The following is a 72,089-nucleotide window of genomic DNA, read 5'->3' as shown; positions in this document are numbered from 1 at the left end:
CTTGCCACACTGCTACTATTGTGTTTCACTAGTGCACTTTAGTTCCTCATGAACCTGAGCCTGTCAAGCAGGTACCGGGCTCCAGTAAAGGTTCTAACATGAGTGTCAGATGAACAAATGCATAGCACAGGTCACAGCAGTGCCTTCTCCCATTTAGCTGCACATTGTCTCCTCTTCTGTTTTGGCAGGGCAAGGCTGAAGAATAACAACAGACAAGTGTGCATTGACCCAAAATTGAAGTGGATTCAGGAATACCTGGAGAAAGCTTTAAACAAGTAAGCACAACAGCCAAAAGGACTTTCCACTAGAGCTACTGGAGGAAAGCTAAAACTGTATGAAAGGTGAAAGGGCAAAGGTACAGGGGGGAGGAAGACCTGAATGATGAGGGCCAGGTGTGCCTATGGGGCAGTGCATTGACCTGGGAATGGGCAAGAGGACTGCCCAGCATATACATAATTGCATTTATGGCATATGGTACGATATCACAGCTTATATTCATTTGCATCCCGGACCCTTGACATTGACTATTTTATAACTGGGGTTTTTCTAAGAAATTGTATTATCTAAACAGCATTTCCCTCCAGTCACTTCCCTCATGATCATCATCATCATTCTCATTATTATTTTTTTTAATCAATGATTACTTCAAGATTTGCATTTGATTTGTTTTAAAGCTTTACCTCTTCTCCCCTGGGGAGTCTGAGCACAGTCAGGTGATAGCCAAGCATGGAGCTTAAAAAAAGTGTCCCTCCTCCAGACGCTAAGGCATGGAGGAAGATTATGGGCAGCTCCCACAGAGTACACCCTTCCTGGAATGAAGACTCAAGGTGGCTTTCAGATACCGGCTATGCTAGGCAGCGGCCACCATCTGCATCTTCTCTTTCAAGCTCAGTAAATGGACCTGTGAGCTCCATGTAGAAGCCACCATCACTAGGGGCTGTGCTCAGAGACCTACCAATCATTCTTAGCCTCTCCCTGCCTCCAAGAGCATGCTTTAATCTTGCTTCTGCTTCTAATTTCTGTATGCACTCAAGGGAGGAGGGTGGTCACTGGGCTCCTGCCCTACAGCTCCCTCCTCTCTTTGTCCTCCCTATGCCCTCCCTCCTGCTCAGGCCCTCTGTGAGTATCTGCTCTGCTCCTCCAGAATGGGACTGGCCTTTTCCTGAGGCATGGGAGACTATGTCTTTGCCGTCCCATGAAAGACAAGTCTTTGCAGAATCAAATGCAGTTTTCATTCGGAAAGCTTGCTTTGAGGATTTGGTTTCTGTGATTGTCTCTGAAGCCTGTGTGTGCCATGAAGGCTGTACAGACACTAAGGTTTCTAAAATCTGAGGTGAAAAAAGAAATGAAAAAACAAGCCTCTTGCCACTAACCCATGCTCCTGAAGCTACAACAGGGTTTCAGGTTGCAATCAGAAATGTTGGCACAATGAAATTTCCACGCATAAATGTGATCCACAGATGGGCCTGGTGCTATTTGTAACTTTTTGCAAGGCATTTTTTAAATATATTTTTCTGCACAATTTTTAAACATTTCTTTAGAAAACAAATGTATTTCAGAATATATTTATAGCCAAACAATTCATATATTTGAAATGGAGCCATATGGATGTCAGTAGGTTACATTTTTCTATTATCTTAAACTACTGGCAGTTTGTAAAGACATACATATGACAGAAATATGCTTACATTACAGCTTTTAATGTTAGCCACAGTGTATTTTTTCACTTGTACTAAAATTGTATCAAATGTGACATTATATGCACTAGCAATAAATGCTAATTGTATCATGGTATAAACATCCTACTGTATGTGGGAATTTATTTACCTGAAATAAACTCCATTAATTGTTAGACACGGAGCTCTTAAATGTTTCCCAATTTTGTGAAAATAAGCTAGCCTACTGTTTAGGTGCTTTAGATCCCTCAAGTTTTTGTACCTCTCTCTCTCTTTCTCTCTCTCTCTCTCTCTCTCTTTTTTTTTTTTTTTTTTTTTTTTTTTTTTTTTTTTTTTTTTTTACCCAGTGGAAGCAGCAGTGCTAGTTTTCTGAAGAATAATATTCGACTCACTAATTCCTCTCCCATTCCTTCTTCTCGGTTCTCCTAACATCCCCACGTAATCTCTAGAGACTCAACCCTTGTAATATCCAGCTCTCATATTTTCCCATGTAAAAATCCATAATTCCGGCCCATGGTTAATATCGAGCTTTCTCTGGAACAGGTGGTCTTATTCCATAAATCATTAAATACCATTCAGCTTGAATCATTTTAATGTGATGGTCATGAGCCAGTTTCTCTAATAAAATTCTGCTAACCAGCTCTCTCCCTCACTCTCCAGAACAATCCCAGTCATTCCCGGCGGGTGTGCACAGGCATCCAGAAAGGAGAGGTGGTGGTGTGAGGCCGCCTTCTTTCTCCTCTCCTGGATGGCCTTCTGAACCTAAGCCTCCAGTCTCCTTTGATTTGCAATGCAGAGATTGTTTAGATAAAGCCAGAGAGTTCAGCTCTATATTGAGAAAGAAGAAAGCCCTGGAAAGCAGGTTGGGGTGATTTAGAGGACCATGTCCAGCCTGGCGCTGGCTGCCTTCACACCCTTTTAGATGTGAATTCCTTTTCCCACTGTAAGCCTCAGGCAATAGCTAGAGCTAGGGTCAACTTGGAAAACTGGCGATTGCTGTTACCAGTTCACAGGTTTAGTGGAAGCCTGCATAACATTTTTTTTGAATCAGGGCACAATTTTTGCCCAGGGGCCTCCTGGCCTGGGACTGAAGACAGAATGAAACTGAAACACAGGCCAGTGTTAAATATTGTGCAGACTGAGACAGACTCTTGTTTATTTCATCATTATTAATGGTTCTACTAATTTTATCGAAGGGGGCGCAGAGAAGAAAAAGTGGGGAAAAAAGAAAAGATAGGAAAAAAGAAGCGACAGAAGAAGAGAAAGGCTGCTCAGAAAAGAAAAAACTAGTTATCTACCACCTCGAGATGGACCGCAATGCACTCTGCTCTTGTCTCTCCCGTGCTTTGTAAATTTGCTGTCACTCTCCTCCAGGGCATACCACCCTGCCTCCTGGGTGGCCACTCAGACTTCCAAGGGGGAGCAGTGCTTTACCACCCCTGTGGCCAGGCTGGCTCCTGCATTTATGTGCTTATTAAGGTCTTTCCTGGTCTGCTAAGTTATGAAGAAAGTATTTGTACAGAGACTGGGGTCGGGGTCTGGGACATGGGGACTGTGTGCTCAGGACCCTATCTATAGTGGCTGGGGTCTCCAATGCCGCCCTGGACTGCTAAGCCTCCCACCCTGCCCTTCATTCCCTCTCAGAAGGCCTTTGATCACTCCGGAGCTCATATAGCTCTGCATACTTACGATCTGCTATGAAACTTGTATCTGAAACCAGCATGTGGCCACCTAGCTACTGTGCAGAGCAGCCTGCTAGACCACCAACAGAGCCTTGGGCTGCAGTGGGCATGCATCCTATGCCCATCCTGGCCTTCTTGGGTAGGACTGGCTGTTGTCATTACATTTGCCGGTGATAAATAACTCCTTTTCCCAAGTGTCCATGCTTGGACCTCTACTGCTCTACCACCTAGAGTGGGACTTCTTCAGTACCCCTTCCCTAGGCCTTGGACTGTGTGAACAGCTTTACTTCCAAGCTCCATGCCAGGGAGAGTGGATGTGGAAGTGCTTCTCAGGGAACTCCCTTGCTGGTTAATTCATTTTGTAGATTCCTCATATGGGTCTCCAACAACATAGAGGAAATCCGTGAAGGGCCTGCAGCTCCAGGATGCCTAGCCTATCCTCTCCCCCCTTTTTCTGCTAGAGTCTCCATGGCCCTGTGTAATTAGGTTGTAGGATACAGATTCCTAGGCCTTCACTCATGGGAAATATCTGCCTAAGGTGAACATGGTTTAAGTTCTAGAACTTTCCTTACTCCCCTCCCTACATAAATAGTTCTTAGATTTCTTTCTAAGTCTCTAATTTATACTGAAAGGAAAGGGATCACAGGGAGGTCCTGATGTCACTAGTGCTTTGAAAAAGGTTGTCTTAAATATCTATCTACTCTTCTCCCTGTTTCCCCATCACACATAAACACACACACCCTGCATCCTGAACCCCTGGTCATAATTTCAGTACATGGATCCAGAAAGATGAAGTGGATGGAGGACAGACCAGGTGGATTTCAGGAGAAGACATCTCAAGGTCCCTGCATGTTATAATCACTTGGGTTGCATAGCTCTGCGGACACATGGTCTAATGTGCTCCTTTGTGATTGCAGCTTAGAATATCACAGCCTTTCTTTCCCTGCTGTAGAGTGTCCTGGTAGGCCCCTGTGGCCAAAGACCTTTTGTTCCCTACTTCCATTCTTTTTAGCTGGCTGACTTTTTCAGACTGGGCCCCTCCTGCCAGCAATGGGGATAGCAGGCTTGTTCCTGGGTATGTAGGGGCCCACTTCACCCTGCTCTCCCACCTCCAAAGGCATCTGCGTATTACCTGGGCTACCCAAGGCTGTGGTACTTTCTGAGGAAGCAGCAGCAGGTCTGGTCCATGGGAGCTTGGCTGGGCTAGTCCTAAGACTTAAAAAAACACCTGCAAGAAGGTCAGACCCAAGCTATTCCCCCACTCCCCACCCCATCCCTGCTATCCTTCATTCCTCACACTGCAGAAGCATCCATCTCTGTGCCTAGAGAGGGTGACATGTTCGTCCTACTTGCCAAGGAGAGCTGACTGCCCTCCAGCAACAGTAGGTCAAGCTGTTGCTGCCCTGAGGTGACAAACTGCTTTCTATATGCCTCCCACCCATCCTGGGGCAACTGGGGCTACAGGGACTAAGAGAACTGGCCTCATGTTAGGAAATTCAGGAAAGCATTGTCCTGTCCTTGTATCACTCCATTGGCCTTGGACCTCACTGTATCTGACAAATGGGCATAGCCCCAGTCTTGCTGCAGTATCCTGGGTCACGGGGAAGAGCTGAAGAGCTGGACCTCCATGCCATGGTGGGTTGCAGCTGGGCAATGTTCGCGCATCTGTGCCAGGTGAGAGCAGTGAGCAGAGCCACCCCGGTACCCAGTCCCTGGGCCACCCCTGGCAAAGCCACTGAGAGATCCTGGGGTGACTGCAGGAGGTGGGTGGAAGCAGTGGGTGGTGCTAAGGCCCTGGATGAGCTGACAGCCTGGGCTGGGCTCCATGTGAGGCCAGGCCTAGCTTCTACGCTAAGTGAAGAAAATGCACCCTGTCATGTGTGACCACTGTGCCAGGCTAGCTCCATGCCCTCGTTCATCTGCCATGCTTCATGCTTGCTGTATCAGTCTGTTCACTCTGCTTCCTACCTTCCGTCCATTTCTCTGCTTCAGCCATGATGTCTCTCTTACTACCCTTCCCTACCCAGGGTCTCTGAAGAGAGATACAGCACCATGGTGATTTGGAATTTGGATATTAGAAGTGGGGGCACTGTTGGAATGAGCTCAGTGTCTCGGTGTGAGGCCTGGCCACTGCAAGAACCTGCCTTAATGGTGTCTCCCTCTCTTCTTGTTAACAGGAGGTTCAAGATGTGAGAGGCGCAGGTTGGGTCAGACACCTGAGGAAGCCTTACAGTAGGAAGCTGAGTCTGAAACAGTGTTAGGAAAGGCCCCCAGCAGTTCCCTCATGCAGCCTGGGCAGGGCCGAATGCATTTCCCAGGGCTTTGTTTTGCACAGTTTGCCTTACTTTCACTGTTTGATTATGTAGCGAAATATATTGTTTATTTTCATTTAGCTCGATTATCTAATGTCACTGGTGGCAGATAGGAACTTAGACAAAACCATTATAATTTTACATTATAATATGTTTTCCATGGAGCTCCTGGTCTGACTATGGGTTCCTGAGTTTTATATTCTTGAACTGCATGGGCTGGAACCCCAGGCTGAGGGAGCCTTGCCTACATTATCCTGTTCTGGGATGAACAGTCACTAGGAGATATCAGGACCAGTCAGCATGGGCAAACCCTAGTGAAGGCAACCCTGTGCCACAAGGGGTGATGGAGGGTTAGGTTCCAGAGGGCTAGGCAGGAGGCCCACCCTTCTTCTAAGTGAGTATCACAGGGCTTCCCTGAGCTAAGGCAGACAGGAATGTGAGGCCAGGATATGACAAGATGCTCCCCTCATCCCAAGTGCTCCTCTACATCTCATCACGTTCTTCTCATCATTCTCTCTCTCATCCATCATCATGTGTATCCAAGACTGTCTCCATGACCCTGGAAAAGAACTCTCTCAAGATGAAAGCTTTAATTTAAACTGGGCACCAAGAAGCAAATCAAAACATATTCTGTTACCAGGTCCTGGAAACGTTGTGCACATCTGTGTCGTTTGGAATATTATCTGTTGTCCAATCCTGTGTTTTTGTTCAAAGCTAATGTCTTCTGTGCTGAGTTGTGGGTTCCACAAATGCAAAGGCTGAGAGCGAGGAGATGCCTCTAATGGTCTTTGACCAGACCCTTGATTAGGGCTGTGATAATTTTGAGTGGATGACTTTGTTTTCCCCACTGATCACAGAGCCATGGTGGATCAGCAGAGCTCAAGAGAATTCAGGTTGCAGCAGTACTGATCTCTGAGGACACTGACCTTTAATGTTTCCATTGATGTTGATATCTCAGAACTATAGAGAGCTTTAACTTTATTGTGTCAAGCCCAGCATTTTTCTGGGAATAACAGGAATAACAAGAAAAAATTCTCAACATTTTTTGGTTTGGAAAACTTAATCCATAAAATAATCAATACTAAGTATTTCTTCCTGATTAAAATCTAACCTCATTTTTTTTCACCATTTGGCAATCCCTCATCTCTTGCCTTGCACAGTGGACCTTGGACCTTCTCTGCTACTACTGCTACCTGTGTTTCCAGGACATCCAGCAGGGCATTCCTCTTAGAAAATGATGGAGCATTATTAAAATTGGTTAAGAACCCTGATGTTGGGGCATTTCCCTTTAATAAGGGCATTTTTTAGAGTTACATTAAACAACTTAAAATTTTTGCTTTTTAAAAAGGTAGGCACTTGAGGCTTTTTTTTTTTTTTTTTTTTTTTTTTGCATTTTTGCTTGTTTGTTTTTAGTTTTTCATTTGGTCTCACTAATATTTTCCCCTTTAGGTTAAAGATCCCAGTAAAATTTTTACAATTAAGAAAGTAGGAAAAAAAGGGTAAAATAAGGAAATGTATCGATTGACAAGACACTGCAAATAACATGCAGAAAGTATAGTATAGTAAAATTACCTTGAATTGTAGGTGTTTTTATATTTAGTAATCTTTGGGTTATTAGTAACATGTGTTAGGCATTTCCATAAATATGTCTTAAAATTTGATCTTTATGGTAGAAGGCCAGATCATCAAACAAAACTTCATATCCTCTAAACAGCTATGTTATATTGAAAAAAAAAAATAGAGTATCGGGGACCCTTATTAGTTATAAAGGATACAGAACCTTCTTTTAAAATTAATCTGTCTATATAGGGCTCCTGAATTATACATGAAATTATTGAATTTTCAGTGGTAGGATCATTTTCCAGGTAATCTAAGATATTTAAAAATCTCATGAAAAATTTGGAAGCATCTTTTTTCTAGAATCCATCAACCAGAACCATTAAATCTGTTACTCCAAGGAAATAAATATGTCCCTGAATTCTGATTACAGTTAAAGAATCATTTCTGTTTCTCCCCTATAGGAGGAAAATAGGTAAGAGTAGAAACTGCAAGGAAAGTTGTTTGTGCAACAATTTTTCTACTTTAAATCTGCTTCCAAAAGGAGACTTTCTACCTAAAGTAAATATACATTTAAATAGTTCATTTGCAAAGGAAAAGGCTCTTCCTGTTGCTTTCAAAATACAGGTCTAGTGCATTAGGTGATTAAGGGTCATCCAGCTGTTTCTCCAGGTCCAGAGCTGCCTCTACCTGACCTTCTCTTGGGCTTGTTGTAACCTCCAAGGCAGTCCTCCACTGCCAGCCTTTGCATCTCCTGGAGAGGGGTGACTGTAGAGACTGGGACTCACAGACATACTGTTTGTTGGAATCCGAATCTCTGCCATGTGTTGTTTGCACTGTTCTTTGTTCCACTTCTGCCAGATGCTGAGACCCCAGCGAGGAGGCTCAGAGAGACTCTCTGCTTGTCTGAGCACAAGGCCTGCATAGCAAAAGGCTGCAGTGCTCCCTGTGTGAAGTCCAGAGAGTTTCTAAGCCTTTCTATTGGATCAGATTTCATCTTCCTTTTCTGACTACTGTCTAATATGATCACCATAGGCTCCCTCACTAGGACTTCATCACCTTTCTCAGGTGTCACACCCTTCTGCAGCTGGATGAGAATTGTGGAGTCCCGATCCCTCTATACATCTCCCTTGAACCATGCTGAGGGAACCCCATCCTTGGGAAATGCTCCCTAGAAACATCCACATCCACTCAACAGACCACTGACATAGCCAAGTTAAACACACACACACACACACACACACACACACACACACACACACACAGAAAACTTGTTATTCTGAAAACTCGCTGGACTCTCAGTCTCTGAGCAGTGATGGGTTCAGTGTTAAATGTGATGAATACTGTATTTTGTATTGTTTGAATTGCATCTCCCAGATAATGTGAAAATGGTCCAGGAGAAGGCAGCTTCCTGTATGCAGTGTGCTTTTTTTAAAAAATAGTAACATCTCATTTGAGAAACAATTTCTACTTTAAAGTCATATCAATGAAAAGATGTATATGCACTTATAATTGTCCTAATAAAGACATGTATTCAAATGTAGCAGCCAACAGGTTGAAATTAGTATTACCAATTGAATTTTCCAGACTTGGTTTTTCTCCTGCAAACCCTACACAGAGGAGTGTGTAATCCTAGCTACTGTGGTTAGTTGAAAACAGGCCATCGTAATGCTAAACATGAACAAGAATTCTGGGGGCCTACCTGCCTCTCTGAGTCCACTGGTCCTTTGCTAGGAAAGGCATACCTTTTTTTCCACTTGTCCTCATTTTCGCTGGAACCACTTAAACACAAGCTGGTCCTCTGCTCCAGAAAGGATGGATGGTTTTGTGCAAGGGCCCAGGTATTTGTCTGAGAGCTGTAGTGTAAGAGATGTCTCTCCACTCTGTACTTGTCAGGCTTAGGGGAAGAAAACAGAGGTCCTGTTTCTGAAGGCACTGCTGAGGACCCAGTACCCTGCACCTTTTCTGTCCTGTGCAGGGTCCCTTCTGGAAGCCAGACACTGATTCTCTCCACTACTGTCAGCCAGCACTGTTCTGAACATTGCAGACAGGGATGAGCCCGATAGGCAGAGCTTTGTCCTTACAGAGGTCAGTCATTTCGCACGGTTCTACCATATTCTCTCTGGTCCACAGTCAACTATGCTGGAAAGAGAGGCCATACAAATACCCCAAATGTCTGAGTATAGGTTATTCTGTACTCTGGACTTTCTTGCCTGGAAGACCTGATGTGACCAGCTCACTTCTGTGCTCAGAACCTCCCCGTTATGTATAGGGTGATGACAATGTGGTTGCTATGTTGCAGATGAAATGAAGGAAGAAAGAAGGGTCACAGGAGGCCACAGTGAGAGGCGTTGTTTTTTTTCTGAGATAAGCATTGGTATGGAGATTAGCAGAGCAGTCCTTAAGTCCTGGCCTCTCCGCTCACTCTGAGATTTGAGACATACCCCTTACCCAGAGTCTCAGTCTCCCCAGCTATGACACTGAAGCTTAGTATCATCAGGAGATATGAGGATTAAACTGGAGCTATTTTGCTCCCTCTCTCCACTTGCTGTTCCCTGGGGTCCACAGAGCTGAAATCAGTTCACACCTGCTCTACTTAGATGCTTAGCAAAGCTTAGACACCAACTGGAGGTACAAGTGATTCAATTTGAGCTTCTCCCTCACAGCTGTCAGGTGGAGAGAAAGAAGCTTTGTAGGAGTTAACAACATCTGGGTTAATTTTCAGTGATGTTGACTCTTCACAATGATGTCATAAAAACAAACAAACAAACAAACAAACAAAATCTGTGGCCCACTGTGCTCTACATGTGGCTTGGCTCCTCATGTGAGCCATCATTAGTCAGCCAATATCTGCGATGCCTGGCCTGTCTGTATTAGGTGGTATGGAGACTATGGTGAGCAAGACAGCTTGCTTTCTGATTTCATGTAGCCTATAGTCTGGGGGGCTGATTTACAATTAAGTGAGCATATTCCTAAAGTGTGGATCATGTAAGAGAGGTGTCAGAGAAGCTAGAGTACCATCAAGGGCTTCTAAAAGAAGCACTAGCAAAGCTGAGACCTGAGAGAAGTAGATTCTTTTGGAGTGATCTATTGACCCACAAGGGCTGCAGTTGAGAGCCCATGTGAGGTCTTGCTGTGAGTTAGAAATGAGAACTTATTCTTCCAGGGGTGTAGCTCACATGAGGAGCCAAGCATAAGGGCAGAAGGAGCTGGATTTCAGCTCCCTTACTCCCCTCACTGCACCCTTGTGTAGAGCGCGAACCTCACAAATGAAGCTAAGAACTGTACCACTCATGGGAATGGGGTCCTGGCAGCTGGGAAGTACAATGAGGGGGCTCCCCTCAGCACAACTAATTGGATGGTTGCAGATGCCTGGTCTAGGCTGGCCAATCCAATTTTCTGTCCCTGGAGAACATAGCTATGATTCAGACATCATCAGGTCCTCCTGGTTTCTCTGTGCCTAAAACTGAGAACCTTGCATGCAGGAATGCGGGTAGTGGGAAACAGAGAAGCAGAGGAAGCTACAACTGGATAAAACAGATTCAGAGAGAGACGTGAGGACGAGAGACCTGTTTGTCCTAGAGATGAGATGTGGCCACACACAGGGAACAGGAGTGGCTGGGAAGGTCCCTTGTGTGGTTCACCTTCACTCCCTGCTCTTGGGGTCTGTGAATTCTAAATAAATCCTGCTGCACAGCTAAAATGAGGAATTCTACTTAACACCCAAATTACCATCACTAGGGGCAATTAAGCAGGCAGAGTGGGCAAGGCAGGTGAGGAGCAAGGAGACCAGGCCATAGGCTGGCACACACAAGTTAAGTTGGAGACTTCCTCTCCCACTTTCCCCTCCCCAGTCTCCCCAGGGGTCTTTTCTGGTCTCTCACCCTTGGCTTCAGCTTGAACTCTAAGGAAAGACCATTCAGACCTGTGTCTGCAACTCTGTTAGGACTGATAAACAACCCAGAGTCATTCCCTAAGCTCCTCCCTGCAAAAAGGTGCACAGATTCAGTTTAGGGCCTATACACTCTTCCCTCCATGAAGGCACCGCCAGCACCAACCCAACTTGCCCAGCACCAATTTGGGTTAGCCAACTGGACCATTGTCAGCCTGTAGGGAGCTCAAGCTCAGCCTCAGGTATGTGGAGGGGCATTGGAAGTTTTTCCACAGCCTGTGTATCACATGAGAAGAACAAACCGGGACAATGGAATTCTAAGTGCATCTATCCCTAGGGCACCCTCTCTGCCAGGCTATAAGCTCTATAATGTCTTGTTGTGGATAGCAGAGCTTTGTTCTCAGGGCCTAGAAGGGTGCCTGTCATAGTGGATGCTTGACAAACATTTGATGAGCAAGCAGTTGTTCTCAGGTTGAGAGGCATCAATAGGCCCAAGGGCTGCAGCCTCTGGACAAGCCACAGCCAAACCCTGATGTTTCTACTTGACACTGGAGCTACTCCCAAATTTCAAGGAGGTTGCTCTGCTAAGCTTTCAAGAGTTAACATTTGAGAGCAAATTAGTTATGTCTAACTCTTGGCCCATAAAACCAAACAGAAACAAAGCGGAGTGAAGCCCTAGATGAAGCCTCTTACACTCTTGACCCTCTGTTATTCCTGTGAAAGGAAGGGGAGAGTGGAATGGCAATAGGTGCTTAGCGACTGGGTGGCCAAATGGAAGGAGCCCTGGATTTGTAATGAAAGGGAGTAGCTGGTCATTGCTGTATGACCCATCCCCAATTAAATCTAACTCAATCCACACTGCACCTGCACCTCTGCAGCTGATTGAAGCTCAGAAAAAAATACATTTCTGCTGTCTGGTCTCTGAATTCATGGCACTAACCAGAAGTGGCTCCTCAGTGCTGCTGGATCTTATCACATATTTCTGTCTTGTTTGCTTCTCTTTCTCCTAGGTGCTCAATCTACACTTTCTTCTCTTGAAATTTTCATCCTTTTCCTGAGTACTCTCAGTGATGGTTTGGCTTCTATGTCAGAATAAAACAGAGAAATTAGAAGGGGATTTCCATGGGCTTTACCTCTCATCCACTGCCTGTCCTATCTGCACCTACCGTCCTGCTGTCACGCATGGAACACCGTGTTCCTGGCTGCCCTGTACTGGGAAGTGGAGCCCATTGCCTCTCACCTGCCCAAGGACATCTCTCCTGACTTTCCTGTATCTCTTGAACCATAATTGTTTTACTCTCTATATTAACACACTAACATGCTATAATATCTCCCATCAAAAACAGAGCAAAAATAAATAAATATTCCTATATTCTTTGCTTCTACACCATGTTTCCTATAGCTTCTGCAGTATTTCTCTGCTTCTCATCACAGTTTCTCAAAAGAGTCGTCCATTTTATATCCTCTCTCCTTATCATTTTTAAACCCATTGCAGGAAGATTTTGACTCTACCACTCAGTCCACTAGAACTGCTCTTTGTCAAGGTTGTCACTGAGCCCTATGGGGAAATCCAATGGTCAGTGATCAATTCCCAGCTTACTCAGTTTCTCAGCATACTTTGGATCACTATTCATTATCCTTGAAACACATTTTCTTATTGGCTCTCAGGAGACCACTTGACTGTGGCTTTACACCATCTTGTTTCTCTTTGCTATTTCTTCTTCATCCTTCAGACATCTAAATACACAAATTCCCCATGGCTTAACCCTTAGGTGCTCTTCTTTCACAGCAGGTCGACTCATTCACTCCCTTGGCCTTGAGAAGCTAATGAACCCAAAGTGATCTTTCTCCTGACTCCAGACTGATACAGCCAGCTCCTCCTCTGTAATTTCTCACATGCAAAATGAAACTCTTAATTTTCACTTTTCCCCACATCCTGATCATCCCCATTTCTGCAGATGACAAGTCAATTCCTTCCAGTTGCTCAAGCTAAAACATTATAGTTATCTTTCATTTAATTTCTTCCCTCACAACTTCTAGCTGAACCATTAATAAACCCAATTAGTTACCTTCAAAATATATCTAGAGCCCAATTACTTTTCATTGCTACCATCTTAGTCCCAGCCATGGCTATCTCCTACTTGAATCACTGCATTGTCCCCCAAGTTGGCTTACCCTCATATCATGGGATGACCTCCCAACAGTAGCAATAGTGGCCCAACACCATGCCCAGCTACATAAGCTCTACTCATACCAGCCAGTGGCTAACAGAAGGTACACCTGCTGGCTCCTGTCCCCTTTTTGACTTCACCTATCTATCTGTTCCAGCCACACTGGCCTCTTCTCCCTTGAACAGGCCAGGCCCATCCCTGACAGAAATTTTGTGCTAGGTATCCTCTGCCTAGATACCACGTGGTTTACCCCCACCCTTCTTCCAGTCTCTGCTTGTAATCACCTTGTCAGAAAAGTCTTTGCAGACTTCCCCATCCTGTACAGCAGCCCCTCCTCTCTGCTGGCATTTCCTGGCCATCTTATTCTGCTCTTCTCCTCCATAGCGCCACCTGTCATGTTTACTTGTTTATTGACTGCTTCCCCACACAAGAGGGTTAATACCATGTGGGAAGAAAGGGGCTTGGTCTGTTTTGCTCACTAATTATTCTTAGAGTCTGGCACATAGAAGGTATTAAAAAAAATTTTTTTTGAATGATTGTCTAATAAATCAACAGGATGTTAACATATTGAAAGCTTTCTTTGCTTATTTCTAAAATGAAGACAACAATGCTCACATCACAAGGTTGTGCATTTGTTTGCATACTCAAGGTCACACTTATAAGTCATGATTTGGACCCAAATTCATCTTATTCCAGTGTTCATATATCTGTGGTCACACACACTGCCCCTTTTCTAGAATTCCCTGACTCTCCCCGCTGGAAACTCCAGAACATGAAAAATGATAGTTGTTCATTTCCTGAGCCAAGATTAAAGAATTGTTCCTCTCACATCATACTTAATGGTGAAAGTAGATAGTTTTTTTTCTCTAAAATCAGGACTAATATAGAAGTGTTCACTCTCACCATTCTTATTCAACATAGTACTAGAAGTCTTAGAGTAATCGAGCAAGAAAAAGAAGTATCAGAATTTCAAAGAAAGGAGTAAAATGTCCCTTTTTAGATAACATGATTTTATATAGAGAAAATCCTGAAGACTCCACCAAAAAAAATTGTTAGATATAATCAATACATTCATGTTGCAAGATACAAAATTAACATACAAAAATCAGTAGCATTTCTATACAATAATAACACATTTTCTAAAAGAAATAAATTGATCCCATTCATAATAACATCAAAAACAAATATTAGGAATAAATTTAACTAAGAAAGTAAAAGATCTCCACTCAGAAAGCAACAAGACATTGATAAAAGAAATTGAAGACACAAATAAATAGAAAGGTATCCTATGTTCATAGACTGGAAGAATAAATATTATTAAAAAGTCAATACTACCAAAAGCCATTTATGGAGTCAATGCAATCCCTATCAAGATTCCAAAGGTATTTTTTTTTTACAAAAGTAGAAAAAGCACTCATAAAATTTATATGAAAGTACAACAGACCTCACATAGTCAACAAAATCCTGAGAAAGAAGAACAAAACAAGAAGCATTAAACCTCCCGATTTCAAGCTATGCCATAAAGCTATAGTCATCAAAACAGTATGATACTAACGTAAAAATAAATAGACCAATGGAACAGAACTGAGAGCCCAAAAATAAACCCAAGCATATACAGTAACTAATATTTGACAAGGGAACTAAGGACACTCAATGGAGAAAAGACAATCTCTTCAATAAATGGTGCTGGAATAATTAAATATTCACATGTAAAATAATGAAACCGGATCCATAATTTATATCACTCATAAAAATTAACTCTAAGTGGATTAAAAACTTAAATTTAAGACTTAAAACCATTAAATTCCTAGAAGCAAACATAGGAATAAAGCTCCTTAATATTAGTCTTGGTAATGAAATTTTTGGAATCATTCTTTTGTCATCTCTAAAATAAAGATAGCAACACTCACTTCATAAAATTGTTCATTTGTTTATGTACATAAGGCCACAACTAAATGGTACCTAAAGCACACACAAAATTAAAAATAAACAAGTGAGATTATATAAAACTTAAAAGCTTCTGCACAGCAAAAGAAATCATCAACAAAGTAAAAGGACACTTATGGAATCAAAAAAATATATTTGTAAACCATATACGTAATAAGGAGTTAATATCCAAAATACATAAAGAACTCATACAACTCAATAGCAAAACAATAAATGGCCCAATTAAAAAATGGGCAAAGTGCCTGAATAGACATTTCTTCAGAGAAGATATACAATAGGCCAACAGGTATATGAAAAGATGCTCGACACCACTAATCATTAGTGAAATGTAAATTAAAACCACAATGAGATATCACCTCATGCCTATCGAGGTGATATCATTAAAAAGAAGATATAACAAGTGCTAGTGCAGATGTAGCAAAAGGGGAATCCTGGTACACTGTTGGTAAAAATGTAAATTGGTGCAGCCACTATGAAAAACAGTATGGAGATTCCTCAAAAAATCAAAAATCGAACTACAATATGATCCAGTAAGTCTGCTTCTGGGAATATATTTAAAGGAAATGAAAACATTAACTTGAAAAACTATCTTCACCCCCATGTTGATAGAAGCATTATTTACAATAGCCAAGATATGGAAAAAAACTGAAAAAAAAAGCTGAACCTATGGTGGTAATCATTTTATAATATATATAAGCCAAACCATCATGCCGTATGACTTAAACGTATACGGTGATACGTATGTATCTATTATTTGTCAATAAAACTATGGAGCGGGGAGAGAATCATCCCTTTCCCCAGAGGCACCTCCTTCTGAGTGTTACTTCCTCATGTAGGAACCTGTACATACTCTCTATGCAGACCACAGGGTGGTCAGTGCTGGACCAGAGTCCAGGGGCAGGAAAGCCACAGGCAATGCAGGTCCCTGGGATGAGATTTCTGTAGTCATGACAGGCATGACCTAGGGCAGTGAACTGCTGGCCAGGGCCCTAGAGGAGCACGATTCCAGAGACATTGCAAAGTGGAAAATAACAATTAACAGGGGTCAGCTACCAGAAACCAAAATTGTATCCTTCCACAAATGAACCCAGCTGAGAAGTGGCAGAATGGAGATTCCAAATTAGGTCTGTTTGGCTCCAAACAGTAGCCCTTAGCTATTAGGATTCCCTACCTTACTTCTAGGGTTTTTCATGCCTTTCCCACTGCCCTACCCAAGTGGAAGCCTCAGTCCACCTGATTGTTTCTGGCTTGGCTTAAAGGTAGATGCTGACAGCCAGACTTGGGAGGGATGGCTAACCCTCTGGGGAGGAGGTAAAGGAAGGGGCCAAGAACTCAGGAAGAATAGGCTGCAGCAGTGGCTATGCTCAGCTTTCCAGAGTAGCAGCAGGGCTCTGTACTGCAGCTGGGGAAGTTGCTCAGGATAAGGAGTGACCAGTTTTTGTTAGTCTGGAAGGCCAGATGCAGCCACAGGCTCTCCTTGTTCTGGCCTCTTCCCAGACGTTTCCCTGAACGTCAGCCCAGGTCACATGGGCTTGTAGGCTGTGAGGAAGCAATCATTCTGGACATTCCCAAGGTTCAGGGAGGTGGCTCTCCTTCCGGCCAGTATGGGAATGCCAGCACCATGTCTGGGCCTTGACACCTGGGAATGAGGCCTGCCATGGACGGGCTCTGTCCAGTGTTTCCTCTGAGAGAGCACCTGCCCAGGGGCTGTGTGGGCCTGCCCCCCTGCTCAGGTGACCAAGAGGAACTGAAAGCTAATGCATTCACTGTGCAGTTCCTTGATTCAGCAGGACAGAGTTCCCAGTGGGGATAAACAAACAACTTGGTCAGGTGCTTTCCATTCAGCTCATATTTCCAGGATAGCCTGTGACTCCTAGGCCAATGAAGGTACTTCCCAAGCACAGTTGTCTTCAGTCTGCCCAACACTCCAAGAGACCAGCACTCTTTGTGTGATAGACACAGACATCAAGTCCAGGGCAGCTGCGGATCCTCCATATCTCAGAGCTGGAACATATGGTGGCTAGATCTGATCCTGGGCTGTTTGGCTTCAATGAACCAAACTACCTGTTCTTGCACTTTGAAAACCAGTAACCCAGGCAGAGGTGAGCTAAGCTCCAGGTCTGCCCTGTCTGGCCCAAGGGTATTTCTGGAGTTTCAATGAAAGTCCACCTAGAGGAACTGCTGGACAAACTCAGGCTGTGAAATCAGTATAGCCTGTCAGGAGCAGCAACTTGAAAAAATGCAGTAGTATCAAATAGAAAAAAAAGAATGTGGAAAACATTGACATATGTCACACCCACTAAGGGGTAAAACAATTATGTGTGTGTATGTGTTATAATGCCAAGTGCAATTTTTATTGTAGATTGGTCAAAAAAGTATTCTACCCTTATGTACATAAAACTCAGTGATGAATGTGACTCACCCTCCCTGAGTAGAAGTAAAGAAGAGGATAACACTAGATGTCCTTAATTTAATAAGAATTTTTAAAACATTCTAATGTTCTCAAAATCAAGACATATTTTACAATTACAATATAGGTCTAATGGCTATTTTATTCTTTCCTAAAGTCCTGTAGGCTTTACAATTAAATGATATTTCTGAACCAAAACACCGTGGTTACAATCGCTACTTTATTTTGGCCCTCCTGTTCTATTCTCTTATATTGGCATCAGACTTAGTTGTTCAAGAATGGAACACCTGACTAATACTTGTTTAAAAGATGCCACTGATCCTTAGCACAGGGAAAGACTGGAGGCTCAGAAGGTCCAACTCTTGCATCCAAGAGCAGGATATCTGACTCCAAAGCTCATCTGTGTGCTTTCTGGAAAAGCCTGGGGTGTGAGCCATCCCAGGAAGGGTATAGCCTTTGCTCCATGCTTTTCTATAATAACAAAACAGATCTCACTCACCTGGCACTTTTCCCTGTAGCTGCCAAGGCCTGTGTCCTCAGGCGATAGTAGGGAGGGCTAGATCCCTTTTGCAGTGCCTCTTCTGGGAACTCAATTCCAGTGGGGCAGGACTCATGGAGACTTCTGCTGAACTCCCTAAGCCTGGTCCTTATGAACCTGTGTGCTAGGTCTGCCCCTGAGAAAACTCAAGGGGTAAGGGCCTGGAGCCTGGGCTCCCAGAAAACAGAGGAATGGAACCCCACAATTCCCCCCTAAGAGAATCATCCCCTGTGCAAGAAAGGATATCAGTGATGTCATTCCGATATCTTTACAAAGTCCTTAAATTATGTACCCTGATATGTCTGGATAATCCCAGTATCTGCCTGTTGTCCCAGAAAAATGACTAACAGCGCTCTTTCTCTCTCAGAATGTCCTTGTTTAAGTGATTAATAATGTCCAGATCTAAAGTGTCCATTCTGGGGCCACCTTATAAAAAAATAAATGAGTTTGTGAAGACTGCTGAGCTCATACCTAGAATGACAAAAGATTCTGTTCCTTCTCGCCCTCTTCCTCCTCTATTCCCTCTTCTCCCTGCAAGAAATCCTGAACCTCTGCCTCAGGTCCATGCCCCACTTCGTCCCCTGGCCCTCATCTCCTCTCTTCACCTAAACCTGGAGCCACTTCTTAAGGCATCTGAATCGCCAATGTGGCCTTAAGTTCCTCTTCATACAGATACAAGACTGAGAGCCTGGCATAAGAGAGGCAAACTCAGAATCCACAGAGTCTGAGAATGGTCACTGGGCCTGTACTCAATGCCCATCCCATCACATACTACACCTGAGACCCAGACAAGTCTTCTAGCCTCCCCACACTCTGGTCTCCGTGTCTGTGGCTCCTTATCTGCAGCTCATGAGCCGGGAGAAGGGACATCCTTGGACTGCCCTGGAGGTGGGTCAGGACTGGTGCCTGAGTGCAGGTAAGGATACCAAACTAGAGTTTATGGCATCTTTTACATGCCAGGCATGTAACACATACTAACTGATGCTCTGTGCTCCCTGCAAGGAAGGTGGTATTTCTGTTTCGCAGATGAAAAAACAGTCAAGTTACAGCACTTTCCAAAATGATGTATGTAACAGTAGCAGAACCTTGAGTTTCCACATTTTTTATTTAGCCCTTTGCATCATTAGTTAGCCCTCTTTCCTACATGTCTCCATTATAACCATCCAGAAATAAAAGGGAAGTATTAGGGAGGGAGAGGCTATGATGACTTGAGGGAGTCACTTTGAGCCTAAAGGGCACTGGACACTTACTTCCATGCCACCTGCTCGGGGCTTCCCTGGGATACAGAGGCAACATAATTCAGACTTGCACAGAATCTGGCATTCATGAGGTATGTGGATGTGACAGTACTGACAGACACACCTCCCAAGTTGTGAACAGCCATGGGCTCAGGAGGCTGGGTGAAACAAATGGATTCTTGAGTTGGATAAAGGGAGAATTGACCCTGCCTTGACCAGGGTGAAATCTGATAGAGTAACAGAAATAAGGACCATAAAAATGATGCCAGCTTATGTTTTCCAAGTGCAGAGTAGGTGCCAGATTTAGGGCTGGCTGCTCCATATGTATGATGCCATCAACCTGACATGTCATAAAGAAAGTGAATGACTTCTCAGGACTACCTGCGATTGGTAGTAGACCTGAACCTGATCCTCTCCATTTCTATATGGTTTTGGTTTGAAGGCTAGTGATAGGGCCTCTGTGGCTGGATATCCTGAGTGCCAGAGAGTGCAGTACTAAGTTGGGGTCCTCTATCTGGCTTTGCCTCTCAGAACCTGTAAACATGCAGATCTTTCCATCATTTTTCAGAGCTGCCTCCCATGCCCTCCATTTGTAATTAAACATATAGCTTTGTGAAATGCTAAGCACTCTTGGTGATATTTGTGACTTCAGGGGTCTGTGTTGAGTATTTCTTTGCTGGAGGCCAGGTTGGGATAAAGGACTGAAGTCTCCTCACTTTGGCTTTTTCACCAGACCTTTCTCCCAGTGCATTCCTGACAGGGTGGCCTAAGCTTTTGAAGTACTCAAAGGACATTCTCATAAAGTCAAAGTTCAGGAGTCTTAGGGGTCTGGCCTTGGCCATAGGGTCTACAGGCCCAAAATCCACAGACCCTGGGTTCAGCCTGTTTCTTTCTTTTCCTTTTCCCATCCCCATACTGCTCTCTGCCTGATTCTCAAACCCATCTTCAGGGCTCCCCTAGCTCCTAATTTGGCCCTTCGCTAAGATGTCTCATCTGGGTTTTTGAGGCCTGTTCCCTTTGGTCCTGGGTTTGTCAGCAAGTGTCACCAGCTCTGCCCAGATTCATGGTAATGTCCAGATCCAAAGTGTCTATTCTGGGGCCACCAATAACTCATTGCAAGAAATTTTAATTATTTGTTGAACTCAGTATTTAAACAAACACCTAAAGTTATGTAATTGCCACCAACTTCAGGTCCCTGACTCATGGCTTCAGAAAGCTAGGGACAAAGGTGCCTCTGGCCCAGACCCAGGGGCTCCTTAAAGCCACCCATCCCCATGAGGATCTGGTACACAGAGCACATTCAATCCTAAGTGTGCTGCCAAGGACTTGGTTTGAAAACCATTTTTTCTCCTTTACCTGTGAACTGAAAATCTTTTATCTGGATTTCACTATTTCTTAATTTTGCTGATGGTTCATCCATAGTTTTGAACATATGTGTTATTTAGAGTCCCAACTTTCATCCTTCACTCCCAATTGTTTCAGCTTCAGCAAATTCATTCCACCAACTGTGCTGCCAGGGGTCCCTAGCACTACCTTATGCTAATGTAACCAAGACAGAGATGTCTTCTCTCAACAGCCAGATGGTCTCCCATTTAAAAAAAAAAAAATGGTTTCCAAGTAACAACAGACAGAATCCTCACCAGGGTTCCCCCATTCCCACCTCTTGGTATGGTCCCCACCTAGAGGTTGCTTAAAAGGCTGTACAGAAATGACCATGCAGCTTGGAAATAAGACTCTGTCTCCCCTTCTCCCAACACATATTGTGAGCTGTTTTACAGGAATCAGATTAAAATGGAACAAATGTATGAGGTTCCCAGCACTGAAATGTTCCTTTCCCATTGTTTTTGTTCATGTGTTCATCTTATTCAGCATCAAAGTGGAACAAAACGAGACAGAAAGAAGTATCTTTAGCAGGTTTGGGCTTGGAATCATGGCAAGAACTAAAGACACTTGTGAGAAATCCCATCTTAGAAACCCAGGCAAATTCAAACATTGGATGAGTTAGGGGAGCATTGCCAGCTTTTGGGAGCAGCTCATGCCTTGACTTGTGACTCTTCAGCCATGTCTCTGATGCTTAGTGCAGTGAAAGGCAGATTCCCAGACCTTGCACTTCCCAGCACCCAGAAACAGAAACACAAAAGCTTCTTGACTTCTTGAACATTGCCAGTGGAGGTAGTCCATTGTGAAGAGATATGTAGAGATTTGAGGAGAGTCTGGGGGAGAGAACCAAACAAACAAAAGTTGAATTGGGTGGAAAACAAAGTTTATAAAATAATACTAAACATTTAGCTTTAAACAATGTGAAGAGAGTCTTTTTGATGGTCTAGAACGTTTTAGAATTTTAAATGTAATCAATTTCTTTCCTCATAAAAGATTGAAAAGTACCTTAGAGGTAACAAGGTGTTAGATTCTGAAGTAGAAAGATCAGCCTCACCTTGATTCTGAGTTCCCTTCCTGTGCCCAATAAAGTGTAAACTTATAGTAGATAACTCAATAAAATGTTCTTTATGTACCATCCTTTTATGTGAAACCCTCCAAGAACTTCCCATAGTTCCCCTCTCCAGCCTCATTTCCTGTCTCCATCCTCAATCATGCTGTCTTGCTACTGCCTCCCCCAGGGTCCTCAAATGCACCTTTTCCTTGCCCAAGGCCTTTTCCCATACCTTTCTCCCCATGACTCCCCTTATCCTTTAACTGGACCCTCCTGTCCACCAAGATACCTCCCTGATAACCTTTTCGCTTCCACCCGTTTCCTTTATAATCTGCAGGCCTCCACATCATCTTTATTCCTTTGCTCATGTGTTGGTGGTCCATCCTCCCCACTGGCTGCTAGCTCTAAAAGTCAGGAAGTGTTATCCACATCACACCCCAGCTGTCCCTGCTGGGACACCTTCTGAAGGTAGCTGGCCATTCTACAGTCTTTCCTCTCTGGAAGTCTTCTCCCATCACACAGCCAAATCCAAGTTTGTCTGCCTTCTCCTTGGTCAAAATCTGACTTACTATGCCAAGAAAGAAGGCAGCAAACCTTCCACATGTTAACTATTTTTAATGCAGGGCCTTGTTTTTGTTGCTGTTGCCCATATGCCCTGAAGATTTTGCATTGATCAAATTATCATAATTAGAATAATGTGGCAAGCTAATATTTCTCTAAACATTTTCATGTGGTTACATTTGCAATATATGTTAATATGTTGTATTTACATAAACTATCATATTCATTTTATTTAAAATAATTTATATTAGCAAGTTTAATATAAAACACTGTAACTTCCCAGGACTACTGACTGAAGCATTAGGAAAAACAGAATATACTATTTTGAATGTACTTGTGCAAAACTGGCAAAGGACTTGCTCACAAGCATCTATCTTGTTTAGCACTTTTTTCTCTAAAAATGTTTGGAAAGGAAACTATTTTCCTAACCTATTTTCAGTGAGTAGATAAAATAAAAGAGAAAAAAACAAATTAAAAAAATGGATTTAGTAAAAGAAATATAGAAAAGCAGAGACACAAATTGTGATCCTAGGATAAGGCCTGGGTGGGGCTCTTAGTAAGAGGTGTTCTTTAGGATCCTGATCCCTAGGCTGTCACCAGTGAAATCGGTTAGGGAGTGGGGTCCAGGGGGTGGTACTATTTTTTGCTTATAAGTAATCTCATAGTGGGAAGTCACTGCTCTGGATCAGTGGTTCTCAAATTTGAGAGATAGTGTACAGGTGATGACCATGTCCCAGGGGCCATGGGGCAAGAGAACCACAAGACTTTGAAAGTGAACTAGGTGCTCAGCCTCTGGAGTGTTAATACATCCCTTGTTAATCCTCACTATTCCACATTCATTCCTCCCCACTGGTGTAGGGAGCTCCCTTTCTCCCAGGGGCATCCACGACATTTCTTCCAACATCGATTACTGTGAAATCCTCCCTTAAATGGAGCTGAGTTTGGTTAGCTATACCTTCTACTGGTTGGTCTTAGCACACCTGGTAGTAAAGACTGCGTCACCCAGATGATGTGAAAACTGGGGGAGTCTTCATTTTGGTTTCTCGTTTAAACATCTCCCCAATACTTCCTTGGATGTTGTTCCCTGGTACCTGGCCTGTGCCAGACCATGCCAGGACTGTCCTCAGCATGATTATGCTCCAGTTTCTCCTCTCAACTCTTTTTTGTTCCCCAAGATGGAAGCCCTGTGACACCCTCCATTTCTATGAGCCCTCCACAGAACCAATTCAGGTGGGAGGGTCCCATGAAGTTGGGCACCAGAGGTTATCTAAAATTTGAACCTGTTTCTATTCCTAGCTGTAAGAGCCTGTATATATATTTTTTAAAAAGCCCCTCCTTGTCTTTGAGGCCTGGTGACTTCCAATTTTCTTTGCAGTCAGAATCTGGGGTAGCAGCCCTTATCACTTAAGGAAACTACCTGTGATCCTAGACCCACTATCTACTTGAAACATCTTTCCTCTCATCTTGTGGAATGAAGGGCCTTGTGGGACTGGGTGGGGCTGGTCCCCACACTTTCTCGAGGCTGGCCCAGAGGTGTCCTTGTGAGGGGCCCTGGTCCAGACTACCCCTTCTGGGCCTTGACAGTGAGCATAGGCCCTAGGCTCCAGCTTGAAAGCTGCCCCCAGTCTCCTTTCTTTCTGATTTCTCTCCACACTCTTTGCTCTGTCCCAAATGCCCAGAAACATGGCTTCCTGGATGTATTTGGTATGTTTTCCTCTTCTAAGCTTCCTATTCTATCTGTTCTCAGATTGCTAGAATAAGAGAGAGAAAAGAGAGAGAGAGAGAGAGAGAGAGAGAGAGAGAGAGAGAGAGAGAGAGAGAGAGAGAGAGAATAATTCCACTTAATGAGAAAGAAGGTGAACCTATTTAAACTCTAGCCACTGAAACCCTCGGGGTGGGCACCTCTGGGGTCCAGGTGCTGATGTCCAGATACTGAGAAGCCTACATGTATATCTTTCATCCTGATTTCTCAGCCGAGTTTCAAAATTATTTATTCAATTACCTACTTGGATATTAAAGGTATCTCAGACTTTTTATGGACAGAATCAAAATATCAAAATCTTGCTTTTCACAACCCCTTTGCCCAGGTCAAAAACTTAGATTTACCCATGATTCCTTAGCTCCAAACCTCCCACCGCATATCCAACCCAACAGCATCTGGTAACTGCTCCCTCCCCTCCCCTTTCTCAAGAAGAGGCAACCCTGTATCCTGCCTTCACCTTTGAAAGGAGTCCCCTTATTAAATTCTTCTGAAATGACCTTAACTTGAGTGTGCCATCTGTTCTCTGCTGAAACCCTGATTGCTACACTCACTTTCACATTTTCAGATTATATTCTTACATAATGTCTGCATTTCTTATAACAAGCCCCTGTTACTGTTATAATAAAAATAAACAGCAAAGATAAAGAACAAGGAAAGACAATATTCAGCACACTTAAAGGCAGGAGGCTGCTCCTTGACCTAGGTCACTCTGAGCCCATATTTCATCCTCAACAAGCTGACCCAGTTACAGCATTTGTGCATAAGAATACCTGGCAGGTAGGGTGCTTATCTTAATGTTATGATGATGCCAAAGGATTTGCTGAGAACAGCTCATTTCACACTCTGGAGTGAGAGCATTGTAACTTTAGTCTGATTTAATTCCATAGTCTGCATCAAGCTCAAACTTGGAGGCTACAAGCTCAGGCTTTGGAGATAGGCAGACCTGGGCTCCAGGCCAGGCTCAGTTGATGTGACCTCAGACAAGTCACCTAACCTCTATGAGCCCCAAACTTGTTGTTGGCAGAATATTATCTGTGGAAAGAACTCTTTGAGATAATATGTTAAAAATGTTTAGAATGATTAGCATCCAGTAAGTGCTCAAAACATGGAGAAAATTCTCATCATAAGTGCTATTTTCATATATAGAGCAATTAATTAGTACTGTAAGGTGGGTGACAGTATAGCCACTTCTAATTTATTTTTCACAAGACAAGTATGACAAAAAGAGTACTTTTTCGTCCCAGTCCAGCCTGAGTTCCTCTCATTCACCTTCAGCCCCTATTCTGTCCACTCTCTCTGTTGTGTGATTCAAATTGCCTGAGGCCCAATTTGCTCTGCCTTGTGGTGGTCACACTCTTGAGCCAACATATTTGTCACTGTTGGCAGAAAATCTGTACGCTGAGCATCTGCAGTCATTCAAAGTTCTCCTCATGCACAGAGGTATTACTATCTGATGTCTGAGGAGGAATGATCTCTCTAATGAGGTCCCCAGACTCTGGTTGTCAAGCCGCATGCTTGATTTTGAATGGGTGACTTGTTGTCAGTCACCTGAGGGCTCTGTGGCTGGCTCAGTGTGGTTCTAGAGTCGTGTGTGATGTTTGCTCTTAGGGAGAGTGTTTTGCTGAATGAAATTCAAGCTGAGTCCCCCCATTGAGCCCCTATATGAACACAAGGACAGTTTCTCTATAATGGCACCTGTCCTTATTGTCCATCTAACCTCTCTGCTCACCATTGCACAGGGGCCCACTCATTACTTTGTGAATCAGCACAGTGCATTCGATGCCAACCATAGGGGTTAGCCAGATATGAAGGTAGAAAATCAACTTAAAGCTGTATGTCCCCTAGCAAAAGCCCCTTCTCATCCATCCCAGACAGGCCAGGAGCAAATGTTTGCAAGGTAGGCTTTTGGGATAATACTCAAGGGAAAGTGATTGATGCCCCATAGACCTTGCCACACTCTATTTCTATTCATGCCTAGCACCTTTTTCTTCTGCTCATGTAGGGTACAGGTCAGAGGAAGAATTGAGGAGACCACATATGTCACCTCCATGTAGCTCAGGACATAGCCCCAGTTGCATGAAGCCTGCAGAACAGCAGGTTGTCATCTATGGCACTAGCCTGTCCATCATTTGTTCAGCAGCTTCCGCCAGCCAGTTTCAAACACCAAGTAATTCACACCTTTCTCTCCCTATAAGATTCTTCAATGGTTTTTCTGTGTGTTGAGAATAAAATTCAAACAGAGCCCACGGTCCCAAGAAGGTCTGCCTTGGTTACTTTCCAGTGCTTATCAAACCACTCCATCACAGTCTCCTACAATCCAGCTCCCTGGCTGCTTCTCTCTGTCCCTCAAATCAAGCTTAGCTTGTTCCCTCAGCAGGATATTCGCACCGACTGTTCCCCTTACCTGGAGCTCTGACCCCCATATCTTCCCATGTTGTCCTCTCTTTGCCCCCACCTTAAAGAAACCCCTTAAGAGAGGCCTCCCCTGGTTGCACCAGTCTGACCACCCTCCCTTTCTCACCTCCTGACTCCATACCCATCTAAATACCCCTACACAGTTTATCATTATTTGGCAATGTCTCATTCATTGTCTGTCTGTGAACAGAGATGTCTAAGGGCAGAGAGTCTTGTCTGTTTCTATCCATGTCACCAGGGCCCTAGAAGAATGGTGAACAATTAATAAATATGCGCAGACTGGACCTGTGAATGATTCCCCAGGTGCCTTTCTAATTTAGAGACGAGGCGTCCTTGCTCCAGGACAGGGGGGCAGGAGATGCCCAAGCAGCTGTGCCCCCGGGTATTTGCTGCAAAGCGTGGGTAATGGAGATGGGAGATGTTCCTAAAGAATGCAGGACTCTGACATGTTGCCTCTGACAGAGGGAGACTGGAGATGCACAAGGAGTGCTTTCAGGAGCCAACATTCAGGTGTGGGGAGCACTGGGTGTGGGGGAACTGTGGGCACTGGGGACTTCAGGGGGCCAAGAGTATGAGACCTGGGCCCAACAAAAACTGGTAGGATCCTGGACTTTGGATTTAGGTGGCTTGCTGAGGCCACAGCTGTCCAGGCTCAGCTGAGCCTCCTAGGAGAAGGAGAGCTGTATAAACAGGAAGTTCACTGCCAAGATGCTGATGTGCCTTTGATAAGTGCTAAATCCTTATAGGCCTCTTTCTCTCAAACAGTTTATTGGTTTGAGCCACAGCTCTGGTGGGAAAAAATAAAAATAAAAAAAACATACTCCACACTTTCCTCCTTCCTGACTCAATCACCATACAGAAGAAAGGGCAGGTGGCCTGGATGGATGAAGAGAAAGAGGAGGTGGAGGGAGAGAGAGAGTGAATAGGAATATAGAAGAGACAAAAGATGAGGAAGGGAAGAAAATAAGAAAATGATAAGGGAAAAGGGAGGGAGAGTGTGACACACATGGGAAGAGGTAAAGAAAAAGCTGAGTGATTGTGTAATTTCTCTAAAGTGAACTAGTTAAACAAAAGGAAACTTTTGGAAAGCTAGAGATACTGTAAAGGAATCAAGATATGAACTTTCATAGGCTAGAAATTCGTGGACTCCCTGTTTGTAAAATATTCAGGTCAGAATATTTCAGAACACTGTCCTTCAAGAACTGGGTCTCATTTGAAATCCCATTTTCTAGCATGTGTGTGCTCTTCTCTCCAGGTCCCTGGGAACCCCTGGGAACCACTCCAGGTAGGGAGTGTCTGCCACACTGGGGCTGGTCACATTGGGACTTACAGAGGTCCTGGTAACTCTGTTCTCCAAGTGAAAAAGGCAGCGTTGAAAGGTAGATAGCAATATCTTCTGGATGTGAGACCACACTGCTGGTAGCTAGCTGTATGACCTTCAGGAAGAGCTTCAGCATTTTGAACCTCAGTTTCTTCATCTATAAAATGGAGAGAATGAAAGTATCAACCTCTCAAAGCTATTGTAAAAGTTCAGAAAGAACAAGGCAAAGCAAGGGCAAGTACCCATAGACAGAACATGCTGTGCCCTCACGGAAGTCAGACAACAAAGTTGCTTGTAGGTGACAAGCATCTATCTACCTTATACAGCACATCTAAGCAGGCACATGGTCAGGGTCACATGTCTAGTGGACCCCAAAAATCTGTGTGCTCCCTGCATAGTGGGAGGATTAGTAGACTTTTCATTTGTTCCAAGTGCCCAACACAGAACAAAGATGTATCTCCCAAGTTTTCAAGACTAAGCTGTTTAACTTCACAAAGAAAAAAAAAAAAAGAGCATTTACTACATGCCAGGTCTATGCTGTGTGCGAGAGCTCCCAGATGAGTAACAACAGCCACCAATTGCTAACCACTTGCTTTATACATCTATCTCCTTAATCCTCTCACCGTTCTGTATGGCGGGTGTTTTCTTATTTTATAGATGGAGAACTTGAGGTTCAGTGAGGTTGAGTCAAGTCCAAAGGCCATTCAGTCATTAGGTGGCAGAGCCCACCAGCATCTGATGGAGCTCATCTAATCAGTTGAAAGAATTAAAAGAAAAGACCGAATTTTCAGAAGAGAAATGCATTCTGCCTCCAGGATGCCTTCAAACTCAAAACTACAATCTCAACTCCTGCAGGAATTTCCAGCTTGCTGGCCTGCCCCATAGATTTTGGACTTGCCAGCCTCTACAAGCCTATACATACATACATACATACATACATACATACATACATACATACATACATACATTCATACATACATATGTTTGTGCATATGTATATACATATATATATATATGTATGTATGTGTGTCTAGATATATATAGTAGGTTAATAAACTTGCCAGAGGTTGCACTGCTGAAGGGTTGAGGAGCTACCATTTGAATCCAGGTAGTTTGGCTTTAAGCCATATTTAACTCATTGCTCTCCTTCCTCTCACACTCTGATGTCCCACACACTGCTCACACTGAGCATGTCCACATTGCAACTCCTCTGATCTTCCTCTGCTCTCTGACCCAGTGAGAACTCACTAGCTAGTCACTCTCTCAGTGAAGAACCAAGAGACATCTCAACCTGTCAGTTTAGTCTCACACGTAGCTCCCACATTCTTCCTCTCTCCTTGCATACATGGTTGCTCGGGTCTTCACCATCTACTGATTGGATATGTGCTGTTGAAGTGAACTATATCAATTTCTCCTAGCTTAAGCAATAACAGAAAATGTGCTGGCCCATGAAGACTGGATCAAAAAGGGTGGTTAGAGCTTCAGAAACAAGGGAGTCCAGTGATCTTTCTTAACTATTCACTCTGTTCTTATCACGATCCACTCCATTGTCTGTTTCCACAGTGTGACATTCTACACAAAGAGTGGAACATGGCCATCACAAACCTCAACTTCTCAGCACTCCATCTTAATACCTGAGTATAGGATAATTCTGAGGAAGAGTTTCATAAGCCTGTTTGGGTCTCTTGCCCATCCCTAGACACACATTGTGATAGGGACAACATTGCTGTGAGGCTGGGATCACATGTGCAGCTCTGGATAGTGGGAGTGGTTGACATTTGGGTGACAATGTCCTAAAGACTACATGAATGGGGAAGGAAGAATTGCCCAGGGGAAAAGTGGGGCTTTTGTAGCAAAAGATGAGAGTGGAGGCAGATCAGGCAAAACCAACATATTTCTCCCCCTTTTCAGCTGAACAACTCAGGAATCACCTCCTTGTGGAAAGTTTAGATGCCTTTCTCAGGTCCCTATGTTCCTTTCTGTCAATCTTTCCACAGCACTTAACTAATACATTGCATATATTGCCTGTTTCTCTAAACTTCGAGCTCTCTGAGGGTAAGAATGATGATTCTCATTTCTGGATCCTAAGGACTATAGTTTCGTAAATGTTTTTGAAAATAAAATGAACTCTGTCTTACGAAGACAAATTTGGAGTCTATAAATGACTGTGGCATAAGAGATGCTGAGCCATGAACTGTGAGAGGGTGGAAATAAGTAAATTATTGATGTCTCAATGTGTTAGCCCAGTGGAACAGCCAATGGGCAAGCTCAGCTGAGTTCTTGGACCACCATTGACCAGCAAGTCATTATAATATGTTACTATGTCTCTAGCTATCTTGACCTCACTCTGATCCTCCCTCTTTCCAGAAAATAATCACCTCTTGGCATTTTAGACGCATTAGAGGGAGGTAGTTGAATCATCTGTCATAGGAATTATCTAAGATGTTCAAGTGTGAAAGGGTTGGGGTAGGTGGTCTCAGCACACAGGGAGGTAGTCATTTTATTAAGCAATATACTCTGTGGACATTGACTGAGATAGCAAAACTTACAATAAAAACCAGCAACCTCTGCTCCATGAGCCATGCACAGGCCCATTCATCATAGCAGCCTTTTCTATCATTTCTGTTTCTACTTCAAATATGCTTATTTCTTGTTTAGTCAACCTTATACAAGAACTATTAGTCCTCAAGATTTATCTCACTCCACTAACCTTTTCCCACTTCTGCCAAAGTTGAAAAGTTAAGTTGCTAATTTTAGTTCTTACATATTTTTAGCTTAAAAAAAATAAAACAATAACACACACCATATTTGTTTCCTTATTCAATTAACTTTACTCACGAACTCAACTCACCTCTCTCTATGAGGATATATGCATCCTCTTCCTCCTCTTCCTTGTTCTACTTTTAATCAGCTACAGTTTTGCACTGACATTTTACAAAGGTGTAAGTTGGTACCTGTATACATCCATACCTGTCTTTAGTGCTTCGCCACAGGTTGATTCTAAAACTGAACAATAATAAAGTTTCTTTAAATTATTTTGTAAATATCAACATTTTTACTCCCAGGCCAGATTGTGAACTAGGATTATATTTGTTTCTCACCAGGTCCCATTTCACTCAAATGAGAATCAAGTGCATATATTTTCTGTTCTTAAACAACATCACTTACTTATATCATGCTATGTTTTGGTTTGCTTTAATTTAATTTCAGACTGTTACTTTTTGTGCAGGTTTTCTTTCCCTTGGATTGATCATTTTATTTGTTTGTTTGGTTGGTTGTTGCTGAACACAGATTCATGTGTCTCTATCATGACCTCATATTTCCACATGCTCTCTTCATGCGATCTATTACTCGAAAACACTTATTTTCGCTGACGTCTCTTTCTGAAGCATTTGGTCTTCCTGCTATGATTTGAGACAGCTATCTTAAGGCCTTCTAGATAAGTTTTCATATTAGAATTTTTATTCTACATTAGCTCTATTATTTTATGGATCCCTGTTCTTTGTCTTGATTTTCTCCTTTTACTGGAGTACATAGTCACGTCATTTCCTAAAAAAAACAGACTGCATGGAAAATAAGCTTTTTGAGATGTTAAGAAATAGCTTTATTCTACCCACATATCAGATTGATATTTTGGCTGGGTATAAAGGTGATATCTGTTGCCAGTGTGATTATCCTTCATTTGTAGTCCGGTTTTCTTTGTTTTGTTTTTGTCTCTGGAATCCTTATTTTTGACTACTCATAATTCTGACTTTTGACCAGAATGTGTCTAAGTATGACTTTTTTTCATTCACTGGGCCGGACACCTGATGGATTCTTTTATAAAGTATAAAAATTCAGGATCTTTTCCAGGTTTGGGAAAATTTTCTATTTTTAAAATTTGATTCCCTTTGTTGTTAATTTTTCTCTCTTTATGATAATCTTATATTGAATCTTCTGGCTCAATTCTCAATATTCTTTGTATTTCCTCTCATATTTTTATTCTCTTTGCCATATAAGTCTATATTCTGAGAGATCTTCTTGACCCTATTTTTTAGGCCTTCATCTTTCTCTCACCCTTCTATTTTAATGATTATATGTTTTAATATGTAAAAACTATTTCTTACTTTTGGTACATGTCTTTTTCATATTACTTGCAGTTTTTTTGGTGGATGCAATATATTCTCAAATTTCTGACTATACTAACTGAAGAAGATTTTGTTCTTTTTAAGGTCTCTTTCCAGAATATTCTGTTTCCATCAGGATTTAAATTTATATATTTTTTGTTGTTTGCTGTTTGATTTTTCATCTATGTATTCTGGGCTTCCTCATCCTTGCATGTGCTGTGATCCCTGGACACAGGATACCATATTTATTTGATATGGACTAAATGTTTGTGTCCTCAATCCAAATTCATATATTGAAACTCTAGCTTCTGCTGTGACTGTATTTAGAGATAGGACACATAGGAAGTAATTAAGATTAAGTGAGATCATAAGGGTGGGATCCTGACTCAAGAGAATTAATGTCCTTACAAGAAGAGTCACCAGAGAGCTCATTCTCAGCATGTATGCACCAAGGGCATTTGAGGAAAGAGTGAAAAGATGGCTATTTACAACCTAAGAGGAGAGCTCTCACTAGATATGAACACTACTGGAACTTGCTCTAAGATTTCCCAACCTCCAGAGGTGTGAGAAAATAAATTTATGTTATGTAAGCCACTCAATCTGTGTATTTTATTATAGCTGCCTTAGCAGACTGAGACATCATTCATTCATTCCACAAATAGTGCCTGAGGCCTGTTCTAGGCACTGAAGATAGCAGAGAACAATGCAGACAAAGGACAAGCAGGCATCATGAAGCATATATTCAAGTAGAGAGAGGAAATAATATACAGTATAATATCAGGAAGGGATGAGTGTTTTGAAAAAAATAATGCTAAATATCAGTGGAGATAAGAAGGTGAATGTTTGCTCAATTTTCCATGTTGCATTCGAAGTCCTCTTTGAGTTTCTAAGGGTAGTGGAACCCTTTGTCACTTTGATCTTGGTCTTCTTGATTGGAAGAATGCGCAGACCAGATGAGGTGCCCTGGCTTGAGAGGAGCAGAGGGGACTGCCGCTGAGGCTGAGTGTGCTCAGTGTGAGTCAGCGCTGCCACCCCTGATCTAGAGGGCTGTGCAGTGAGGAGACAGAGGTCAAAACTGTTGCCAAGCTTCTTGGCCACGCTTCCCAAAGAGACTGCAGACCCCCACCTCCACTCAGGCTGAGACCTCAAGGCCTGTATCCATTAAGGTCTGTGAGTTTCTCTTCTTCCAGCAGAGCCCTGTTCCCCATTGCTCCTAGCAGAGCCCTCCTAGCAGATCCAAGCAGTACTCCTGAAGCCACCAGTTCTTGAAGGAGGGCGACAATGATTTCTAAGCTACATTTTCATGGCTGACTCAACACCTCGAGGAAAGACTCAGAGGTTTGCCGAAACAGAAGGTTCTATGAGAATTAGAAAGGGGCCCAGTGAATGAGGCCATGGTGTTTGTCAAATCATATCTGGCACTAAACAGTTAATTTAGAAACTCTACTCTGAAGTGACGTCCTTCCAGGAGCACAGGTGTTTCTTGTGGATTCTGTGATGTTTACATACTGCTTCCCAAAAGCTCTGACTGATTAGATTCTTCCTGGGTGCCTCTGTGAGCTATTGAGGGCTTTAGGTCCTTGGTTCTGCCCAGAGTCCTCGGTGCCCATTAAGAGCTCCTTGAATATCTGCAGTGAATATTGCTGTTTTCAGACCTCCAAGCATTTATTCCTTCTTCCTGATGGCACAGAGACTCTGTTTTACAGAATCTTCTCTCTTCCTCTCTGATCCCACCACTGTATCTTACTGGAGGGTAGGAAGCTGGGAATTTAGGGCCTATTTCCCAAGTTGGGATTGAGGTATGCCTTTTGGGAGATGTGACCCTCAAGTGCATAGTGGCAAGGACAGAAAACATAGTAGGATGATATGCCTTCTGGTGCTGGTGTCTGAAAGGGAAAGCTCTGGGAACTTCTGAACCCCTGAGGCTACCTCTGTCCTTGTTCTGCCTTTTTCTTGTTCTGAGTCTGCTTCTTAATTGTTCTTTCTATCTGAAATCTGACACATGCTCATTTATAAATGTCCCTGTAGCCTGAGGGGTGAGGAGGTGGTGGTAATGGAGGATATGCATTTCTGATTGGTATCTGAGCCCTGTATAACTTCCACTATGGATGCTAACAGAAATTTCTCAGCCAGCTAGCACATAACCCCAGGAATACATATACTGAAAGAGGTATGTTTTGTTTAAAAATTAAGAAAAATATTTAATAAAAAAATTAATAAAATTACTTTGGTGGCTGTGAAGCAGGGAAAGTGTGTGGATCTTGGCATAATGGGTAGTTTAGATCTCCCGAGACTGGGGGTGTTTGCAAAGGAAATTCTTCCAGTAGGTCCTGCTCAATCTAGTGGGCAAGCCAGATGCAGGTTGGGGCTGTGGAGACACAGCACAGTGAGCTATCCCCTCTGGGCACAACTGGAAGAGAAAATAAAAGGGTTGAGCTCTATCCTTGATGGGTCTCTCCAGCTTTCTCTCCCCTCCCCACACACTCTCCCTTGCAGAGCTCATCCATTCCAATCTTTCCTTATAAATTAGCCCCAAATATTCACTCCAGCCCCATTTTACTTCCCAAATTCAGTCTCATATTTTCTATTGCCACCTCCATTTCGATGTTCAATTGATACCTCAAACTTAATCAAACCTGGCCTTTGAGAATGAAGCAATGTACAGGGGAACAGGGAAATACAGTAAAAACAAGAAATAGGAGGAAAACTGCTCTCTGTAGTATTCTCCATTTTCTCCCCATATATCATTTTGTTCTTTGCATGCAGTGGGTCCAAAATGACTGTCACCTGAGTGAATGAATGGATCTGAAGAACACCACAATCTACTCGACTGGAAGTCACTCAATTACAAAAACTGGTGTGCACCACCCCTGTTCTTTCTCTGCTGCCTTCAATTTCTCACCATCTTTGAACTACACTATTCAGTAGGTAGGATATTTGTTTGTTGCACCCCTCTCAGCTTTTCCTAGCCCTGTGTCAAGCTCCTAGCGTTCATCAGCCCACTGTAACCTTTCCCCCACGTACCTTCATTTCTCCACAGCCCCCAGGCTGCAAGAAGAAAACTGAGTTTAGAGGAAACATAGCTTCTTGGTAGAAGAGCCAGAAGCAAATGCCGACTCCACAGCTGATCGCCGCGTTGTTCTCCCAGGCTCTCACTCAAACATTATTAACTGTCCCCAACTCTAGGAAACATAATATATCCTTCAATCTGATATTCCAGGATTTTCCCAATCTGTGCCCAGCCCCCTTTCCAGGCAAATCTCCCTTTTAGCTGCTAACTTGGCTCTAAGTTCCTTTTCCCATACTCACTTTTGCTCTTCCTCCTAACTAAAAAATCATTTCTCAGACATGTTGAATCTCATCCATTGTTGAAGGCCAAGGTCGTATAATACTAGAAAGCTCTTTTTGAAAATACTTCCATGTGACTTTACTATGTGCCCAGTATTTAGCATTCTTGTGCTGACTGTAGCCTTCTGGAGAAATAAGTCTAGGTAGTACCACTGTACTAGCAGAACTGGTGTCTTCTCTGCAGCATCCAAATGAATAATTAATGGAAAGTTTCTTCTCAGAGCCCACTATTAACCTTAAAGTGATGTCATCTCCAGGGAGAGATCTCACCACCTGTGCCAAGGAGGCCAGTATGTCTAAACACTTTCGTAAGAATTCCAAAGAGAAACAAATAATTTCTGCTCTTCAAATATGCACTATGACTTTATTCCCAGTTAAGCAATTTTAGTATTTTAAAACTCTGAACTCATTACTCGAGGTCACTAAAAATATCCTGAGCTTCAATATTCAACACAGTAACTAAGAGTTCACAGGCAGGTTCCTGACATTTCCATTAAGTCTCTGAAATCCAAGCTCTCTCTCTCCCCAGTTCTGTGCTCTGTCAGGATCCAGGTGACCCTGAGTTAAAAAGCCATTTTTTTTTCAGGTAGAATGAGTAGTTGGAATGAATCCAACTATAAAAACAGACTGATTCATTTTTAAAAGTTTAGGACACACATTTTTTAACCATTGAGAGTGACTCCCCCCACCCCAACACATACACACATGAAAAAACCTTGGAATGCTTCTTCAAAAGAGCCTCAGGGACAACTTAACAATTGTGCAGGAATCTGTGTTAGTTAGATGCTTTGAAACCCTACCTTTGAGAAAAGTACAGAGTTAAATGCAAAGACAAGTTATATCCCCAAACTGCTAGTAACTAAGAAACGAGAGATGGTAGGTCTAGTAGGGAAGCTAGGTCTGGGGGACTGATAAGCCAGGGTGCACACAAGGTTGGCAAACTATGCAGAGGCACTCTACGTGTTCATAGGCTCAGGGCCACTTTTCCTCTGCCACTGGGACTCCACTCTTTTATACCTACAGTCTCTGAAACATAGGCCTGAAAGGGCTGGGCCTTGAGCTTACAAAGAATAACTGTGCATGCATTCTAAGGACTGAAGTTAATCTTCATACCCCAAGATCTCAGTAAATGAAGTAGCCGTGAGATGCATCATTGCATGGATGCATCTGTCTTTCTCTACAGTAGAGTTGGAGAAGCATGTCTATCCCAAAGATTTCCTCTTCGGATTTTTATTTTGCTAATTTTGTCAATTTCTCTGGTTGGTCAAGTTAAGTTTGAATCTTGGTTATGTAACCCAAGGTATTTGAAATTTTTCCAAGCTTTATGCACTCAAAGTCTTGATCAGATTGTCTATAGTTGGCAAACATCTCAAATGCCCTTTCAACTGCTCAAGGTTCTTTCCCTCTTAAAAAATGGCACCAAGAACTGAGTTTAGGCTATAAAGTAGGGCTCTGATATCCCCCAAGGGAAAAGGTAAATTCAGGATTCCCCTTCATCTAAGCCATTCTTATCTGTCTCAGCTAAATTGTGACTCATTTATGCCCAGCGTAGAAAGGAGGGCCACTTTGCCTACTGAATTCCGTCTTTCAACCCAATCATGCCAAGGTTTTAATAACAGTTTTCCCAACATTCTTTCCAAGAAAAGTTTAAAGAGAAGGGCCTGGAGGAACCGAGAATCCTCTTTAGCTGGGAGGTGAAAGGTCAGGTTTTCCATTCCTGTCCTCCTTCAGCAAAAGTGGGCATCGCTCTGTCTACCAGTCTGAGTAGTGGGAGACTAGGAAATGAATAACCTCTTTCTCTTTCCTTTCTAAAAAAATACATTTTCCTCCAAAGCAACTTTATTATCTGTGTGTGTTCCCAGTGTCCTTCATTATGGGTAGCTCTTGGCCAGCTTAGGGCTTCTCCTGAAATTCACAAGAGAGCCCCTGCAGATGGAAAGAATCATTCACTAACTTCTGTAATTGTGACATCTCTTTCTTTTTGTTAATAGAGTAACCCCCCAATGTATCTTCAACTAAGTTATTTATCAAATACAAATTCCATAGCCTATACATAGTTGAATTTTTTTAAAGCCTTAAACTAATTCATCCCATAGACCCAGTGTTTTGAGAGTTCATTGGCACATATTAAGACAAAATAAGGGAGAATTATAGAGTTAATGCTTTAAAATTGGGACATCTTGGAGTGTTCAGAGAAGGCTATCTTTCTGGGGAAGAAAAACAAAGAAAGACAAGAAGATGTGCAAAATCTTTTAATTTGGTTTAATAAGGAATGTTTGGGAGTAGTGGCTTTCAGCCATACCAACAAAATCCTCCCTTAGCTATAACTGAGAGCTACATCAAAATTTTTCTTCTAAAGATTTTAATATTCTACTTATGTATTGCTATCTATTCAACCATCCCAAACACAGTGACATGAAACCACCATCATTTTACGGTGCTCACAGATTCTGTGGGTCATGAATTTGAATGGGGTAGAGGAGGGTGGCTTGTCTTCCCTACATGATCTCTGGAGCCACAGCTGTAAAGACTTTAATGGCCAGGAGTGACGTTAACAGCTAAGGCCTGGCCTAGAGTCAACTAAAGTTGCTTTCACTCAATGTCTCGCATCTGGGCTGGCGGGCTGGCAGGCTAATCTCCGCAATAACTATTAACCACAGTACCTTCTTCTTGACTTTTCATGTGAATTATGTGGCTCAGAGCATGATGTCCAAGAGGGACAATCTTGAGAGAGCTTATTGGAAGAGATGAAGCCTGAAGAATCCAGGCCTCCTCTTGTTACCACTAGGGTGATGCAAAATCTGGCATTGCCCCAGCAGCATGGGGGTGGTGTTGTGTGGTGTCCCTAGGTTCTTCCCTGTGATGCAGCAAAGATTCACAGGTCAGCGAGATCTAGAAATAAGATTTATTGAAAGTACATTTTATGAGAAGATGGACCATGTTAAGGAAGGCTGTAGCCCTGTGGAATTGGGAGTTGAAAAGATAAAACAGAGTACACTTCAAGGGAGGAGCAAGTTTTAAAGAGAGCTGTATTCCCCTAGAAGAAGGGAGGTCTGTTTATATTTAGGTTGTGATGGGAGGTCCTAGATGATCCATATGTGAGATTACCTTGACTGATGGCTGCTTTATAACACTTTGCCTATTTGTATGTGCTTTCCCAGAATTCAGTCAGTTATAATTAGATTCATGAACTTCCAGGCATAATCATGATATTATAATGATGGTATAATGAGTCTGAGGTTGTGGGCAGGTTAGGGTAGTATTACTTTCTGTGCATGCATTTGTGGCTAGTGAAGCTAGAGGTTTTATAGCCTTTGTGCTCTAGGATTTCGAGTAATTTATAACCCTACAAAGGAGGTGTTTCTAGCATGTCCTTAAGAAAGGTCTTCGAGGGAGATTTTTCATGGTTATAGAGCTGGGCCTTCGCTCCTATCATTCATGCCCAACTAACTAACTGCCCAACACTCTGGCTGAGCCTCAGAAGTCACAGAGTTTCACTTCCCTGTACTTTTGTCAGTTGAACCCAGACTCAGGAGGAGAGTATATACAGCCCACCTTGACAGGAGGAGCATTGAGGAATATGGGTCCATGTCTTATGACCTGCACAATGGCCTTCTAAGAATTATAATCAAACACAGGGTAGTTTCCCAATGATTTTCTAAGAAGTCAAGTGAAGAAAAAATTGAAGAGGGCTGGGAGTCAAGATGGCAGATTTGGTTAAAGCTGGGTTTACCTCCTCTTACATTTATATTAAGATTACAACCAAATTATAACAAATAATCTATGTAGAGAATCACCTGAAGTCTAGCAGATCATAACATGCATATCTGATAATATAAAGAAAAAATTACATCGAAGCTGGTAGGAGGGGCAAAGTCACAAATTGGGCTGGACCCACACCTGCTATAGCCGCCAGTCCCTGAAAGATGCACAGACCACCAGAACTCAGTGAGTTATAGGAAACACTCTTTATTCAGCCAGTTGGGTCTGCCAGGGGTACGCAGACCCAAAATTAAGCAGCCCCGAAATGTAGAGGTACAGAGTTTTTAAGCCCAAAATCCCATTCTTCATTCTGTCTAAACACAAAGATCTATCTTTCTTCTATTCACTACCTGTCAACTCACACACAGGTCAGAGGCATAAGCAGGGGTACAGAAGCAGAAAGCTTATTGTTAGAATGTTATGTTCCTATAATCAAAGTCCTACATGTCCATAGCAATAGTTAAACAGTAATTTCCAGTAAGAGTCAATTTTTCAGCCACCACACACCCACGGGTGGCAGAGGAACATCGACACTTGCCTAGGACACCAGTGGTGGGATGGAGACTCAGGCAAGAGTCACAGAGGGAAAGACTACATTAACTGGTGCTGGATCAAGGGCTGGACAAGTAGTCGCTATTGTGCCTTAGTAAGGGGCCTTTCTGAAAGGCAATCTATACATCCTCAGCACCAGCTCGTCTGTGCAGATCCCTCCCCCAAACAGCCAATTCTGAAGCTGCACTGCCTGAGGAGATCTGGCCAGCCCCACCCAACTCACATTGCCCTGGCCAGCTACCCCACCCTGTACCACCCCAGGGCTGAACATTCTCACATGCAGCAGACCTCAGCCAACACTGTAAATGCATTTTGGGGATAATTTCAAGAGATCACTGCTGCTAACATGGGCCTGGGCAGATCACAGGGAGATGTGGCCAGTCCCAGACAGCAGCTGGTCTTTCTGTGATCTCTATCTTTTGTGGGAACACATGGGAAGTCAGAGAAGTTGTAACCAGACTGAGGCTATATCGACCTGAAAACCATTGTCTCTCTGAGATCCTGTCCCACCCAACCCACAAATTGCCCATGACAGCCCATTGATAGGCCACTGTTTCTGTCCTGCCCCACAGTTTATGCAGTCAAAAGACCTTGGCTAGGGCAAAGAGCACATTTAGGAGAAAGCAATTGTGGACTGAACCCTGCTTCCTCCGCAAGCTATAATATATCTCTTGAGGGGAACACAGGGATCTGTGGGACCACCCCAGATGGCAGCTGGTCTCACTGTAATCTTTGACTACAGCTGGAATTCATAGACACAGAAGTTGCAGCAAAACTGAGGCTGTATTCACCTGAGGGCCCTTGTTTTCCTGAGATTCTGCTTCACCCAATCCAGGAATTTCCTGCAGCACAGTGACAAAGTAGCTGCTCCTGCCCTATGCATTCTGTGAAGGCAATATACATTGGCTAGCACAGTGAGCAAATTTCAGGGAAAACAGTGACAGGCAGATCACTGCTGCCAACACGAGATACAATAAAGCTTGGGCAGATCACGGGATTTGGTGAGCTCATCACAGATGGCAATATGTCTCAGTGATGTGCGACTTTTGTGGGAGTCTAGGGTCACAGAGCTGGCAGCAAAGCTGATACTGTATAGGATCGATGGCCCTGTGCCTCACTGAAACACTGCCCCACCTAACCCACAAATTACTGTCGCAAGCCTATTCTCAGGCAACATGGTTCAATCCTGTGCTTTCCTTGGGACACGAATTCAACACCAAACTACATCACTCAGTTCGGGCAGCACACACAAAGCCTGTGCATCCGGAAGAAGCTCTCGGTGGTGGGCCACAAAACCATGCCCACAAGCTTCAGTAATTCTTTTACAAATCTCGGGGGTTTGCAGCAGCTGGCTTTGCTGTGAACTGAGACTTGTACAGAAAGCCCCAGAGACAATGCTGGCATGTAACCTGACACTGCAGTGGGAGGGGGAAATCTGCTCTATTTATCCAGGTGACTGCCTGGATCTCTGTACCACCCAATGCCTATATCACCCAGTGGCTCTTCCAGTTGCAGAGTCTTATGGGCTACTGAATGGCAGCCTCAGGGCTTGAGCCCTGGTCCTGCTAAACCACCCCTGGCTTCAACCGAACCGCAGCCTACAATGTTGTCTCTTCTACTTACCTATGGATCTAGCATAGGCAGTAAATATCTGCAGATTGTTTTGTAGCTCTCATCAGGCAGCTCCGAGCAATCAAAGACAGTGTCTGACTTTGGCCAACTAGGGAGCCCCTCCCAAGAGGCCACAAAAGCAACACACCTGGAGTCTCGCACTAGACCACAACATAATTCCTGACTAACCCCACAAGCAATACACACAAAGAGTGGTCTTAATAAGTACGCAAGCCTGCTAGAGCAAATCTCACTCACGGATCAGGCCCCACACAGCAACACATACCTGTGGCCATAGCCAATTCCCACAGTTGGTCAGCCAAAGCATTAATCCCATCCACTGAGGTACTAACGAATACAAGCTTATCTACAACAAAAAAAAAATCACATACAATTCACACAAAGATCATGTCGAGAGCCCCCAGCACGAGATATTAGTGTGAGCGTGCCCCTGGGCCACACAGGACACCTTCTGCATAAGGCCATCTAACCAAGGCTGAAGACTAAACAAATATTTCTATAGAAACAAACTTAGAGAGACTAATAAAATGAGAAAACAAAGAAACATACTATAAATGAAACAAAAGAAAACCCCAGAAAATAAGATAAATGAAATGTAAGTAAGCAACCTACCAGAGACAGTGTTCAAAATATTGTTTATAAGGATTTTCAATAAAATTAAGAGAAAAATGGATGAGCTCAATGAGAACCTTAACAGAGGGATAGTAGCCATAAAACAGTACATAGAAATTATAACCAGTCAGGAATGAAGAATACATTTGAAGGATTCAGCAGTAGATTGGACAAAGCATAAGACTGAATCAGTGAACTATAAAACAAGGTAGCAGAAAACAGCCAATCAGAGCATCAAAAAGATTTTAAAAAATGATGATAGTTTAAGAGACCTCAGAAATAACATGAAGTATAACCATTTCTGCATCATAGAAGTACCAGAAGAAGAGAGAGAGCAAGGGATTGAGACTCTATTTGAAGACACAATGGCAGAAAACTTCTCTAACTGGCAAAGGAATTAGACATACAAGTCCAGGAAGCACAAAGAGTTCCAAACAAGAGGAATTCAAACAGACCCACACCAAGACACATCATAATTAAAATGCCAAAGGTCAAAACCAAAGAGAGAATCTTAAAAGGAGTGAGAAAAAGTCAGCTAGTTACTTACAATGGTACCCCCATAAGAATGTCTGCTGACTTTTTAACTGGCAAGAAGTTTTTAAAGTTATAAAAAACAAGAATCTACAACAATGAATATTCTACCCAGCAAGACTTTCGTTTAAAATGGAAGGTGAGATAAAGAGCTTCCCAGACAGAACAAAGCTTAAGAAATTCATCACCAACAAATTTGTACTACAAGAATATTAAAGGGACTTCCATAAAAAGAGAAAGAGGGTGTAACAAATAAATATAAATAATAAAATGGCAATAACTGTGCACTTATCAATAATCACTTTAAATATAAATGGATTAAATGCTCCAATCAAAGGACATAAGATAGCCAAATGGATCAAAAAAAAATAACACCTATGCATATGCTATCTACAAGAGACCCACTTCAGATCAAATGACAGTAACAAACTGAAAGTAAAGTGATGGAAAAAGTTATTTCACACAAATAGAAATGGAAAAAATTCAGGATAGCAATACTTATATCAGACAAAATATATTTTAAAACAAAGTCTATAATAAGAGACAAAGAAGAGCATTTCATGATGGTAAAGAGATCAGTACATCAGGAGGATATAACCATAGTAAACATATGCACCCAAGAAAGGAGCACCTACATACATAAAGCAATTATTGCCTGACATTAAAGATCAACAGTAATACACTCATAGTAGGGGACTTTAATGCCCCATGACACCAATGGACATATATTCCAGGCAAAGAATCAACAAGGAAACAGTGGGACTAAAAGACATATTAGATTATGCAGATTTAATAGATATTCTCAGGGCATTTCACCCCAGAGCAGCAGAATATATATTCTCCTCAAGTACACTTGAATCATTTTCCAGGATAGACCACATATTAGGCCAAAAGTCAAGTATCAATAAATTTAAGAAGATTGAAATCATACCAACAGTCTTTTCTGATCACAATGATATGAAACTAGAAATCAGCTATAAGAAAAAAAACTGGAAAATACCCAAACATGTGGAGGCTAAATAAAATGCTACTAAATGCTATGGTTTATCAATGATATCAAGGAAGAAATCAAAGATACCTTAGAGACAAATGAAAATGAAACACAATGACTCAAAATCAATGGGACACAGTGAAAGTAGTCCGAAGAGAGAAATTCATAGCAATGCAAGCCTACCGCAAGAAACAAGAAAAAACTCAAATAAACAATCTAATCTTGAAATTAAAACAACTAGAAAAAGGCCAGCAAACAAAGATCAACATGAATAGAAGTAAGGAAATAATAAAGATCAGAGCAGAAATAAATGAAATAGAGTCTGGAAAAATAATACAAAAGGTTAATGAAACCAAAAGATGGTTCTTTGAAAGAATAAATATAATTAACAGATCCTTAACCAGACTCATCAAGGGAAAAAGAGAGAGGATTCAAATAAATAAAAATCGGAAATGAAAGAAGAGAAATAACTATGGACCCCAAAGAAATATAAAAGATCATAAGAAAATACTATGAGCATTTATACACCAACAAATTGGACAATCTGGAAGAAATGGATACATTCCTAGAAACATATAATCTCTCAATAGTGAGTCAGAAAGAAACAGAAAATCTGAACCTACTGATTACCACCAACGAAATTGAATCAGTAATCAAAAAACTCCCCCAAAACAAAAGTCCTTGACCAGATGCCTCCACAAGTGAATTTTATCAAACATTAAAAGAAGAATTAACACCTATGCTTCTCAAACTATTCCAAATAATTTCAAGGAGAGAGAAGCCTCATTAATTCCTTTTTTTGAGATCGCCTTTACCTTGATTCCAAAACCAGACAAAGACATTGCAAAAAAAGAAAACTATAGGCTGATATCTCTTATGAACATTGATGCAAAAATCCTTAATAAAATATTAGAAAACCAAATTCAGCAATATACTAAAAATATCATACTCTATAATTGAGTTGGATTTATTCCTGGGATGCAAGGTTGGTACAATATATACAAATCAATTAATGTGATACACCACATTAAGAAATAGAAAGATAAAAATTATATGATTATATCAATACATGTATATAAAGAATTTTACAAAATTCAATATCTATTTATGATAAAAATTCTCAGCAAAGTGGGATTAGAGGGAACATGCCTCAGTATAATAAAAGCCATACATGACAAACCCACAGTTAACATCTTACTCAATGGGGAAAAGCTAAAAGTGTTTTCCTTAAGATCAGGAACAAGACAAGAATCCTCACTTTCACCATTCTGTTCAACATCATTTTGGAAGTCCTAGCCACAGCAATCAGACAAGAAAGAGAATAAGAGTCATCCAAATTGGAAAGGAAGAAGTAAAGCTCTCCTTATTTGCAGATGACATGATATTATGTAGAGATAATCTGAAAAATTTGACCAAAAAACTGGTAGAACTGATAATGAATTTAATAAAGTAGCAGAATATGAAATTACTATTCAGAAAGCAGTGACATTTTTATACACCAATGATGAACTATCAAGAAGAAAAATTAAGAAAACAATCTCATTTACAATTGCATAAAAAACAATAAAATGCCTAGGAATCAAATTAACCAAGGAGGTGAAAGACCTGATCTCAGAAAATTATAAGTCACTGAAAAAAGAAATTGAAGAAGATACAAATAAATGGCAGCATACACTGTGCTCTTGGGTAGGAAGAATCATTAAAATGGCCATACATCAATCTATAGATTCAATGCAATCCCTATCAAAATACCAGTGACATTTTTCAGATAGCTAGAACAAATAATCCTAAAATTTATATGGAACCATAAAAGATCCTGAATAACCATGGCAATCTTGAGAAAGAAGGACAAAGTTGGAAGTAGCATACTATCTGGTATCAAACTATACTACAAATCTACAGTAATCAAAACAGCAGGGTACTGGCATAAAGACAGATACTTTGATCAGTAGAGCAGAATAGAGAGCCCAGAAATAAATCCACACATATATGCTCACTTAATATATGACAGAGGAAGTAAGAATATATCATGGGGTAAAGGTAGTCTCTTCAATAAATGGTGTTGGGAAAATAGACAGATACATGCAAAAAAGAAGAAGAAGGAGAAGGAGAAGAAGGAGGAGGAGGAAAAGGAGGAGGAGGAGGAGGGGGGAGGATGAGGTATGTATTCGTCTCTCTACTTGCTTGGCTGCCTTCTTCCTCCTTCCTTCCTTCCTGGTCTGACTGGTCAGTTCACTTCCTTCACTTCCTCCTCCCCTCCCTCCCTCCAGACCGCACAGTACTCCATCAAGCACGAAGAAAGACGCAAGAAAGAAAAACGGGGACTACCTTACACCATACACAAGAATAAACTCGAAATGGATCAGACTTAAATGTAAGACCCAAAACAATAAAACTTTTAGAAGAAAACAGTAATCTCTCTGATATTGCTACTAGTAATTTCTTTTTGTACATATCTCTCAGGGCAAGGAAAACAAAAGAAAAATAAACAAATGGGACTATGTCAAAATAAAAATTTTTGTACAGCAAGGAAACCATTAACAAAACAAAAAGACAATCTACTGAATGGGAGAAGATATTTGTTTATGATACATTGGGTAAGGAGTTAATATCTAAACTACATAAAGAACTCATACAACTCAACAACAACAACAAAATTAAACAATTCAGTTAAAAAATGGGCAGACAACCTGAATAGAGATTTCTCCAAAGAGGAAATACAGATGGCCAAAGCACATATGAAAAGATGTTCATCACTAATCATTTGAAAATGCACAATAAAACCACAATGAGATATCACCTCACACTTGTCAGAATGGCTATCATCAATAAATTAAAGAACAACAAGTGTTGGCGAGGATGTGGAAAAAAGGGAACCCTCATACACTGTTGGTGGGATTGCAAATTTGTACAGTCTGGAGGTTCCTCAAAAAATTAAAAATAGATCTACCTTTTGACCTGGCAATTACACTTCTGGGTATTTTTACCCAAAGAAAAACAGCACTAGTTACAATAGCCAAGTTCATGGCAGCACTATTTACAATAGCCAAGATATGGAAGCAAGCTAAATGCCCACCGATACGTAATTGGATAAAGAAGTTATGGTTCATATATACAACAGAATATTACTCAGTAATTTAAAAAAAGTGAGATCCCATCATTGGTAATGACACAGATAGACCTAGAGGTGATTATGCTGACTGAAATATGTCAGACAAAGATAAATGCCATATGATTTCACTGATATGTGGAATCTAAGGAACAAAAAGAACAAGTGAATTGAAAACAGACCCACAAATATAGAGGATTATCATGTGATGGCCAGAGGGGAAAGAGGTAGGGGGCTTGGGAGAAAGTGGTAAATATTTAAAGAAATATAAATTTGTAGTTGATAGAGGGTCATGGGGATGAGGATCATGGCATAGGGAATGCAGACAACAGTAAGGTAATGGCTATGTGTAGAGCCAGAGGGAAGATAGAGTAATCGGGGGGATTGCTTCATAAACTATATAGATGTCCAACCAATGTACTGCATACTTGAAACTAAAAAAAAAAAAAAAAAATGAATTGAAGAGAATGTCTCTACCAAGAGCCCTGACATCAATGCACAGCCTATGAGTGTATTTTCCTACTGGAGACAGGAGAGGGGATGGTCAAGGTCACATTTGTTCTAGGTCTCAGGTAGAGCTAACTGCCAAGTGAACTGCTGCCTTGCCCTGAGCTTTGGGAGAAGCCTATAGCACTTGCATCATGGATCTAAATATCCAGTTGACAGTATAGTCAACGTTGAAGAGGACATACAGACAAAATCTAAAATTTTAATGTGGGTTAGGGTAATGGGATAGTTGAACACATGAGATACAAGATAGCCCATTTTGGTGTACTTACTGTACACTAGGTTTTACTTGAAGTTCTTTCACTATCTCACTTAACTTTTAAAATAAGCCTATGAAGGAGTTAACTATTGTTACTAAATAAGTCACCCCAAAATCTAGTGATGTGAAGCAGCAACAGTCATTTTATTATTCATTCTTGTGGTTGTGGGGTGATTAGGCTCAGGTGGGTGGCTTTCACTTGGTGTGTCTCAGACAGAAGTGAGAGCTCCCTTGAGGATCACTCACTCACATATCCAGCAGTTGATGTGGGGTTGGCTAGGACCTCATCTGAGGCTGTCAGCTGAAACATCTGTATTCATTCCTCACTATGAGTGAATGGGTTCTAAGAGAGAGCATTCCAGGAGAACCTGGCAGAAACTAGAGGGCCTCTACGACCTCAGTTGAGAATCACATAGCATCATGTCCACTGAATTTTATTTATTACAAGCAAGTCACTGAGGCTAGAACATAAGCAAGAGGAGGAGTATCAAGACATTTTCAGACCTGTCTAAAAATCATCCCAGGCAGTATTTATTTCTCTCATTTAACATACGAGGAAACCAAGATCTTGAAAGGCTGAGTTGACCGTAACAGTCCACACAGCAAGTAAATAGCAGAGGGGAGACCTGAAACCAGCTCAGCTAGGGTCCAAAGCCTCTGCATTAAACCACTGCACTACCTTGCCTCTGCATGAATCTACATTCTATATGCAGGATGTATAAGACATAAATATATAAGAACAGAAATTGAAGTTGAAATGGAAATTGATTAGCACCAAAGAAAAGGAATTGTTAACTATTTCAAAAGCAAAGAAGGAAAAAACATATCCTGTTAAGAGAGATCAGAAAAGTCTTTCTGCAATAGGTGGATTGGAGCAGTATGGGGAAGTTATCTATGTAAGACCAGAGTGTTCAGAGAAGCTGGTTGGGTGGGTTGTTGAGGAAGGGTGGAAGGGTACAGGCATCCCTGGAAGAAACATAGGAAGAGTGGATCTCAGAGGCAGGAACACACATGCCAGCCCTAGCTAAAACAGCTGATTGTTCAGAAGAAGATAAATGGAAGAAAATGCAGAAGTGGACTGCCACCTGATTATGAAAGTGTTTGAATACCAAATCAAAGCTTTTTGCTTTCTTTTAAAACTGTGCTTCTCAAAATGTGGCCCCTGAACTGGCAGCATAGGTAGCATCTGCAGCATTGACATTGCCTGGGAACTTGCAAGAAATGTAAACTCTTAGCCCCTCACCAGACTTGGTGAACCCAAAACTTTGGGGATGGGGCCCAGCAACCATATTTTAATAAGCGCAGACAATGATTCTGATACAGGTTTGAGTTTGAGACCCTCTGCTCTCAGATATTGAGGAGTCTCTAGGTGGTTTTGAGCAAGAGGATACTGTGACCTGAACTGCTCTTATGGCAGATCGCCCTGGTTGTGGTGTATTGGACAGGCTTAAATGAGAGAGCAGACACTTGTATCCAGGAGAGAGGTAATGCACAATTGGACTAGTCCAGGAGGAAGGGAAGAGGGACAGATGTGATGGGTGAGGCACCGAGGCAGGCAAAGGCCTAGGACTTAGAAGCTGGTGAGAAGTGTGAACCATATAGAGCTCACAGGCAAGCACAAGCAGCTATTTAGATCTTTTCTAAATTTCTCTAAATATTTGAACCACATGGTCCAGGAATCTGGGTATAAACTGAGGACCCAAGGGTTGAGTTACAGATGCGGTTTCCTGTTTTTCAATCAAGTTACTCTCCACAGTTTGCCTGGGGGAAAGCATTTCTCTTGGCCCTTCATGCTTCATTACAAGATCTGTTGGCTCAGCCTGAAGCATATTGATTTTTCTAAACCACTTTGCACAGTGAGTTTAATAATATGATCTACCACATATGGTTGAAAAATAAATGAGATAATTCTTGTACACTCAATATATACTAGTTATTTTTATCATCTTTGTTAGCATTATTTTTATTAATTTATTCAAGATATATTTGCTTGTCCCTACTGTGTACAGGCACTGATTTCATAGTAGTGACTTAGACAGTCCCGGCCTGTCCTCCAGGCCTCTCTATTCTTCACCGTCAGTTCATCCATGAGACGGATCAGAACATGGATCTGAGAGTCTAAAGAATTGAGTTTGAGCTATAAGTTATAAAGCATTAACTTTGTAATCTTGAAAAACCACATCTCTAGGCCTATTTATTCATCTGTGAATGGAATTAAAAGACCTCACAAGAGTGTGTTACGATCAAATGAAAAAGTATGAGAAGATTTTCATGATAGTAAATGATACACCCCTTCAGGAAGACATGGCAGAATTAATGCTTCCCCATTCCCCACTCCCCACCACCCCTTGGCTATATCCATTCCTGGTGCTTCCATTTCTCTCCCATCTCTGGCCCAATTCCCCACTGCAGTGTGGCAGATTTCATTGTCCCTTTTTCTGGGCTGCTCCTAGCTGCCTTTCTAATTCATTGAAAGCCAGTTAGTAATAGATTAATTTGCCAAATGAGTAATTCATTAATACATAAAATACAGGTTTGTCAACAACATGTTTCTTTCAGCTCTTAATAGTATTAAGTAGTTCTTACTGGATGTGTTGATTTTGTTAGCTTATCAATATTTTAAAGTTTTTCCATGTGTACTGTGATAGGTATCCTCTATGACTTAGTGCCCTCAGTCATAGAGGAATTCTCTGGTGGAGGAAAGGCAAAGGCAGTCAGCATGTGGCCCCCTCTGGGGTGTCTGCATCAGAGAAGGAGGGACTGGGGTTAGCAGAAAGAGAATGAGGTCCTAGTTCCCTAGAACTCCAATTTCTACAGCTCTTTTAGGCCCTGCCAATTCATTCAATATAAATTGCTGGACACTTGAGTAATTTTTAAAATGTTTTTGTAAATCTGCAAACTGGTCATTGAACAAATTAGCCATCCAGTGCTGAATGAATCAGTCAATGATCAGTATATGGTTAACTGGCCTTTGGAAACTTGTTGAAGCCCAGAAAGACCCTTCCAAGTGGATTTTCAGCTACTTTATGGCCACTTATGAGAACATGTGACCAAGCCTGGTCTTCAGTGCACCATAATTAGTGTTGTCTCGAACAGTTGCCTCCTTTTTTACTTGAATCCATACCCCAGTGCCCTTCCCAGTGTCCAGGCAGAGGCCACAAAAGTGAAGAGAGAGTGGCTGCTCTCAAGGGCCCTAGATGTGGGACTCAGTGCCACCTGAGTTTGGCCCAGAAATATCATAGTGAACATCTCTATTTTTCTCTGTCTGAACTGTCCCCAAATCTTTCCCCACCTGTTTCAGTGAAGTTTTCTTTTCTGAACCAAGAATTAAGGTCAGAGAAATTTCCCCATTAGCAAATATGTTCCATGTATACTCAGCTTCCAGGCTTGGGCCAGAGTGGCCCAACAGCTAAACTTCGCCTCCTATTTCTGCTTTGCATCATTAATTGTGTTAGCCTTCCTTGTGTGATATATCAGCTGCAGTTCCACAGAGCATGTGTATGCTAACTGCTGTACCATCTCTCCACAAGGAATAAGGTAGAGTTCCCAAAGTAGAGGTACCCAAGAGATCTCTGTGGGCTTATTGTGGGCAGGGCTGAAACTCTCCTGTCCTCTCCCTGCACTTCCTTAAAAGAAGAAGATTGTCTAATAGAAAAATTGACTATTAGATCCCATTCTCACATTCTGCATGGTGAACTCTATGGGAGGACCCCATTCTTGGCAGGGTGGTGAGCGGTGTAGGTAGCACCTTAAGGTTTTGTTGACCTCTGGAGAAACTGAGAGCAGCAGGCCAGGAGCAACTTGCCTAAAGCATATGCCAGTAAGAAAGGTGAAAGGGAAACTGGGCAGTATTCTGAGCTCCTCATTAGCTGCTGCTGGGTCTCTTTGTCGAGTCTCTCCAGGGCCCTTAGACTCCAATTCTACCTGGAAGAGTAATTGGCTAAAAAAAATACCTAATCAAATATCTCAGGCCCCACTTCAAATTCCAGTATCCCCTTGTCCTTGAGGACATTTCTCAAACTCTCCCCAGTTTGGCACATGTGGCATTCATTATTAGAAGCCTGTCTATGTCTCCAGCCTAACTACCTATTTTGGTATTTCACTAAACCACAACATCATTTGTGTGTTTTGTCACATGCTAGGCCACTTGAATGATGACTCCTTCTTGTTTCAAGGCTACCTCTTGCTGAGTGTATTAGTTTGTTAGGGCTGCCATAACAAAATACCACAGACTGGGTGGTTTAAGCAACAGATACTTATTCCCTCATAGTTCTGAAGACTGGAAAGTCTGAAATCAAGATACCGGCAGGATTGGTTTGTTCTGTGGGTCATAAGAAAATAATCTGGTCCATGCCCCTCTACTTGGTATTCAGGTGGCCTTCTTGTGTCTTCATGTGGTATTTCCTCTGTGCACGTCTATGTCCTAACCCCTTCTTTTATAAGAACTTTAGTCATATTGGATTAGGTAAGACTCAGTCTAATGAGCATACTTTAAGTTAATCATCTCATTAAAGGCCTTATCTCCAAATACAATTACAATCTGAGATACTAGGGGTTTAGACTTAAACATCTAAATTTTAGGGACACAATTCAGCCCATAACAGCAAGCGCCAATTAAGGGGAGCAATTGCCCTGGTTTGAAGGGAAATGAGGGGTTTCCCACAACCTGGGACTTTGTACACTAAAACTCAACAGTCCTGAGAAAAGTGGCACAGTTGGCACCCAGCTCTAAGTATCTGTAGGCCTCAGTCTGTGTGGGGTGCCTGTGGGCAGGGATGGAGCTGGGAGGTTCCCCTTGTGGTTGCATACCTGCCTAGGGGCAACCGGTCTCCCCTGAACACTCAAGGTCTGTGATGTCTGGGCCCACTTGCTTACCCACAGGCACTGTTTGAAGCCCTTATTAACCTGGGGCTTGCCAAAGGTAGGGGACTCTGACCCCTCTATGAATCTGTCATCGCCCAGGTACAGTGCCTACAAGTCTCTAGTGATTGCTGACTGAATTTTGATTACCTGCTCTGTGCACATCCGTGACATGCAGACAGCTGTACTTGTTTTAGGAACATAAGAGTTGAAGGCTCAGACTACAGCTAAGGATCTTCATGGACATGTCTAAATCTAAATTTTGTGCATAATTATAATCACATAGCTAACATGTATTCTGTGCCAGACTCTATGCACAGGGGCTCCCATGTATTAATTCATTTTAACAGACTACAACCCAATAGGTTAATTCTCTTGTTACATTACAGATAAGGAAACTGAGGCATGGGAAATTAGATTACCTCCTCAAAGACATAGACTGGGCATGGTGGACAAATTTACAACCATGTTGGCTTTCTAGGCCTCTCGCAAGCACTAGTATAACTTTAAAAGTTTGTGTTACACTTTAGACCAAAACTTAAACTGAAATTCTCAAGCTAAGAGTTTATAAACACACATACCTCCAGGATTGGGCCTCCTAAATCAGTCCAGGGCAGGTGTGTTGTGTGCCAGACCAGGAGCTCACACAGACAGGACTCGCCATGCAGGTCAGGTGCACCTGCACGCTGCCATTTCCATCATAAACCCTTGGATTTTTTCCTGCTATGTCCTCCCTTCTTCTCCTCCTGTCATGGTCCCAGTGCTCCATGGTCATGTTGGCTTCTCTGTGGTCTGTTTTCACCACAGCTATGCCTAGGGCATGGGATTTAGCATAGAATTAGTCCCTAATTGTATCCTGTGAGTCATGAACTTCTCTGAGCTAATAACTACAACTAACCCCTCCACAAGACCTCCAAATGTCAGAGCACTTTCACCTAGGAAAGCCCTTCTCATCGTCTCATCAGAAAAGCAGGTTTTTGCACTGCTTCTCGTCTTGTAGGTAAGAGGACCAAGTATAGCAATAGAGGTTGGTTGCTCTTTTGTATCTGGAACCCTGATGCCAGCCTCAACAAGAGGTGGAGCTCTCCAAATTTGAACACTGCAGTGCTTCTATTTGGGCTTTCAGAAAGAATACATACAGGACAGATACTTCCCCTACTATATGGGGTATTGTAAAAGGGACAGACAGGACGTAGTTTCTTCAAAAGAATCCATAAGAGACAGAGAGGAACAAGATAAACTGCAGAAACGAGGTGACACTGCTCGGCAGGCACATGGAAGTGATTGGAGCCTTGGGGATCACCTTATACCCTCGGAAACTCAAGTAGATAGTGATGCCGTAGGCTCTAAGGGGTTTGAAAGTAATTATCCCCAGTTTAGTATTAAGAAGGGCCCCATTTATAGCTGAGGAAGAAGAAAGTGAATCCACCCTTTCCAATCTTTCACCTCTTGACTGCACTCGCATCAAGACCTGGACTAGAAAATGGGCTGTGAGGACATCTTGGTCTGGGAGAAAGGTATGCGCGCTCAACAAAAGATGAGGACTTTTGTTATCTGCAAGAACCTCATAGCTGCCAGACAGCACAGGAGTGTCTCAATGTCTTAGCCTGTTGGACATGGAAAGGGCAGAGGGGACTCAGAGGGTTTGAGAATGGCTCCCTGTCACCCAGAAGGAGGGGCAGTGTGGGTGTGGAAACTGAGGCCTGTCTCCCAAGAGGTGCCTGGCGGGACTTGCTGAACAGAAATGTCCCTCACCTTGAAATGCTCCTGGGATGTGGACTGACTTGACCTTGAGTGTCTACGTTCAGCTTCTGCAGTACGACTTGGCACATACACATCTTTTTCTCCAGCACAGTCTCTGATCTGCCTGCAGAGTACAGGGTGAAAAGAAATGTTTTGTTTTGTTTTGTTTTGTTTTGTTTTTCCTTTCTGAAGAATATCAGGCTTTGTTTGTTTGTTTTTCTTTTTTCCCGTTTTTTCTTTTCCGTTCTTCACTTAGAAAAGATTAGTGCCAGACATTTAAGTATTCAACAAACAGCTAAGTGTAATGTTTTATTCATCTTTGAAAAAAACACCTTTTGTTTTTGATTATGGAATTAATACAATTTCAACTGTAGGAAATCTTGAAAATATAGAGAAATGTAAAAAAGAACATCAAAATTCTCTAAATTTTCACCATGACAAACATATTAACATATAAGCATATCTTTGTCCAGTCTTTTATAAATGTATACATTTACATACATAGTTAAAAATTGGGTCATAATTTATATACAATTTAATATACATTATGATTTTATTTACATATAGTTGATTTTTCACATAAAACAACAGAAGAATTTTCTCCACATGATTCAAGTTTCTTAGAAAAAATTCATTTTAAATGTAGTCCACAATTCCACTGTATAAGTCATTATTTATCTAAACCATCTCTTCCTATAAACACTCCTGCTATGAACAGAACAGTACCATGCTACACAAACCATCATGTGTCCTTGAGGGAGTTTCTTTGGGGTCATTTCTAGAAAGCCAGTGAGTGGGGCAGAGGACACAAATAGCCTTGGGGCCACTGTGCACCCCAGATTGTCCAGAGGATGGTGTAGGTTGATTTCTGTGACTTGATCACTGCTCTGTAGCTTGAGAGCACTTCAGGTATGTCAAGCTCCATGAGTACTTAACCATCCGTGCCAATAGGTCATTAAAAATATCATAAAATAAATAAATGAAGGTGGAACAAAGACATGGAATGTGAGAAAAGAGAGAGGTAAAATGTACACATCAGGCATGTGGTTTAAGAACAGTGAACACTTTATCAGTATCAGAGCATAGATAAGCAGATCCTCCCATAAGAGCATGGGCATGCGTATTGAGTGACTCTGTAAGGCAGTAAAAGGATGCTCATTTCCTTGTAGCATAGACAGCTCAACAAGCATTGATATTGAAATAAATCCCAGTAATGCCTCTCCTTTGTTCTGAAAATGCCATGGTTTGCACCCTCAACAGATGGAAGTGCCAATCTCTCCAAAAAAGGAACCTGGCTTATCTTTCGGTCTTATTTTTTACTTATCCACTTGTACAAGTTTAAGATGCTAGGTAGGGAGAAATTTCTCTGTGATCTGCCCAGACTCCCACCAAGTTTCTCCTTCCTTACTTTTGCTGAGCCAAATCCCTGCCCCTAAGACCACTTCCTCTCATAGATTTTTTTTACCTTTTAGAAGTCCTGATTTCTTCAAATCTGGGGTTTACTCAAGTGTCTGGTTTTAAGAGTCTCACTTAGGGCTTCTGCCATGTCAACCATCAGATGAGCACCAAAATGTCATACATAACACTTCATCTAGATAAAGAAGAAAGACAGAATTAGTATGCATGCTGTGCCCATTTAATCAAGAAGGAAATACAGCAGATGCTGAGCTAGAACTGTGCCTAATACTGGAAGACAGAGGGAGACATGTTAGCCTGAAGTAATCTTGGTTTCTGGACCTCAGACTGAAGCAAGTCACTTCTGATTAAGATACTCAACACAGCTGGGACATGAGAGTCTGAATGGGGTGAAATTAGTCATATGGATTTGGATAGCCTCTAACTGAGCTTTTACTCAGTCTGAACCAGTCCTAAATGAAAATGGCAGCATGACTCGTAACTGGACCCTCACTCCTTGGACATCCCATAAGCAGTGTACGGTTGGTATTCTGGGGGAAAATGCTGGATTAACTTGATTTATTTCTTATGCAAGAAGAAGCCCTGGAAAACTAGATCTGAACAAAGGTGACAGGCCACAAAAGCTCAGGCCGGGAAAAGGAGACCATTGGACCGTCTGGGAAAAGGAGACCATTGGACCGTCTGACCAAAGTGTTCATTGCCAAGCTGGGCCAAGGTGCAAATAATAGATACTGGCGAGAAAACATGAGAGCCAAGGTTGCAAATGGGAATGGTGATGATGGTCAGTGTAGAGGGGTAATGGAACTAGCAAATTCCACCAGGTGCCAGAAAAACTGGGTTTGTTTTTCTTATTCATTTATATTTTTTGAGAAAACAGTTTAAAGTAGAGAAATGTCCTAAAAACCAATAAGTAAACATATTTCTACCACTCAGGATTAATAATTGTTTCCTATATTCTTTATTTTTAAGGAGATCAAATATTCTCAAATGAACTAATATATCTTTTAACTACTCACCTCTGCCTTATTTCTTTCCTCCCTCCTCTGTGGCAACCACTGCTATGATATATTTTTTTTAGTCACTGTTTTTTATATTCTTAAAAAATATATATTCAAAATCAATACATAGTATTTGTTTCTGTTTGTGTGGGTGAATTTTTAATTTAGATAAATTGTTCTATATGCATCATTCTTCATCTTTTTTTTGTCTTAATATTTTTTAGATATATCTGTGCTAACACATAATGCTGGCATCATTTCATTTCATTTAACATCTGTATTTAGATTCTATTGTATATTTATATATCACACACAGATTCTGTCATATAAATATCATACATAGATTTATTTAAGTTAAAATATCACACACCAATTTATACTCTTATCAGTAATAAAAGAGATGTCAAGAGGCCTCACATTCTATCCAACATTCAGTCTTTTTTATTTTATCCATTCTGGTGTGTGCAACTTACTGTGGTTTTTAATTGCATTTCTATAATGGCTAATGGTATTGAAAAATTTTATATGGTTGTCATTTGGAAATTTTGGAAAGAATCTGTTCAAGTCTTTTGACCATTTATTGTGTTGTATGCCTATTTCTTACTAATTTTAGGGAGTATTTGTATATTCTTGATACAAGCCCATTTTTGTTGTTTTTCTTTGTTTTATGTGTTGCTACTATCTTCTAATACTCCATGACTTGTCTTTTTCCTTTTCAAAATTGTATATTTCAATAAGCAGACCTTCTTAAATTGAATGAGGTTTTATTTATTATATCACTCCTTTATTTTGTGATTGGTGCTTTTTAGCTCCCATTTAAGGAACATTTGCACCTGCCAAATCATGTGATATTCTCCTTTATTACATTCTAAAATCTTTATTTTCTACATTTATTGTCATAATCCACATAGAAAGTTTTTTTGTGTGTGTTTCTATGATGTGAGGTAGGGATCAAGCTTCATGTGCCCCCCAAAAGGGCTTCTAATAGAGACAGGAACATTTCATGAAAAGACCTTCTCTGCTATTGCTCTGCAATTTCACTTTATCATAAATTATGTACCCACATTTAATGGAGTCTGTTTCTGAGCGCTCTATGTTTTCCATTTATCTATTGGTGTATTAATTCTCAGTATCACAAACTCTTAATTACTGAAGCTTTGTAAGACTATATACTTAGCAGTGAAATTTCTCCAACTTCATTCTTCTACTAAAATTACCTTGGCTACACTTGGCTTTTTTGGATTTTCATATAAATTTTCATTTCAACTTGTGAATTTCCACCAAAAACCTACTTGATTCTTTTACAGATTGCCTTAAATCTATGGGTCAACTTAAAAGAGAATTAACATTTTTACAATCTTCGAGTCTTCTGATTCATGAACATTTTAGACCTCTCCCTTTATTTAGGTGTTATATGTATTTCTCTCAATAATGTTTAAGGATTCCTATGTAGAGTTCTTATATATCTATTATTAGATTTATTACTAGATCTGTGACATGTATTGACACTATTCTAAATAACATATTTTTAATTTTCTAACTTTGTTTTTTTATTAGACATAGAAATACAGGTGTTTTCACATTACCTATTTATTTTTTATTATGTCACTATCACCCTGTTAGTTTACTAGGGCTGCTATAACAAAATACCAGAGACCAGGCCATTTAAACTATAGAAATTTATTTTCTCATAGTTTTGGAGCCTTAAAGTCCAATACAAAGGTGTTGGTAGGTTTGTTTGTTTGTTTTCCTGAACCTTTTCTCTTTGGTTTGTAGTTAGCCATCTACTTACTGAGTACTCACGTGACCTTTCCTTTGTGTACACACATTCCTAGAGTCTCTTTTTGTGTGCCTAAATTTTCTCTTCTTATAAGGACACCAGTCAGATTGTATAGACGCTAGTCAAATCATTTGCTTTATTAGGACACCACCCTAACAGCTTCATCTTAAAAGGCTCTATCTCCAAAAACAGTTCACATCCTGAAGTATCGAGGGTGTAGGGCTTCAGTGTACGAATGTGAGTGGGAGGACACAAATTTGTCTATAAAAACTACACTTAATTGTTACAGCTTTTTAATATGAATTTTACCTGTTTCCATGCATTGCCTCCATTTCTTTGTCATTTTCAGAATTATTCAAACTAATAATTTAGTTTTACTTTTCCATCAGGAAAGGAGACAGGTAATGAGAGAAGGGTTCATGGCTAGTCGAAAGGTAAACCTGGAAGAAATCCATAAAGTGCCAGAGAGGTGGTATTCATGGCCAAGGGTAAATATGTAAAGCATTCTAAGTTGTTCAGATCTCTCTCACAAGTAAAATAAGACAATGGGTCTCATAGGTAAAGTGGGTGGAAGACTTTACTACTTTCTGGAGCAATCTGAATGTAGAAGGGAATTCCTATTTTCTTTCTTCCAAATCATACTCCTACAAGCTTACTGTAGCCTCCCTATGGGTTCTGTGCATCTTTCACTTTACTACTACTAATAATAGCTACCATTCAATAACATTAAATAATTATTCCTCTCAATAAACTTGTAAGCTATACATTTCTCAGTCTACAGATGAGCAAACTGAGATTTATGGAACCTAAATGACTTTCCCTAGATCTTGTTAGTCAGTGATAGAGCTAAACATTAATCCCATCTTAGTCTGACTCCAGATCTCTTCTCACCCACTAGTGTATATCCTTTCCTAGATAAGTAAGAGTCTTAGAGCACTAGGTCTATCGTCCTAGGTGTCCAGGTCTGAAGGAAGAGGACTTGTCTAAGAGCTTTGATTAATGGGGCAAAAGAATGACTCCAAGAACTTTCTAACCAAAATTTTTGTTAGACCAAGAGGTACAGGGTGAGAAAATTGGACAACAAGGCATAAATTTGAAAAACTAGTTGATGTTTTTATTTGTTTGTTTGGTTATTTGTTTGTTTTTAGAAATGGAGTGTATTGGAGGCCAAACTAGATATTCCCTGATTTTTTTCTTATTTTAATGTCCTTCCAAAATTCATGTTTCCCTGGAACCTCAGAATGACCTTATATGGAAATTGAATTTTTGAAGATGAAATTAGTTAAGATGAAGTCATACTGAATTAAGATGGATCCTAAATCAAAATGACTGGTGTTTTTATAAAAAGAGATATATAGAGATATCTATAATATACAGGGATATATAGAAAGAAAAAGACCATGTGAAGACAGAAGCAGAAATTATATTGCCACAAGCCACAGAACACCAAGGATTGACAGTGACTGCCAGAAACTGAAAGAGGAAAGGAAGAATTCTTCCCCAGAGGCTTTGGAGGGAGTATGGCTCTGCTGACACCTCGATTTCTGACCTCTGGCTTCTTGAATCATTAGAGAATAAATTTATGTTACTTTAAACTATTCAATTTGTGTCAATTTGTTACAACAGCCCTAGGAAACTAGTATACATACCTAGAAGTGGAAAGAGATATTGCTGATGACATAATTGAGGTGACATTACAGATACTTCTAATTTCTTATTCTTTTTATTACCTGACTTTTGCGATAATCTCTGCTTCATGGACATGAGATGCAAATAAAACCAAAACCTGGAACTGGAGTAACTTCTTGGTATGTTGTTTTTGGCCATGTCGGGCTTCTCAGAATAAGTAGTATGTAGCATGTAGCAGACCGTGAATATGTCAATTTGTTGAATAAATGAACAAATCTATGAATAATGGGCATAAGAAGTAGAAGACAAATTTTTCCTCTTCATGGAAATTAGACTTCATAATTTTCTTTGATTCAGTTTTCTGTGGTTCAGTAGGGAATGCATTTGAGTCAGACATACCTAGAGTCATTTGCTGTGTGATTTTGAGCTCGTAAGGTAGCCTCACTGAGCCTTTATTTCTCATCTGTGAGTGAAAAGGATTACTTTTGTTTTGTCTCAAAGGGTTACTGAAGGAATTCACTATCTGAGCACCTGGCTGAGCATATGTGCATGTGTGGTCACAACTGCTATACTGGTGGTCCACCCTACTCTTCCTCTCAAATGCGAGGTGCATAATGGTAACATTCGTAATAGCAAATAGAAAGTTGTATGTGCACATCCTGTGGGTGGTATGTGTGTGTATGTGACTTATGTGTAGTTTTAGGTGTGAAGTATGTACAAATTAGCATGTGTACATCAATTGCTGTATTTAGATAAATCTGAGAAACTATCACCACTCATGGCAGTTGCTAAATTCAGTTCTAAAAAAATCAAAGTTTTCCAAGTAGTCCACCTCTGAGAGTAGAGCACTAAGTCACTTAGCCACATATTTTAAATTTTTATAATCTTTTTCTCATTCATTCTAGCACTATCAACACAGCCATCACCCAGACAAGGTATAGACAGCTTTCTAAAAGAAGTGGTAAGTCCATTTGTTCTAGTTTAATAGACATACTATTAGATATTTTCTAGTTATGGCTGTTGTGCTCAATAAATCATCATCTCTGAAGGAAATAAAAAGGAATATAAATTTGACAGGTATTATTGTACTCTGTTGTTAATATTTTAATTATCTGTATCTAGACCTAAGATGCAAAAGGCCTAAAAAGACTCATTAGTGAATGAACAAATACATTAATATTTTCTGAAAAAAAAAGAAGAGGAAGAGAAAAGTCATCAGTCTTGACTGATAATGATCCCAGGAACTTCTTTCCAAAGGAAGAGTTTAAGAAGAGTGCTGTTTGTCAACATAATTAACCTGTCCAAGATCTATATGTCAGTATTTCTAGCGCTGAGCTGTGACCCAGGGGAGCACATTCCCTAGGTGTTTGTAAGGGAGCAGTAGAAAGTTGAACTGCTAAAGACAGCTGCTCCAGGATACTTGAAAGCAAGTGTTGGCAAGTAATTACTCTGTACAGCTTTGTTCCCAGCTAATTTCTTAAGCTTCACCAGATCCTATAACAGCAAAGTGGCTTCAAGCCCCAATTGGTTGATTTTAAATCCAGACACAGACACAAACTATTACATGATAGTATACTGGTATTTTTAGGGCTTTGTAAATTCATTCTTTGTCTAATGCTTTAAACACCTTGGACAATTGTTTGGATGACTGGGAGGAGGGAAAAGAAAAGAATCCCATAATCAAGGCAGTACTGGTATCAAAGTTATATCTGACTCGAATGTTTGTGCTCTTCTCACCATAGTACACTATTTTGGAGTAGGCAGATCTCAGGGCTTCTCATAATCTGGACTCAGCTTCTCTCTTTGGCCTAAGTTGCCATAAATCTATACTTGCTTTCCTGGTTTCTAGCTACACTGGATTCCTCGCCTTTCTGGGACACACATTAGATCTCAAATAAATGTCTTTGCACTTGCCCTCCTTTCGATCTGGAATACTCTCTGCTTAGAATGGTGTTTTCAACTTGGCTGCCTGCCAAATTTCTAAATAAAAGGCAACCATTTTTGAAAAGTTTTATTCAGTCCCCTCTTTTTATCTCCTGGCTTTTCCAAGCACCTTTTTTTTTTTTTTTTTTTTTTTTTTTTTTTTTTTTTTTTTAAATAACACATACCCCTGAGTCTCTAATTGTTTACCTTGCTGTCTTTCCCACCAAACTGTCACATTCACCTTAGAGGCTTCTGACTCAGAACACTGTTGGGCTCTAGTGGCATGAGACAAGGATTATTTAATGAATGAAAGAAGTAATAAATGGATAAATTTAATGAAAGCTCTCAGCATCATTATATCATTACATGTAGTTAAATAACCCATGATTGAGCCAGATCTCACTGAACCAGTGTACACATTTCTTTCTGAGAGGGTAGAAGTCCAAGTTATAAATTAAGCATGAGAACTAATTAGTATTGCAGACATCAACTGATGTAGCCAATTGTCTCATATGTTCAAAGAGGGAGTTTACCTGCTAATTCAACAATTGGCTTAACATGTTTCTTTGAACAAGTATCTATTGTTTTTTAATGTTCCCACTTATACAACACAGATAAAGACTTTGATCTTTAACTCAAAGACTCATGAATTGAGTTTGTGAAAGCTCTGAGCATTTGGGGGAAAATGCGTGCCATAGAACTTATGTGAAAGCAGTCTCATCTCATGTGGGGCATATAGGGTGGTGGAAGTTGTCTCCATTCTTTTTCATTCTTTAAAGTAGATCATCTGGATTCCAAATGTCACCATAGAAAAAAACTTACAGTTAGAAACAGAATTAGTATTTTTGGTATAGTTTTCACTAGTTTTAGGTACAAATTGAAGATAATACAGCCTTATAGGTCTAAATTTGAAGTATATATCCTGCAAACCATGGGAAGTTCTAGATTTTCTCTCAAGCATCTCCCTCCCATGATAAATCTGAGAAATACTTTCTTAGTTCCAGAAGGTTGGTCTTAGTAATTATTGTTGTCCAGAGATTCTAACGCTGTAAACATTGAATTCTGTTAAAGATTTCTCATGCCGAAGGGAGGAATGAGCACTAAACTCAGTTATGGATGTTCCATCCCAAAAAAACCTGGGCCTTGGGTGCTGTGGTTTTTGTCTTAGTCACATTCAGTACCGAGAATGAGCCTTTCCCACAGAAAAGCTCATAACATTAAGAGAGCAATTTTTCTCAATTATAAAAAAAGTAACTACAAACAAATCAATATGGAATCTTAAAATATTGTTCAAGTCATCCAAAAGAAGGCAAAAAGAGAGAAACAAAGGAACAAATAAAACAACAGAAAACAACAAAATTACAGACTTAAGTCCTACCATATCAATAATTATCTTAAAAGTAAATGATTTAAATAGTAATCAAAAGACAAAAATTGACAGTAGATTTTAACAATATGATCAAAAACATGTTGTATATAAGACATATACAAATACAACAACATAATACCAAATACAATGACCTCAGTAGATTGAAAGTAAAAAGATGGAAAAAGATACACTACAACAACATTGACAAGAAAGCAGGACTAGCTCTATTAATTTCAAGTAAAGTAGACGTCAAAGGAAAAAAGTAATAGAGACAAAAAGGGGACATTACATAATGATAAAAAGATTAAACCACCAGGAAGACATACTGCTCTTAGATGCATCAAGCAATAGAGCTTCAAAATACATGAAGCAAAAACTGATAGAACTAAAAGGAGAAATAGACAAGTTCAAAATTACAGTTGGAGACTTTGACATCTCATTCTCAGTAACTAATAGAACTATTAGACAGAAAATAAGCAGATATAAAATAATGGAACAACACCATCAACAAACAGAATTTGACTGACATTTATAGAGCATTCTACTCAATAACAGTAGAATACAAATTCTTTTCAAGTTTCCATGGAACATTCACTAAAGTAAACTATATCCTGAGTTAAAAACAAATTTTAACAAATTTTAAATAATTGGAATTATACTAAGTATATTCTATGATCATAATGGAAATCATACTAGAAATCAATAACAGAAAGGCAATAGAAAATCTCCAACAACTTGGAAATTAAATAACACATTTGTAAATAACCCATGAGACAAAGGAAAAATCTTGAAGGAAATAAAAAATATATAGAACCAAATCAAAATGAAAATAAAACACATCAAAATATTTGGGGTACATTTAATTCAGTCAGTGCTTGAAGGGAAAATTGCAATTCTAAATTCTTAGTTTAAAAAAGAGACAAAATTTCAAATCAATAATCTAAGCTCCTACCTCAAGTAACTGGGGAAAAAATATCAACATAAACCCAGAGCAAGCAGAATAAAGTAAATAATGAAGAGCAGATACACATGTAATTGAGAACACAAACAATAAAGAAAAATCAATAAAGCGAAAGCCTGGTTCCTCAGAAAAAAAAATCAATAATATTGATTAAGCTCTAGTAAGGCTGACAAAAAAGACACTAAGCACCAATATCAGTAATGAAATAGAAGATGTCAGCAGACATTCTGAAGCCATTAAAAGAATAAGAAGGAAATACTATTAATGACTTTACTCTCATAAATTCAATAACTTAGAAGAAATGAATCAATTTCTCATAAGCCACAACTAGGAAAACTCAGTAAGGTTGAAAAAGACATCCTGGATAGTCCTATAACTATAGAAGAAATTGAATCAATCATTTAAAATCTCTCAAAGAGAAATTTCCATACTCAGATAGATTCCCTGGAGAATTCTAAAAAACATTTAAAAAGGAATTAACATCGGTTTTACACAATCTTTTTCAGACAATAAAGGACAAAACAAATCCCAAACCATTTTATGAGGCTAGTATAATTCTGATAGAAAACCAAAACAGCGCGCGCGCACGCGCACACACACACACACACACACACACACACACACACACACGGAAAAATACAGACCAAATCTCATAAATTTTAATGCAAAAATCTTCGACAAAAAGCAAATGTAGTAATGTATAATGAATTATTAACCATGACTAAGTATTCATTCCAGGTATGCAAGACCGATTTAACATTTAAAAATCATCAGTTGTGTAATACACTTATGAGCAGGCTGAAGAATAAAAGCTATGTGAACATATCAATTGATGCAAGTAATAATAAAAAAAAAACTTTTATAAAAAAAAAAGGAAAGTGAAATTCTATTTTACCAGAAAACAAAAATGCGTCGTGCAGTAAAGATAAAGATGAAGAGGCTTTGGCTCACTGGCATTGAAGAAACAAAAAAGTCTGGAATAGAGAAAAGATATGGAGATGGGTAGAGAAAGAGCATTTGTACTATGGGCTCAGGAAGCCTAAATCATTTGCTTAATATCACGTAGCCAATAATAATCAGATTTTTTTTTTTTACAGCAAACCCAGAAATATGTATACCCGGGTACCCCGGAATTGTGTTCCTAATCAAATTCTTTCATAAAATTACATACACTTATGTGTATGTATGTATTACAGAGATGAAAACCATATATCTCAAGACAAGAAGATAGTGAACACAGTAATTTGAAATCTTTGCAATAATTCAAACAGTGACTTTCATTCTTAACCTATAATATTTTGGATCAATAACTGGCATCACAGAACTCTTTCAGGTGCCTAGGTTTACAATGATTAAAATGAAGTTCAAAACAGTAAAGCCTGCCTGAAGTCACACAGTTGCTTAAAAGATAGAGCAAACTAGACCTAGCTTACTATTTTTCAGGAAAATGATTTTTCACACTGCAGCTCACTAAAATGTTAGTTATGATTGCACTGTGTGTATTAATTATATGAGAGAACATGTGCTTTAAGAACGTTAATGCCATATAAAAATCAAGCGTTAGTGTATTATTAACTGGAATTATAATTGTGGCTTTTATTGTAAACTGTCTCAAATTCTTTTAAAATTATGTGGAAAATATAAACACAGAATTAGATCTCATATATTTTGTCCCTAAAACAAACATTTTAGCAAATATGGTAAATATTCATAAATATTTAACAATAAAATCTGGTTAGTTTCAGAGGATGTGAAAGGATTGGTTTGGAGGAATTGCCTAAGTTATTTACAAAAATTATTCATAATTATGGGAATAATGTCTTATTTTCCCTCAATACATTTCCTCAAAGCAAGCAGTTGTCCAGCATCCTTCCATGGACTATTCTTTTCACAGGGTTTTTGAGAATTTGGAAGAGAAAACTTTTTTTTCTATCTTATCTCATTAATATTTATGATGGTTTTGTGCTGGGCACAGTTCTAGCCCCTTTCTACATATATATATATATATATATTTTAAACCCTCACAATTTTCCAAGGTAAGTATTATTAATAGTAATATTATTTCAATTTTATAGGTAAGTAAACTCATTGGTTTATTCAACATCATGTCTGGCAGGTGGAAAAGAGATTCTGATTCAGAAATCTATGCCCTTTTCATCCCTTTTTCTCCTCCCACCCACTCCTCAATATATTCCCCTCAGCATTGAGGTCAGTGTGAAGTTACCTTTTAGGATACTATAGAAGGGAGGATATGAAGGGACAGTTCAGAAGGAGAGTGAAACCTGGACAGTCTGTAGAGGTCATGTTCTTGGACTGATGTAAATGCCCAGGATTTTATTGAAATCTCAGAAGATGCAGGAACAACAATGGTAAAAGCTAACCTCTATTTAAGGGTGCAACTGAAATTGTGTCCACCACCAAGTAGATCAACCATACACAGCCAGATAAACATCCCACACTTCCATTCTAAATGGAATGGCTCCATCTGCACCTGGTTTTGGATCAATTCTCAATTGACATCTATTCTTTTGCTTCATATTTTCCAAAAGTAAGGGAGAAACTAGAACTAGACCCAAGAGAAGCAGGTGATTAATTGAAGGGAAAACTAAATACATCATTGAGGGAAAAGTTAAAGAAGGTTTGGTAGGTTGGTGTGAAAATGACATGGCCAAGTGTTAATTAACATCAATCATGGAGGAAAACCACTTGACAGAATTTTGAATAGCACAGATACTATTGGGTATGGTTTGGGCCAGAAGTGATGGCAGAGATCCTGGATTAATCCTACTTTCTGGGTGACCCTAGGGAAGTCATGTGACATGTCTGATGCTCAATAATCCCAGATTTAAAATAATTTTGGAGAATCAAGTGTAATAATGGGTCAAAAGTGCCCCATGAGTCATAATAACCCTATGTCTGTTGAAAGTCATTAAAGGATGATGGATACCTCCTATTTCTTATCATTAGAGGTTACCCCACTCAGAAAAATAATTTTTTTTGTCCATAAAGCAGGAAACCAGACAGATTTGGAGACATGTGCCCATGTCTCTATTTCAATTTGATACTTGGGTCCCAGGGAGCGAATGGATATATACAGTGCCTATAAGGAAGGCAGGCCTCAAGCTCTGAGGAGAGATAATCTAAAATTTCTATGAAAAGCTTCTTAAACTGAAGATGCAGGAACAATTAACATTGGGGAAGCTGAGATTAAATCCAGATTCTGTGGAGCAAGACTATGGCAGAGATTAAGGAAAGGGAAAGGGCAAGGTTGAGGAGACAGTAGGGGATTTGTACTGGGACTCCTGGCTTTATCAGTAGTAGATTTTTCAGATTCTAGGGGCTTTGGGAGCCCTTAGAAAAATTGATCTGGGGTGTTCCTGGCAACTCTCTCAGACACACATTGATTAGAGCTTACCAAAATATATTTCTCTATTTACAGTAGGAATAGCATTGGACATCTTAGCAACATAAATTTTTAGTTTTAGAACAAGAGAGAGAGAGAGAGAGAGAGAGCGAATGAGAGAGAAAGAGCCAGAGGAATTAGTTATTGATAGCTGATTTTCTCCATATTTTTTCACCATGGTCTACTTGGCAGGTAACAGTCAAGACCTGTACCCATGAGTATACCACTATAGTGTTGCCTCGACCTCTTGCTCTATTGAAAGATGGGGAGTAGGAGGAACATAATTGGTAATAAAGTTCTGTATTAAAAATTAACTATTTTATTCATAATTGCCAAAACTTTGAAGCAATCAAGATGTCCTTCGGTAGGTACATGGATAAACTGTGGTACAACCAGACAACGGAAAATTATTTAGCACTAAAAATAAATGAGCTATCAAGTCATAAAAAAAAAGTGGAGAAAACTTAAATGTATATTGTTAAGTGAAAAATCCAATATGACAATGCTACATACTATATTATTCCAACTACATGACATTCTTAAAGAAGCAAAACTGTAGAGACAGTAAAAATCATCAGTTTTTGCCAGAGGTTTGTAGACCCCAAGAAGAAAGAATTATTAGATATGAACCCCAAGAAGGAATTTACCTGTTGAGATGGACTCTCTGTAGTTAGCCAAGGGCCCAAATTTTGTGAACAGTAGGAGCCTAGGGGCCATTTTCTGATAGGGGCTCCTCTTGTTCTCAGAATGAACTCTTGACTTCCTGTACTATGCCCTTCTTGTTTACACTTTGTGAGTCAAACACTGCAGGGAAGCCCTGGTTAGTCTTTCTACCTAGTACTGAGACCTGCCCCATCCAATTAGAACTGCACAATTTAGAGACCTTGTTTATATAAAATGGACCTATTTGGGAACCTGGGCAAGAACTTTTCCTGTAAAAAGAGGCCTCTCCTTTGTCTCAGGAGAGCACAGTTTAGGTTGCTACCTGAATCTATATCTCTCAGGTTACAGCTCTTTTTGCTCAAATAAATGCTTGTTATTTTTTATTACACTCTAAAATTAATTTTGATTTTCAGGTCGAGGGGAGATGGTTGAATAGACAGAGTACAGAGAATTTTTAGGGCACAGTAAATACTCTGTATGAGACAGTAGTGGTAGATATATGTCATTATGCATTTGTCCAAACCTATAAAATGTATGCCAACACGAGTGAACCCTAATGTAAACTATGAACTTTGGATGATATTGATGTGTCAAAGTACATTCACTGATTGTACCAAATATACCACTCTGATATAAACTGTTGATAATGGAGGAGGCCATTCATATGTAGGGGCAGAGGTTTATGGGAAATTTCTGGACTCTCTGGTCAATTCTTCTGTGAACCTAAACTACTCTAAAAAAAAATAAAGTTGTTTAAAAATTAATTGTTTACACAATGTGCGAGCTTCATTATATATTAACTAATATGCATAATACACCTTTTCACTAGTCAGAGCACCAGGATTTGAATGAGGCAGGAAATATTCTCACATATGTGCCTCTGGGTACATTCTCTGCTAGAATTAGCAACTGAAAGAAGTACTGGTGAGGTAGACAGAAACCATACTTCATGCAAAGGAAAGCTACCATCTCCATGGCCATAGCTGAGGCAAGCTAAGATCTCAACACATACACACACACACACACACACACACACACACACACACACACACACACCAAGCTGTGCTGGAAAATGGGCATGCATCCCTATATCTCCTATTTTTGGCTCTACCCCTGCCCTGATCTGCTCATGAGGCCCTCCATGCTCCTGTCAGATGAGGCTTAGGAGATTGGGCTTCTAGGAGGACAATTCATATCCACTCATGGCAAAGTGTAGCCTCTGAACCTAGATAATAAAATTTCCAGGGTGAGGGAGAAAGAAGGAAGTAGGGCTTTCTAACATGGCCAAGAAACCTCTTCTGGAAAATGAATTTTGTTTTGTATCAAGGTAACCTGTTTGTGGCCCAGGACTTCATACCATAACTCACAGTGAACAGAAGTAAGCTGTGGTATCCACAAGGAAGCTACTACACTCAGGAACAATTGCATAACCATGATAGTCATAACATCTGCATTCCTTTGGCACTCATAGTCTAAGACTAACATTTCACAAATGAGAATTCTGCTCAAGGCCATACATATGATATCAGTTATCAGATTAAAAAGTAATTTCCTTTCTAAGGTGATCAAGACCAAATCCTCTTAAGAAAATGAACACAGCCTTAACACACTGTTGAGTGTTGTGACACTGACAAATAATCAACTTATTTTTAATAACGGCTATATTGACATCTAATTTACATATTATAATATTCACCCTCTTAAAGTTTACAATTAATTGATTTTTAGTATATTAATAAGGTTGTGCAACCATAACCGCTATCTAATTTCAGAACATCCATCATCTCAAAAAAAAAAAAACCTGTTAATAATCACCTCCATCCCCCTCTTAACCACCTCCACCCTTGGAAGCAACAATTGATTTTTTGTCACTATGGATTTGCTTATTGTAGACATTTCAGTAAAGAAAACAATTTTTAAAAAGATATATGTGGTATTTTGTGTCTGGCTTATTTCACTTAGACTCTTTTCAAGGTTTACCTTGTTGCAGTATATATCAATACTTCATTTCTTTTTATTGCTAAGTAATATTCCATTCTCTCTCTCTCTCTCTCTCTCTCTCTCTCTCTCTCTCTCTCTCTCCACATACACACACACACACACACACACACCACTCATTGTTTTATCCTTTCATCAGTTGGTGGACATTGGATTATTCTCATTTTCTGGCTATTATGAACAATGCTGCTATAAACATTTAAGTACAAGTTTTGTGCAGACCTATGCCTTACATTCTCTTAGGCGTATACCCAAGAGTTGTATTACTGGGTTTATGGTAACTTTATGTTTAACTTTTGATGTCATATATAAGAATTTCTGACAAATTCAAAGTTATTAATATTTACCCTATATTTCTTTTAAAAGTATATAGTTTTGGCTCTTACATTTTTGTCTTTGATCTATTCTGAGTTAGTATATCTATATGGAATAAATTAGAGGTCCAACTTTATTTATTTATTTTTTGCATGTGGATACCTAGTTGTCCCAGAACCATTTGTTGAGACTATTATCTTTTCCCCCACTGAATTATCTTGACATCCATCAGTTGACTGTAAATCTAAGGATTTATATATGAACTCTCAATTCTAGTCCGTTATCTTTCTTCATCCTTACAGTACAACATTGTCTTAATTACCATAGCTTCATAGTAAGTTTTTAAATGGGGTCGTGCGAGTCCTCCAACTTTTTTCTTTTTTAAGATTTACAAACTGTTCAGAGGCCATTGCAAATTTGAGAATCAGCTTGTCTATATCTTCAAAAAAAAGTTGTGATTTGATAAAAATTGCACTATAGATTATGGGAAGTATTGCTATCTTAATTTAAGTCTTTCAATCCATAGATATGAGAAGCCTTTCCAGTTATTTAATCTTCTTTAATTTATTTCAATAATATCTTATAGTTTACAATGTACATGTTTTGCATTTCTTTTGTTAAATTTATTCTAAAGTATGTTATTCTTTTAATTTACAATAATAAATGGAGTTGTTTAATTTTACTTTCAGATGTGCATTGCTAGTCTATAGATATAATTGATTTCTATATATTTATCTTGCATCTAGAAACTTTGCTGAACTCATTTCTAATAATTTTAATATATTTTAGTGGATTCCTTAGAAAGTTTTTTGATATAAGATGATGGTATCTACAAATAGGGATAGTTTTAATACTTTATTCTCATCTGGATCCCTTTTATTTCTTTTTCTTGCCTAATTGTCACCCTGTTAGAATATTCAGTTGAAGTGCAAACAACCTTATCTTGTTTCTGATCTTAGGGATTCAGTATTTTACCATTAAGTATGATGCAACTGTGAGCTCTTTATAGATACATTTTATCAAGTAGTACAATTTGCTTTTTTGTGTGTAATTCTTACCACCAGTTCATTTCATTTGCTAGCCTTCACACACCTCAGGAACTGTTTGAAGCAATTTTAGTGTCACCAAAATTCCAGATGACAACTTTTCCTATTATGTGCATACAATATATTTATATCTGAATTATGATATCCCACCATTTAATAGACTAATGGACAAATGCACTCTCTTTGATACATCCTGGTAAAATTGAAATAGTGTAGACAAGAAATCAAAAGACTATTATTGCTTTCTTGTTTGATGAAAGCACTTCGCCTTCTTCAGCATTATTTTTTCCCTTTATGGCAGGGGGGAAATGCCACAGCTTTTACTTTCTAACCACATATGTTACTAGGAAATGAGAAGAATGGATGTGAAAATGCATGGTTACCTTAGACTGCTGTACATGTAAAAAGTATGCCTAGAATGGGCAACATTCTCTGGAGCAGAGAAGAGTATAATAAGACAACAATACAATAACAGGAAAGGGTGGAGGACGGGTCTCCACAGGTTGGCTTCCCTTCACACTTGCAGGGGGCAATGCAACATTCTCCATAGCTCCTAAGTCCCTGAGAGACCTTGCCTCCAGCTCTCACTGCAATGTGCAGTGAGGCTATGTGTTGGAAGGAAAGGGAATTAGAAGCACTTTTTCTTTGCCGCAGGATGTTGCA

General features: G+C 40.4%; 1 protein-coding gene and 1 long non-coding RNA gene across 5 annotated transcripts in view; one reads left to right on the top strand and one right to left on the bottom strand.

The window, feature by feature from the left end:
• CXCL12 (C-X-C motif chemokine ligand 12) overlaps window positions 1-8,770 on the top strand; it is a 14,979-nt gene extending 6,209 nt beyond the window's left edge. The window contains exons 3-4 of one of the 2 annotated variants that reach the window (XM_016158917.2): window positions 189-275; window positions 5,536-8,770. In XM_016158917.2, coding sequence (XP_016014403.1) covers window positions 189-275; window positions 5,536-5,551 — 103 coding nt within the window. In that variant the 3' untranslated portion in view covers window positions 5,552-8,770. Of the gene's footprint in view, window positions 1-188; window positions 276-757; window positions 1,855-5,535 lie in introns of those variants that run through there. The other variant, XM_016158927.2, reaches the window with a different exon arrangement.
• Window positions 8,771-15,544: 6,774 nt separating this feature from the next.
• On the bottom strand, window positions 15,545-68,180 carry LOC107517780. Of its 3 annotated transcripts, none has more exons than XR_004951489.1 (8): window positions 68,052-68,180; window positions 55,391-55,516; window positions 53,938-54,049; window positions 52,764-52,995; window positions 34,246-35,201; window positions 30,765-30,919; window positions 27,923-28,070; window positions 15,545-21,636 (listed from the first exon to the last, which is right to left on the bottom strand). It is a non-coding gene; the product is annotated as an uncharacterized LOC107517780 (long non-coding RNA). The 3 variants fall into 3 exon arrangements; XR_001598652.2 differs by having other exon boundaries at window positions 35,044-35,201; XR_004951488.1 differs by having other exon boundaries at window positions 30,765-35,201.
• Between the last annotated feature and the right edge of the window lie 3,909 nt (window positions 68,181-72,089).

Source organism: Rousettus aegyptiacus, unplaced genomic scaffold (assembly GCF_014176215.1).
Source record: "Rousettus aegyptiacus isolate mRouAeg1 unplaced genomic scaffold, mRouAeg1.p scaffold_m13_p_6, whole genome shotgun sequence".
NCBI classification, from domain to species: Eukaryota; Metazoa; Chordata; class Mammalia; order Chiroptera; family Pteropodidae; genus Rousettus; species Rousettus aegyptiacus.
Note: the sequence above shows the minus strand (reverse complement) of the source record. Positions and strands in the feature narration are given on the sequence as shown.